Below are 72,089 nucleotides of genomic sequence, written 5' to 3'. Positions count from 1 at the left end.
GGAGATCTATTCGATGTAACTCTTTTTGCGGTGTGTTTGTCAAGATCCGATGAATTGTGGGTTTATGATCAAGTCTATCTATGAACAATATTTGATTCTTCTCTGAAATCTTTTATGCATGATTGGTTATCTTTGCAAGTGTCTTCGAATTATCAGTTTATTTTGGCCTACTAGATTGATCTTTCTTGCAATGGGAGAAGTGCTTAGCTTTGGGTTCAATCTTGCGGTGCTCGATCCCAGTGACAGAAAGGGAAACGACACGTATTGTATTGTTTCCATCGAGGATAAAAAGATGGGTTTTATATCATATTGCTTGAGTTTATCCCTCTACATCATGTCATCTTACCTAAGGCATTACTCTGTTCTTATGAACTTAATACTCTAGATGCATGCTGGATAGCGGTCGTTGTGTGCAGTAATAGTAGTAGATGCAGGCAGGAGTCGATCTACTTGTCACGGATGTGATGCCTATATACATGATCATGCCTAGATATTCTCATAATTATTTGCTTTTCTATCAATTGCTCGACAGTAATTTGTTCACCCACCGTAATACTTATGCTATCTTGAGAGAAGCCACTAGTGAAACCTATGGCCCCCGGGTCTATTTTCCATCATATAAGTTCCAATCTATTTTTACTTTGCAATCTTTACTTTCAATCTATATCATAAAAATACCAAAAATATTTATCTTATCATTATTATCTCTATCAGATCTCACTCTCGTAAGTGACCGTGAAGGGATTGACAACCCCTTTATCGCGTTGGTTGCGGGGTTCTTATTTGTTTGTGTAGGTACGAGGACTTGCGTGTGGCCTCCTACTGGATTGATACCTTGGTTCTCAAAAACTGAGGGAAATACTTATGCTACTTTGCTGCATCACCCTTTCCTCTTCAAGGGAAAACCAACGCAGTGCTCAAGAGGTAGCACCCTCTCTTCCACTAAGGCCCAATAAGGCCCATATACCTCCCGGGGGGTTCTGGTAACTTCCCGGTGCTCCGGTATACTCCCGATTTCACCCATAACCATTCCGATGTCCAAACATAGGCTACCAATATATCGATCTTTACATCTCGACCATTTCGAGACTCCTCGTCATGTCCGTGATCAAATCCGGGACTCCGAACTACCTTCGGTACATCAAAACACATAAACTCGTAATACCGATCATCACCGAACGTTAAGCATGCGGACCCTATGGGTTTGAGAACTATGTAGACATGACCAAGACATTTCTCCGGTCAATAACCAATAGCAGAACCTAGATGCTCATATTGGTTCCTACATATTCCACGAAGATCTTTATCGGTTAAACCGCATAACGATATATGTTGTTCCCTTTGTCATCGGTATGTTACTTGCCTGAGATTCGATCGTCGATATCTCAATACCTAATTAAATCTCGTTATTGGCAAGTCTCTTTACTCGTTCTGTAATGCTACATCCCATAACTAACTCATTAGCTACATTGCTTGCAAGGCTTATAGTGATGTACATTATCAAGAGGGCCCAGAGATACCTCTCCGACAATCAAAGTGACAAATCATAATCTTGATCCATGCCAACTCAACAAACACCATCGGAGACACCTGTAGAGCACCTTTATAATCACCCAGTTACGTCGTGACGTTTGGTAGCACACAAAGTGTTCCTTTGGTATTTGGGAGTTGCATGATCTCATAGTCATAGGAACATGTATAGTTATGGAGAAAGCAATAGCAACAAACTAAACGATCATCGTGCTAAGCTGATGGATCAGTCAAGTCAATCACATCATTCTCTAATGATGTGACCCCGTTAATCAAATGACAACTCATGTCTATGGTTAGGAAACATAACCATCATTGATTCAACGAGCTAGTCAAGTAGAGGAAAACTAGTGACACTCTGTTTGTCTATGTATTCACACATGTACTAAGTTTCCGGTTAATACAATTCTAGCATGAATAATAAACAATTATCACGATATAAGGAAATATAAATAACAACTTTATTATTGCCTCTAGGGAATATTTCCTTCAGTTTATTGGAATACGGTTATTCGTTTAAGTCAGAGAATAATTGTTATTTTGTTTACATGAATAAAACCTCATATGGTCATACACCCATTCTCAATGGTTTATTGAGTCTCGATCATAGTAATACACATATTCATAATATTGATGCCATAAGATGCAAAGTTGATAATGATAGTGCAACATATTCGTGGCACTGCCGTTTAGGTCATATTGGTGTAAAGCGCATGAAGAAACTCCATGTAGAAGAGCTTTTGGAATCACTTGATAATGAATCATTTGATACTTGCGAACCATGCCTCAAGGGCAAGATGACTAAAACTCCGTTCTCCGGAACAATGGAGTGAGCTAAAGACTTATTGGAAATAATACATGCCGATGTATGCGGTCTGATGAGTGTTGAGGCTCTCGGCGGTATCGTTATTTTCTGACCTTCACAGATGATTTGAGCAGATATGGATATATCTACTTGATGAAACACAAGTCTGAAACATTTGAAAAGTTCAAATAATCTCAGAGTGAAGTGGAGTATCATCGTAACAAGAAAATAAAGTTTCTACGATCTGATCACGGAGGCGAATATTTGAGTTATGAGTTTGGCCTTTATTTAAAACAATGTGGAATAGTTTCACAACTCATGCCACATGTAACACCACATCGCAAAGGTGTGTCTGAACTTCATAACTGTACTTTATTGGATATGGTGCGATCTATGATGTCTCTTACCTATTTACCACTATTGTTTTGGGGTTATGCATTAGAGACAATTGCATTCACGTTAAATAGGGCACCATCTAAATCCGTTGAGATGGTACCGTATGAACTGTGGTTTGGCAAGAAACCTATGCTGTTGTTTTTTAAGGTTTGGGGTTGCGATGCTTATGTGAAAAAGCTTCTGCCTAAAAAGCTCAAACTCAAATTGGAGAAGTGCGTCTTCATAGGATACCCAAAAGAAATTGTTGGGTACACCTTCTATCACAGATCCGAAGGCAAGATCTTTGTTGCTAAGAATGGACCCTTTCTAGAGAAGGAGTTTCTTTCGAAAGAAGTGAGTGGGAGGAAAGTAGAACTTTATGAGGTAATTGTACCTGCTCCCTTATTGGAAAGTAGTTCATCACAGAAACCGGTTCATGTGACACCTACAACAATTAGTGAGGAAGCTAATGATGATGATCATGAAACTTCAGATCAAGTTACTACCGAACCTCGTAGCTCAAGCAGAGCACATTCCGCACCTGGGTGGTACGGTAATCCTGTTCTGGAAGTCATGTTACTAGACCATGACGAACCTATGAACTATGAGGAAGCAATGATGAGCCTGGATTCCGCAAAATGGCTTGAGGCCATGAAATCTGAGATAGGATCCATGTATGAGAACAAAGTATGGACTTTGGTTGACTTGCCTGATGATCGGCAAGCCATAGAGAATAAAGGGATCTTCAATAAGAAGACTGACGCTGATGGTAATGTTACCGTTTACAAAGCTCGACTTGTTGCGAAAGGTTTTCAACAAGTTCAAGGAGTTGACTATGATGAGACTTTCTCACCTGTAGCGATGCATAAGTCTGTTCGAATCATGTTAGCAATTGCCGCATTTTATGATTATGAAATCTGGCAATGGGCGTCAAAACTGCATTCCTTAATGGATTTCTCAAAGAAGAGTTGTATATGATGCAACGAGAAGGTTATGTCGATCCTAAAGGTGCTAACAAAGTGTGCAAGCTCCAGCGATCCATTTATGGACTGGTGCAAGCATCTCAGAGTTGGAATATACGCTTTGATAGTGTGATCAAAGCATATGGTTTTATACAGACTTTCGGAGAAGCCTGTATTTACAAGGAAGTGAGTGGGAGCTCTGTAGCATTTCTAATATTATATGTGGATAACATATTATTGATTGGAAATGATATAGAATTTCTAGATAGCATAAAAGGATACTTGAATAAGAGTTTTTCAATCAAAGACCTCGGTGAAGCTGCTTACATATTGGGCATCAAGATCTATAGAGTGTTGGGGAACGCAATAATTCCAAAAAAAATCCTACGCACACGCAAGATCATGGTGATGCATAGCAACGAGAGGGGAGAGTATCGTCTATGTACCCTTGTAGACCGTAAGTGGAAGCATTATGACAACACGGTTGATGTAGTCGTATGTCTTCATGATCGAACGATCTAGTACCGAAGATACAACACCACTGCTATCTGCACACGTTCGGCTCGGTGACGTCCCGTGAACTCACAATCCAGTAGATCTTCGAGGGAGAGCTTCGTCAACACGACGGCGTGATGACGGTGATGATGTTGCTACCGAAACAGGGCTTCGCCTAAGCACCGCTACGATATTACCGAGGTGGATTATGGTGGAGGGGGGCACCGCACACGGCTAAAGATCAATGATCAACTTGTGTGTCTATGGGGTGCCCCCTCCCCCGTATATAAAGGAGTGGAGGAGGGGGGCACCTCTCTAGGCGCGCCCCAAGGAGTCCTACTCCCACAGGCAGTAGGATTCCACCTTCCCTTTGTTGGTTCTAGGAGATAAGGAAGGAGAGGGAAGAAGGAAGGAAGGGGGGCGGCCCCCCTCCCAATTCGGATTGGGCTTGGGGGGGTGCCCCCTCCTTTGCTTCTTTCCCCTCTCTTCCACTAAGGCCAAATAAGGCCCATATACCTCCCGGGGGGTTCCGGTAACCTCCCGGTACTCCGATATACTCCCGATTTCACCCGGAACCATTCCGATGTCCAAACTTAGGCTTCCAATATATTGATATTTATGTCTCGACCATTTCGAGACTCCTCGTCATGTCCGTGATCAAATCCGGGACTCAGAACTACCTTCGGCACATCAAAACACATAAACTCGTAATACCGATCGTCACCGAATGTTAAGCGTGCGGACCCTACGGGTTCGAGAACTATGTAGACATGACCGAGACATGTCTCCGGTCAATAACCAATAGCGGAACCTGGATGCTCATATTGGTTCCTACATATTCTACCAAGATCTTTATCGGTCAAACCGCATAAAGATATACGTTATTCCCTTTATCATCGGTATGTTACGTGCCCGAGATTCGATCGTCGCTATCTCAATACCTAGTTCAATCTCGTTACCGGCAAGTCTCTTTACTCGTTCCATGATGCTACATCCCGTAACTAACTCATTAGCTATATTGCTTGCAAGGCTTATAATGATGTACATTACCAAGAGGGCCCAAAGATACCTCTCCGACAATCGGAGTGACAAATCCTAATCTTGATCCATGCCAACTCAACAAACTCCATCGGAGACACCTATAGAGCACCTTTATAATCACCCAGTTACGTTGTGACGTTTGGTAGCACACAAAGTGTTCCTCCGGTATTCGGGAGTTGCATGATCTCATAGTCATATGAACATGTATAGTTATGGAGAAAGCAATAGCAACAAACTAAACGATCATCGTGCTAAGCTAACGGATGGGTCAAGTCAATCACATCATTCTCTAATGATGTAATCTCGTTAATCAAATGAAAACTCATGTCTATGGTTAGGAAACATAACCATCATTGATTCAATGAGCTAGTCAAGTAGAGGCAAACTAGTGACACTTTGTTTGTCTATGTATTCACACATGTACTAAGTTTCCGGTTAATACAATTATAGCATGAATAATAAAAATTTATCATGATATAAGGAAATATAAATAACAAATTTATTATTGCCTCTAGGGAAAATTTCCTTTAGTCTCCCACTTGCACTAGAGTCAATAATCTAGATTTCGTTGTAATGATTCTAACACCCATGGAGTCTTGGTGTTGAACATGTTTTGCTCATGAGAGAGGCTTAGTCAATGGGTCTGCAACATTGAGATTCGTATGTATCTTGCAAAGCTCTATGTGTCCCTCCTTGACTTGATCATGGATGGAATTGAAGCGTCTCTTGATGTGCTTGGTTCTTTTGTGAAATCTAAATTCCTTTGCCAAGGCAGTGGCTCCAGTATTGTCACAAAAGATTTTCATTGGTCCCGATGCACTAGGTATGACACCTAGATCGGATATGAACTCCTTCATCCAGACTCTTTCATTTGCTACTTTCGAAGAAACTATTATTCTGCTTCACATGAAGGTCCCGCCACGACGCTCTGCTTTGAACTGCACCAACTGACAGCTCCACCATTTAATAAAAAACACGTATCCGGGTTGTGAGTTAGATTCATCCGGATCAGTGTCAAAGCTTGCATCGACGTAACTGTTTACGACGAGCTCTTTGTCACCTCCATATATGAGAAACATATCCTTAGTCCTTTTGAGGTATTTTAGGATGTTCTTGACCGATGTCCAGTGATCCACTCCTAGATTACTTTGGTTCCTCCCTGCTGAACTTATAGCAAAGCACACATCAGGTCTGGTACCCAGCATTCCATACATGATAGAGCCTATGGCTGAAGCATAGGGACCACCTTTCATTTTCTCTCTATCTTCTGCAGTGGTCGGGCATTGTGTCCGACTCAACTTCACACCTTGTAATACAGACAAGAACCCTTTCTTTGCCTGATCCATTTTGAACTTCTTCAAAACTTTATCAAGGTATGTGCTTTGTGAAAGTCCAATCAAGTGTCTTGATCTATCTCTATAGATCTTCATGCCCAATATATAAGCAGCTTCACCGAGGTCTTTCATTGAAAAATTCTTATTCAAGTATCCTTTTATGCTATTCAGAAATTCAGTATCGTTTCCGATCAACAATATGTCATCTACATATAATATCAGAAATACTACGGAGCTGCCACTCACTTTCTTGTAAATACATGCTTCTCCAAAAGTCTGTATATGTCGGTGTACAAAACTAGGGGCACATTTTTGTACCCATTTACCTGTGCACGGGCAGTCAGAGCCGCGCCCGTGACCACACCGAGCAGAGCAAGGGAGGTAAACCAAGGTAAGATCGAAGCCCAAGACGAAGCAAAGCAACGACAAGGACCAAGGCCACAAAGATCAGATGGGCAAAGCAAGTTTCCCCGGCAAGGACCCTTGCCGGGGCGGCCTCAGCGGCCCCGGCAAGACCTTTGCCGGGGCAGCTCGCCCACGCCAACCAAGTGAGCCACCCTCGAGCCCACCAACACTCGACAAATGCATTGGACAGGGCTCGGGAGGCACCTCTGTGCTGGCACGCAGATCTTCGCGAAGACAAAGAATAGTCAAGATCAAATGAGGATAGGAAGGCAGCCATCCTCACAGAAGAAACCCACAAGACCCCCGGCAAGATCCTTGCCGGGGATGCCTGCACGCCACAGCAAGACCCTTGCCGGGCCACCCGGCAAGGACGCCGCCAAGCGCACCAGCAGGGCCACCGTCAGGCCCACACTAGGCAAGTCTCCGCCGACGTTCGCATGCAGCTGCCGACCCAACCAGCTGGGTAGGAACCTATGTGGCGACATGCAGCCCTTCGTGGAGACTCCACCACCGTGCCACCTCAGCTGCCTGCCTACCTACATGGCACCGAATGCATCGCTGGCCAGGGCGCGTGTCGAAGCTTGGAGGAGCGGCGACGGACGGGACGGGCCTCACCCCCGCCCCCGATAAAGTGGAGGGACACCTAAGCCTCGCATTTAATGCACTTTGTCCTGTAATACCAGGATAACCTCGCAACACTGTTGCCTTCCCACCTCCTGTGTGCCACTGTGGCAACCCCTTTTTCTATAAAAGGAGGCCCAAGGTGACGAGGAGAGGGATTCGGCTTTTTGGAGCTCGTTACACCCCATAGCTAGTTCAAGAACTCAGAATACATCCACCAAAGCAGGACTAGGGTTTTACACATCCTCGCGGCCCGAACCTAGATAAACGAACTGCGTGCTCTCTGTTAGACCCGCTCTTCTCTCAACCCCGCGCCCCGCAACCGCAGTAGGGATTCTTGTGATCCCATAGGTGTCGTTTCCCACCGATAGTATAAAACCATATGCTTTGATCACACTATCAAAGTGTATATTCCAACTCCGAGAGGCTTGCACCAGTCCATAAATGGATCACAGGAGCTTGCATACTTTGTTAGCACCTTTTGGATCGACAAAACCTTCTGGTTGCATCATATACAACTCTTCTTTAAGGTATCCATTAAGGAATGCAGTTTTGACATCCATTTGCCAAATTTCATAATCATAAAATGCGGCAATTGCTAACATGATTCGGACGGACTTAAGCATCGCTACGGGTGAGAAGGTCTCATCGTAGTCAACTCCTTGAACTTGTCAAAAACCTCTCGCAACAAGTCGAGCTTTGTAGACAGTAACATTACCATCAGCGTCAGTCTTCTTCTTGAAGATCCATTTATTCTCTATGGACTGCTGATCATCAGGCAAGTCAACCAAAGTCCACACTTTGTTCTCATACAAGGATCCCATCTCAGATTTCATGGCTTCAAGCCATTCTGCGGAATCTGTGCTCATCATCGTTTCCTCATAGTTCGTAGGTTCGTCATGGTCAAGTAACATGACTTCCAGAATAGGATTACCGTACCACTCTGGTGCGGATCTTACTCTGGTTGACCTACGAGGATCGGTAGTAACTTGATCAGAAGTTTCATGATCATCATCATTAGCTTCCTCACTTACTGGTGTAGGAATCACTGGAACTGATTTCAGTGATGAACTACTTTCCAATAAGGGAGAAGGTACAATTACCTCATCAAGTTCTACTTTCCTCGCACTCACTTCTTTCGAGAGAAACCCCTTCTCTAGAAAGGATCCATTCTTAGCAACAAATATCTTGCCTTCGGATCTGTGATAGAAGGTGTACCCAATAGTCTCCTCTGGGTATCCTATGAAGACACATTTCTTCGATTTGGATTCGAGCTTATCAGGTTGAAGCTTTTTCACATAAGCATTGCAGCCCCAAACTTTAAGAAACGACAACTTTGGTTTCTTGCCAAACCACAGTTCATAAGGTGTCATCTCGACGGATTTAGATGGTGCCCTATTTAATGTGAATGCAGCTGTCTCTAAACCGAACCCCAAAATGATAGTGGTAAATCAGTGAGAGAGATCATAGATCGCACCATATCTAGTAAAGTACGATTACAACGTTCAGACACACCATCACGCTGTGATGTTCCAGGTGGCGTGAGTTGCGAAACTATTCCGCATTGTTTCAAATGAAGTCCAAACTCATAACTCAAATATTCGCCTCCACGATTAGATCGTACAAACTTGATTTTCTTGTTACGATGATTTTCCACTTCACTCAGAAATTCTTTGAACTTTTCAAATGTTTCAGACTTATGCTTCATCAAGTAGATATACCCATATCTACTCAAATCATCTGTGAAGGTGAAAAAATAATGATATCCGCCGCGAGCTTCAATGTTCACTAGACCACATACATCAGTATGTATGATTTCCAATAACTCTGTTGCTCGCTCCATTGTTCCGGAGAACGGAGTTTTAGTCATCTTGGCCATGAGGCATGGTTCGCAAGTACCAAGTGATTCATAATCAAGTGATTCCAGAAGTCCATCAGAATGGAGTTTCTTCATGCGCTTTACACCAATATGACTTAAACGACAGTGCCACAAATAATTTGCACTATCATTATCAACTCTGCATCTTTTGGCTTCAATACTATGAACATGTGTATCACTACTATCAAGATTTAGTAAAAATAGACCACTCATCAGGGGTGCATGACCATAAAAGATATTACTCATATAAATAGAACAACCATTATTCTCTGATTTAAATAAATAACCGTCTCGCATCAAACAAGATCCAGATATAATGTTCATGCTCAACGCTGGCACCAAATAACAATTATTTAGGTCTCAAACTAATCCCGAAGGTAGATGTAGAGGTAGCGTGCCGACGGCGATCACATCAACTTTGGAACCATTTCCCACGCGCATCTTCACCTCGTCCTTAGCCAATCTTCGCTTAATGTGTAGCCCCTGTTTCGAGTTGCAAATGTTAGCAACTGAACCAGTATCAAATACCCAGGCACTACTGCGAGCATTAGTAAGGTACACATCAATAACATGTATATCAAATATACCTTTCACTTTGCCATCCTTCTTCTCCGCCAAATACTTGGGGCAGTTCCGCTTCGAGTGACTAGTTCCTTTGCAGTAGAAGCACTCAGTCTCAGGCTTAGGTCCAGACTTGGGTTTCTTCACTTGTGCAGCAACTGGCTTGCTGTTCTTCTTGAAGTTCCCCTTCTTCCCTTTGTCCTTTTTTCTTGAAACTGGTGGTCTTGTTGGCCATCAACACTTGATGCTCCTTCTTGATTTCTACCTCCGCAGCCTTTAGCATTGCGAAGATCTCAGGAATCGTCTTGTCCATCCCTTGCATATTATAGTTCATCACGAAGCTCTTGTAGCTTGGTGGTAGTGATTGAAGAACTCTGTCAATGACACTATCATGAGGAAGATTAACTCCCAGTTGATTCAAGTGGTTTTGGTACCCAGACAGTCTGAGTATATGTTCACTGACAAAACTATTCTCCTCCATCTTGCAGCTGTAGAACTTATTGGAGATTCATATCTCTCAATCCGGGCATTTGCTTGAAATATTAACTTCAACTCCTGGAACATCTCACATGCTCCATGAAGTTCAAAACGTCGTTGAAGTCCCGGTTCTATGTCGTAAAGCATGGCACACTAAACTATCGAGTAGTCATCAGCTTTGCTCTGCCAGGTGTTCATAACATCTGGCGTTGCTTCTGCAGTGGGTTTTCACCTAGCGGTGCTTCCAGGACGTAATTCTTCTGTGCAGCAATGAGAATAATCCTCAAGTTATGGACCCAGTCTGTGTAGTTGCTACCATCATCTTTCAACTTAGCTTTCTCTAGGAACGCATTAAAATTCAACGGAACAACAACACGGGGCATCTATCTACAACAACATAGACATGCAAAATACTATCAGGTACTAAGTTCATGATAAATTAAAGTTCAATTAATCAAATTACTTAAGAACTCCCACTTAGATAGACATATCTCTAATCATCTAAGTTATCACATGATCCATATCAACTAAACCATGTTCCATCATCACGTGAGATGGAGTAGTTTTCAATGGTGAACATCACTATGTTGATCATATCTACTATATGATTCACGCTCGACCTTTCGGTCTCCATTGTTCCGAGGTCATATCTGCATATGCTAGGCTCGTCAAGTTTAACCCGAGTATTCCGCGTGTGCAAAACTGGCTTGCACCCGTTGTATGTGAACGTAGAGCTTATCACACCCGATCATCACGTGGTGTCTCGGGACGATGAACTGTAGCAATGGTGCATACTCAGGGAGAACACTTATACCTTGAAATTCAGTGAGAGATCATCTTATAATGCTACCGCCGAACTAAGCAAAATAAGATGCATAAAGGATAAACTTCACATGCAATCAATATAAGTGATATGATATGGCCATCATCATCTTGTGCCTTTGATCTCCATCTCCAAAGCACCGTCATGATCACCATCATCACCGGCTTGACACCTTGATCTCCATCAAAGCATCGTTGTCGTCTCGCCAACTATTGCTTCTACGACTATCTCTATCGCTTAGTGATAAAGTAAAGCAAATACATGGCGATTGCATTTCATACAATAAAGTGACAACCATATGGCTCCTGCCAGTTACCGATAACTGTGTTACAAAACATGATCATCTCATACAATAAAATTTAGCATCATGTCTTGACCATATCACATCACAACATGCCCTGCAAAAACAAGTTAGGCATCATCTACTTGGTTGTTGCAAGTTTTACGTGGCTGCTACGGGCTGAGCAAAAACCGTTCTTACCTACGCATCAAAAACCACAACGCTGTATAGTGATTGCTTTTTGATCTTCAAAAAGAACCCTGTTCACTGAATCCAATTCAACTAAAGCTGGAGAAACAGACACCCACTAGCCACCTGTGTGCGAAGCACATCGGTAGAACCAGTCTCGCGTAAGCGTACGCGTACGCGTAATGTCGGTCTGGGCCGCTTCATCCAACAATGCCGTTGAATCAAGAATCAACTAGTGATGGCAAGCAATATGTATATACCCATGCCCACAACTCCTTTGTGTTCTACTCGTGCATGTAACATCTACGCATAGACTTGGCTCGGATGCCACTGTTGGGGAACGCAGTAATTTCAAAAAATTCCTACGCACACGCAAGATCATGCTAATGCATAACAACGAGAAGGGAGAGTATCATCTACATACCCTCGTAGACCGTAAGCGGAAGCGTTATGACAACGCGGTTGATGTAGTCGTATGTCTTAACGATCGACTGATCTAGTACCGAAGATACGGCACCTCCGTGATCTGCACACGTTCGGCCCGGTGATGTCCCACGAACTAACGATCCAGTAGAGCTTCGAGGGAGAGCTTTGTCAGCATGACGGCGTGATAACGGTGATGATGTTGCTACCGGAACAGGGCTTCACCTAAGCACCGCTATGACATTACCGAGGTGGATTATGGTAGAGGGGGGCACCGCACATGGCTAAAGATCAATGATCAACTTGTGTGTCTATGTGGTGCCCCCTCCCCCGTATATAAAGGAGTGGAGGTGGGGGACGGGGCCGGCCTCTCTAGGCGCGCCCCAAGGAGTCCTACTCCCACCGGGAGTAGGATTCCCCCTTCCCTTTGTTGGTTCTAGGAGAGAAGGAAGGAGAGGGAAGAAGGAAGGAAAGGGGGGGCAGCCCCCCTCCCAATTTGGATTGGGCTTGGGGGGGTGCATGCCCCCTCCTTTTCTTCTTTTCCCTCTCTTCTACTAAGGCCCAATAAGGCCCATATACATCCCGGGGGTTCCGATAACCTCCCCGTACTCCCGTATACTCCTGATTTCACCCGGAACCATTCCGATGTCCAAACATAGGCTTCCAATATATCGATCTTTATGTCTCGACCATTTCGAGACTCCTCGTCATGTCCGTGATCAAATCCGGGACTCCGAACTACCTTCGGTACATAAAAACACATAAACTCGTAATACCGATCGTCACCGAACGTTAAGCGTGCGGACCCTACGGGTTCGAGAACTATGTAGACATGACTGAGACATGTCTCTGCTCAATAACCAATAGTGCAACCTGGATGCTCATATTGGTTCCTACATATTCTACGAAGATCTTTATCGGTCAAACTGCATAATGATAACCCACAAGTATAGGGGATCAATTGTAGCCTCTTTCGACAATAAGAGTGTCGAACACAACAAGGAGCTAAAGGTAGAACAAATATTCCCTCAAGTTCTATCGACCACTGATACAACTCTACGCACGTTTGACGTTCACTTTACCTAGAACAAGTATGAAAATAGAAGTACTTTGTAGGTGTTGCTGGATAGGTTTGCAAGATAATAAAGAGCACGTAAATAAAAAGTATGGGCTGTTTAGATAAAGACACAACTAAGTTGGATTTAGTAGAGAGCTTTTTATCACAAGAAAGTTATTTGTCCCTAGGCAATCGATAACTAGACCGGAAATCACTGTTGCAATTTTGTTTGAGGGAGAGGCGTAAGCTAACATACTTTATCTTCTTGGATCATATGCACTTATGATTGGAACTCTAGCAAGCATCCGCAACTACTAAGGTAAAACCCAACCATAGCATTATAAGGCATCAAGTCCTCTTTATTCCCATACGCAAACAACCTACTTACTCGGGTCTGTGTTTCTATCAGTCACGCCACCCACCATAAGCAAATCATGAACATATTGCAAACCCTACAGCGGGGATCCCTCACGCTTGCGCAACACGGAGAGCACCATAGGACAACACCAATAATAAAATATACAACTCAAACCAATCGCCTTATGGGCTGAATTTTGGACACGATTTCTATCCGGATATTTGCTTTCTTGCGGTGAAAGAAGGGCACCAACCGCCTTACGGTGTGGCCACGAGGGCCCTGGGCGCTCCTGACCCCCTGGGGCGCGCCCCCTGCCTCGTGGCCCCCTCGGGCATCGTCTTGCGTTGATTCTTCTTCCCAAAAATCACATATATTCCAAAAAAATCTCCTTCAGTTTTTATCCCGTTTGGACTCCGTTTGATATGAATTTTCTACGAAACAAAAAACATGCAACAAACAGGAACTGGCACTGGGCACTGGATCAATATGTTAGTCCCAAAAATAGTATAAAAAGTTGCCAAAAGTATACGAAAGTTGTATAATATTGGCATGGAACAATAAAAAATTATAGATACGACGGAGACGTATCAGCATCCCCAAGCTTAATTCCTGCTCGTCCTCGAGTAGGTAAATGATAAAAAGATAATTTTTGATGTGGAATGCTACCTAGCATAGTCTTGATCATGTAATCTAATCATGGCATGAATATTAAGACATGAGTGATTCAAAGCAATAGTCTATCATTTTACATTAAGACAATAATACTTCAAGCATATAAGCAATCATGTCTTTTCAAAATAACATGGCCAAAGAAAGTTATCCCTACAAAATCATATAGTATGGCTATGCTCCATCTTCACCATACAAAGCATTCAAATCATGCACAACCCCGATGACAAGACAAGCAATTGTTTCATACTTTTGACGTTCTCAAACCTTTTCAACTTTCATGTAATACATGAGCGTAAGCCATGGACATAACACTATAGGTGGAATAGAATATGATGATGGAGGTTGTGTGGAGAATACAAAAAGGAGAAAGTCTCACATCGATGCGGCTAATCAACGGGCTATGAATATGCCCATCAATTGATGTAAATGTGAGGAGTAGGGATTGCCATGCAACGGATGCACTAAGAGCTATAAATGTATGAAAACTCAAACTGAAACTAAGTGGGTGTGCATCCAACTTGCTTGCTCATGAAGACCTAGGGCACTTGAGGAAGCCCATTGTTGGAATATACAAGCCAAGTTCTATAATGAAAATTCCCACTAGTATATGAAAGTGATAACTCAAGAGACTCTCTATATGAAGAACATGGTGCTACTCTGAAGCACAAGTGTGGTAAATGGATAGTAACATTGTCCCTTCTCTCTTTTCTCTCATTTTTTTATCTTTTCTCTTTTTTGTAGGCTTCTTTGGCCCCTCTCTCTCTTTTGGGGGGCTTCTTTGGCCACTTTTATTTTGATAACCTCACATGGGACAATGTTCTAATAATGATGATCATCACACTTTTATTTACTTACAACTCAATATTACAACTCGATACTAGAACAAAGATATGACTCTATATGAATGCCTCTGGCAGTGTACCAGGATGTGCGATGATCTAGCATAGCAAAGATATCAAAAAATGGACAAGCCATGAAAATATCATGCTAGCTATCTTACGATCATGCAAAGCAATATGACAATGAATGCTCAAGTCATGTATATGATGATGATGGAAGTTGCATGGCAATATATCTCATTATGGCTATGGAAATGCCATAATAAGTAGGTATGGCGGCTGTTTTGAGGAAGATATAAGGAGGCTTATGTGTGATAGAGCGTATCATATCATGGGGTTTGGATGCACCAACGAAGTTTGCACCGACTCTCAAGGTGAGAAAGGGCAATGAACGGTACCAAAGAGGCTAGCAATGATGGAAGGGTGAGAGTGCGTATAATCCATGGACTCAACATTAGTCATAAAGAACTCACATACTTATTATAAAAATCTATTAGTCATTGAAACAAAGTACTACACGCATGCTCCTAGGGGGATAGATTGGTAGGAAAAGACCATCGCTCGCCCCCGACCGCCACTCATAAGGAAGACAATCAATAAATACCTCATGCTCCAACTTCGTTACATAACGGTTCACCATACGTGCCTGCTACCTGAATCACAAACTTCAACACAAGTATTTCTACAATCCACAACTACCCACTAGCATGACTCTAATATCACCATCTTTATATCGTAAAACTATTGCAAGGAATCAAACATATCATATTCAGTGATCTACAAGTTTTATGTAGGATTTTATGACTAACCATGTGAATGACCAATTCCTGTCATCTCTCTAAATAGATATAAGTGAAGCAAGAGAGTTTAATTCTTTCTACAAAAGATATGCCCATGCTCTAACAAATATAAGTGAAGCAAAAGAGCATTCTACAAATGGCGGTTTTCAATGTGAAGAGAAACAGGCAATCCAAACTTCAAATGATATAAGTGAAGCACATGAAGCATTCTAGAAAGCCATACTCAAAAGATATAAGTGAAGTGCAATGAGCATTCTATAAATCAACCATGGACTATATCATACCAGCATGGTGCATCAAAGAAAAGTGAAACCTAAATGCAAAAGACGCTCCAAGATTTACGCATATCATGTGACGAATAAAAATATAGCTCCAAGTGAAATTACCGATGATTGTTAGAAGAAAGAGGGGATGCCTTCCGGGGCATCCCCATGCTTGGTTGCTTGGGAGTCCTTGAATATTTCCTTGGGGTTCCTTGGGCGTCCCCAAGATTAGGCTTTTGCCACTCCTTTTTCCTTCATCCCTCGTGATCTCTCCCAAAACTTGAAAACTACAATCACACAAAACTCAACAGAAAGCTCGGTAAGATCAGTTAGTATAATAAAGCAAATCACTACTCTAAGTACTATTGCAAACCAATTCATATTTTGTTTTTGCATTGTAGCTACTGTAATATAACTTTTCCATGGCTTAATCCACTGATAGAAATTGATAGTTTCATCAAAACAAGCAAACTATGCATCAAAAACAGAAACTGTCTTAAACAGGACAGTCTATAGTAATCTGAAAATTCACCATACTTATGTACTCCACAAATTCTGCCAAAATTAGAAAAATAAAAATTTGTATATAAAGACAGTGCAAAAAGTTTCAGAACCATTTGACATTCCAGTAAAAAATGTAAAATCGCGCACTACAGCCAAAGTTTCTGTCTTGCACCGCACAAACCAACAAGCAATGTAAACATCCTAAAGGCAAACCTTGGCACATTATTTTTATAATACAATGGAATCGTACAAGGGGATAATTATTTTTGTTGGAAAGTTTCTGTAATCAAGATTCACAAAGTTTCCGTGAGCATGAACAAAGTTCAAGGAGCTCCCCCACTTCAACAATGCTTTTCTCTCTCACTTTCACTTTCGTTTTTGAAAATTTTTGGGTTCCCCTCCTTATTTTTTTGTTTCTAAACTATATAAAACCCAACCATAGCATTATAAAGCATCAAGTCCTCTTTATTCCCATACGCAAACAACCTACTTACTCGGGTATGTGTTTCTATCACTCACGCCACCCACCATAAGCAAATCATGAACATATTGCAAACCCTACAGCGGGGATCCCTCATGCTTGAGCGACAAGGAGAGCACCATAGGATAGCACCAATAATAAAATATGCAACTCAAACCAATCACGATCATCAATTAACCCATAGGACAAAACTGATCTAATCAAACATCATAGGATAGCCATACATCATTGGGAAATAATATATAGCATTGAGCACCATGTTTAAGTAGAGATTACAACGGGTAAAAGAGGAGTTACATCGCTACATAGAGGGGGGAAGAGTTGGTGAGGATGGCGGTGAAGTTGTCGGTGTAGATTGCGGTGATGATGATGGCCCCGCGGCGTCCCGGCGCCACCGGAAGAGAGGGGGAGAGAGCCCCCCTTCTTCTTCTTCCTTGACCTTCTCCCTAGATGGGAGAAGGGTTTCCCCTCTGGTCCATGGACTCCATGGCATGGGAGGGGCGAGAGCCCCTCCGAGATTGGATCTGTCTCTCTCTGTTTCTGTGTTCCCTGATTCTGCCCTTTCACCGTTTCCTAAATTCCCGGAGATCCGTAACTCCGATTGGGCTGAATTTTGGACACGATTTTTATCCGGATATTGGCTTTCTTGCGGCGAAATAAGGGCAACAACCGCCTTACGGGGTGGCCACGAGGGCCCAGGGCGCGCCCCTGCTTCGTGCCCCGCGAGCATCGTCTCGCGTTGATTCTTCTTCCCAAAAATCATATATATTCCAAAAAATCTTCGTTAGTTTTTATCCCGTTTGGACTCCGTTTGATATTGATTTTCTGCGAAACAAAAAACATGCAACAAACAGGAACTGGCACTGGGCACTGGATCAATATGTTAGTCCCAAAAATAGTATAAAAAGTTGCCAAAAGTATATGAAAGTTGTATAATATTGGCATGGAACAATCAAAAATTATAGATACAACGGAGACGTATCACATAACGATATACGTTGTTCCCTTTGTCATTGGTATGTTACTTGCCCGAGATTCGTTCGTCGGTATCTCAATACCTAGTTCAATCTCGTTACTGGCAAGTCTCTTTACTCGTTCCGTAATGCTACATCCCGTAACTAACTCATTAGCTATATTGCTTGCAAGGCTTATAATGATGTACATTACCGAGAGGGCCCAGAGATACCTCTCCGACAATCGGAGTGACAAATCCTAATCTTGATACATGCCAACTCAACAAACACCATCGGAGACACCTGTAGAGCACCTTTATAATCACCCAGTTACGTTGTGACGTTTGGTAGCACACAAAGTGTTCCTCCGGTATTCGGGAGTTGCATGATCTCATAGTCATAGGAACATGTATAGTTATGGAGAAAGCAATAGCAACAAACTAAACGATCATCGTGCTAAGCTAACAGATGGGTCAAGTCAATCACATCATTCTCTAATGATGTGATCCCGTTAATCAAATGACAACTCATGTCTATGGTTAGGAAACATAACCATCATTGATTCAACGAGCTAGTCAAGTAGAGGCACACTAGTGACACTCTGTTTGTCTATGTATTCACACATGTACTAAGTTTCCGGTTAATACAATTCTAGCATGAATAATAAACATTTATCATGATATAAGGAAATATAAAATAACAACTTTATTATTGCCTCTAGGGCATATTTCCTTCATAGAGATAGATCAAGACGCTTAATTGGACTTTCACAAAGGACATACCTTGATAAAGTTTTGAAGAAGTTCAAAATGGATCAGTCAAAGAAAGGGTTCTTGCCTATGTTACAAGGTGTGAAGTTGAGTCAGAGTCAACGCCCGACCACTGCAGAAGATTGAGAGAAAATGAAAGGCATTCCCTATGCCTCAGCCATAGGATCTATCATGTATGCTATGCTGTGTACCAAACCTGATGTGTGCCTTGCTATAAGTCTTGCAGGGAGGTACCAAAGTAATCCAGGAGTGGATCACTGGACAGTGGTCAAGAACATCTTGAAGTATCTGAAAAGAACTAAGGATATGTTTCTCGTTTATGGAGGTGACAAAGAGCTCGTCGTAAATGGTTACGTCGATGCTAGCTTTGACACTGATCCGGATGACTATAAGTCACTAACCGGATACGTATTTATATTGAATGGTGGAGCTGTCAGTTGGTGTAGTTCCAAGCAAAGTGTCATGGCGGTATCTACGTGTGAAACGGAGTACATAGCTTCTTCGGAAGCAGCGAATGAAGGAGTTCATATCCGATCTAGGTGTAATACCTAGTGCATCGGGTCCAATGATTTTTTTGTGACAATACTGGAGCAATTGCCTAGGCGAAGGAATCCAAATTTCACAAAATAACCAAGAACATAAAGATACGCTTCAACTCCATCCGTGATCAAGTCAAGGCGGGAGACATAGAGATTTGCAAAATACATACGGATCTGATGTGGTAGACCCGTTAACTAAGCCTCTTCCATGAGCAAAACATGATCAGCACCAAGACTCCATGGGTGTTAGAATAAAGTTGTTATTTATATTTCCTTATATCATGATAAATGTTTATTATTCATGCTAGAATTGTATTAACCGGAAACTTGATACATGTGTGGATACATAGACAAGACACAGTGTCCCTAGTAAGCATCTACTGACTATCTCATTGATCAAAGATGGTTAAGTTTCTTAACCATAGACATGTGTTGTCATTTGATGAACGGGATCACATCATTAGGAGAGTGATGTGATGGACAAGACCCATCCATTAGCTTAGCTTAATGATCATTAAGTATTATTGCTATTGCTTTCTTCATGTCAAATACATATTCCTTCGACTATGAGATTATGCAACTCCCGAATACTGGAGGAATACCTTGTGTGCTATCAAACGTCACAACGTAACTGGGTGATTATAAAGATGCTCTACAGGTATCTCCGAAGGTGTTTGTTGGGTTGGCATAGATCGAGATTAGGATTTGTCACTCTGAGTATCGGAGAGGTATATCTGGGCCCTCTCGGTAATGCACATCATGAAAAGCCTTGCTAGCAATGTGACTAATGAGTTAGTTGCGGGATGATGCATTATGGAACGAGTAAGGAGACTTTCCGGTAACGATATTGATCTAGGTATGAATATACCGACGATCAAATCTCAGGCAAGTAACATACCGATGACAAAGGGAATAATGTATGTTATCATTACAGTACGACCGACAAATATCTTCGTAGAATATGTGGGAACCAATATGAGCATCTAGGTTCCGCTGTTGGTTATTGACCGGAGTGGTGTCTCGGTCTTGTCTACATACACTACAAAAAAAATACACTTACGTGATGATACGTGTTTGTCACAGTAGGTCACATTTTTTGTCATGCATGTACATCCATGACAAATTTATGACAGAATCAAGATAGCCATACCTGTGCTATCGTAGAAGTGTTCCATGACATTACCAAAATTATCATCACGGAAGTGTCCACTTCCATGACGATAAATCGCACGTCATGGAAGTGCTTTCGTCAAGGGTGACAGACATGTGGAATCCACCGTAATGGGGTGCCGTTAAGCTATCTGGTCCGATTTTGGATCCGATAACCCTTTAAAGCCCGGACCAATGGGAATTTTCCACGTGTAAAATTCTCATTGGCCAGAGGAAACATGTGTTGGCTCAACGTTCGGACAGATGTCATCCACTCATTGGACAGGAGGAGCCTATGATACGTCAACATGTGGCACGACCCAACAGAGGCCCATTCCGGTGAAAAGGCCGGCCCGTTTGACTTGGTCAAAAGGTAACGGGCCGGCCCATGGAAAGCTTGTTAACGACCTGTTCGTATATAGCCCATTTACGGCCCGCTTACTACCGGCCCGTTATGACCTATTGGAACTAAGCCTAGTAGCTTCATCTAGGCCGTCAAATATGATTCCGGCCCGTTGTAACTTCCGGCCCATACGAGGCCCTTTATAACTCTCGGACCATTAAAGGCCCGAGATGAAACTGGCCCATAATGAACAGTGTATCGTTTTATACCCATTAACGGCCCATTATTCCGTCGGCCGTTTCCAGCTCGTGTTAACTTTCGGCCTTCTAAGGGCCCATTTATTCTTGGGCTCATTTCTAGAATTCGGTTAGATACGGTCCGTTACTGGCGTGTTTTGTTTGTGGGCCAAACACTGCCCGTGGTTATATTCGGCCCGTTTATGGCCCGTTAAACCGTTGGGCTGTTATCATAGTATTATCAAATACGGCCTATTAATGGCCCGTTATGGTCCACGAATAGTATGGCCCATGTCTGGAGAAATGATTACACGCCCCGTAGAAGGCCCATGGATCCTACGGCCCGTAGAAGACCAATGGATCCTACGGCCCGTAGAAGGCCCACGGATCCTACGGCCCGCAGGAGGCCCATGGTTACAACAGTCCATGTGTTGCCATGATTATTGTGGCCTAGTTACCAAAACTAGGTTATTGTGGCCACTAAAAAAATGCGGAAAAAGAACTGCAGTGACTACAAGCAAACAACTAAACAAGACAACAAGGAAATAAATAAGAAAGCAACTAACACTATCCTATTACAGCTATTACACATATTACATCCATTGGGCATCAAAGTTCGCCACCAGTGCAAATATAGGGAACAAAGCTGCATATTACATACACTGGCCGACAAAATTGGCCACCAGTGCAAATAAACGCAGCAGAAAAAACAAGTCCATAACTGAAACAACTTTAGAAGAGCTCAAGAAACGTTATCCTGGGTATCCACCATGCTGGCAATAAGCTTAGCAAGCTTATTAGCTTTGTCATGTTTGGCGCTAAAATCGTCCAACGCTTGTTGTTGCACCAGAAAGTATGGATCTGCATGCCCCAGGGACTTCCACAGTCCTTCTGCTTCTTGTCACTGAAGGAAATATGCCCTAGAGGCAATAATAAATTTATTATTTATTTCCTTATAATCATGATAAATGTTTATTATTCATGCTAGAATTGTATTAATCGGAAACATAATACATGTGTGAATACATAGACAAACAAAGTGTCACTAGTATGCCTCTACTTGACTAGCTCGTTAATCAAAGATGGTTATGTTTCCTAACCATGAACAATGAGTTGTTATTTGATTAACGGGATCACATCATTAAGAGAATGATCTGATTGACATGACCCATTCCATTAGCTTAGCACCCGATCGTTTAGTATGTTGCTATTGCTTTCTTCATGACTTATACATGTTCCTATAACTATGAGATTATGCAACTCCCGTTTATCGGAGGAACACTTTGGGTACTACCAAACGTCACAACGTAACTGGGTGATTATAAAGCAGTACTACAGGTGTCTCCAAAGGTACATGTTGGGTTGGCGTATTTCGAGATTAGGTTTTGTCACTCTGATTGTCGGAGAGGTATCTCTGGGCCCTCTCGGTAATGCACATCACATAAGCCTTGCAAGCAATGCAACTAATGAGTTAGTTGCGGGATGATGTATTACAAAACGAGTAAAGAGACTTGCCGGTAACGAGATTGAACTAGGTATTGGATACCGACGATCGAATCTCGGGCAAGTAACATACCAATGACAAAGGGAACAACGTATGTTGTTATGCGGTCTGACCGATAAAGATCTTCGTAGAATATGTGGGAGCCAATATGGGCATCCAGGTCCCGCTATTGGTTATTAACCGGAGACGTGTCTCGGTCATGTCTACATTGTTCTCGAACCCGTAGGGTCCGCACGCTTAAGGTTACGATGACAGTTATATTATGAGTTTATGCATTTTGATGTACCGAAGGTTGTTCGGAGTCCCGGATGTGATCACGGACATGACGAGGAGTCTCGAAATGGTCGAGACATAAATATTGATATATTGGAAGCCTATATTTGGACATCGGAAGTGTTCCGGGTGAAATCGGGATTTTACCGGAGTACCGGGAGGTTACCGGAACCCCCCGGGAGCTATATGGGCCTTAGTGGGCCTTAGTGGAAAAGAGAAGGGGCTGCCCTAGATGGGCTACGCACCACCCTCCCTCCCCTAGTCCTATTAGGACAAGGAGAGGTGGCCGGCCCCCCCTCTCTCTTTTCCCCCTCCGCGAATCCTATTCCAACTAGGATTGGGGGGGGGGGAATCCTACTCCCAGAGGGAGTAGGACTCTCCTGGTGCGCCAAGCTTGGCCGGCCAGCCTCCCCCCTCTAGTCCTTTATATACTGAGGCAGAGGCACCCCAGAAAGACACAAGTTGATCCACGCGATCTATTCCTTAGCCGTGTGCGGTGCCCCCAGCCACCATATTCCTCGATAATACTATAGCGGAGTTTAGGCGAAGCCCTGCTGCTGTAGTGCATCAAGATCGTCACCACGCCATCGTGCTGACAGAACTCTTCCCCGACACTTTGCTGGATCGGAGTCCAGGGATCGTCATCGAGCTGAACGTGTGCTCGAACTCGGAGGTGCCGTAGTTTCGGTGCTTGATCGGTTGGATCGTGAAGACGTACGACTACTTCCTCTACGTTGTGTCAACGCTTCCGCAGTCGGTCTGTGCGGGTACGTAGACAACACTCTCCCCTCTCATTGCTATGCATCACATGATCTTGCGTGTGCGTAGGAATTTTTTTGAAATTACTACGAAACCCAACAGTCACAGCACAGCTGATCGATGTCTTTTAGCTTGTAGTTGAGACTCAAGAAACCGAACTGATTCAGACAGTGAGTTTGAATAGCTTGCGCAAGCTATAGTGGCCAGTAACTCGAACAGTAAACCAAGACAGGACTTTGGGGTTGCCTCACTGTCTTGAAGATAGTTTTCCTTAGCTGTTTTATCATCTTTGTTGGAGACCAACAAGGATGTCTCAGATCATGAACCTTATCTGCATTACTTCCTTTATCATTGCTTAATAAGGCACTCTTCCCCAATATTCTGTCAGCATTCTAAAAGAAGAAACAAGCAGACACATAACAGGTTTAGCATGTACTAGTATATGAAACTCATTTCGGTGAACCAGTTCATTAGTAAGGTGGACAAGATTAAACTACCAAGTCTTCTATTGCCAAGTAGTACATTATAAAAGCATCAAACAAACATATATCTATATCCTATGGTCACTGCATTGTCTTGCCAAATCAAAATAGAGACATGGTTCAAATCATATCAGTTCAAGAGAAAGCAGCACTGAAATAATACAAAGCGTGGGAAACTAAATGGCACAACAAGATTTCAGATGGGTACCACGGGTCTACATGTACAACAACACTATTGGCCCTGTTATGATGCTAGTAATGTGCATGATATGAGAAGTCAACTGTCTACACAATTGAAATTGAAATCAACCTAGCTATTTATAAGAGCAAACCTGTTAAAGAAACATGCGTAAACATACCTGTTGTGCCATTGGAGTTTCCATTGGATAGTTCAATTTAAAAATAAGTTTGTATGAGTAAATACAGTGATACAAGAGCAAAGCAGTATCCACGATTGCAATGGAATCTCAAATGAGAACAGTTGTTCTTCAGGTTTAAGCACTTGTTCTACATGAACAGAGTATAGTAAGACGCAAGCATATAGTAAGACGCAAGCACTTGTTCATAGACCTTACCACATTCTTGGTTCGGGACCAGTAAAGAACAAGGCATTCCCAGTCATCGTCCAGTAAATGTGTCTCAGGAGAATGTAAGGGAATTTGATGAGTTTCTTTGCCAGTGAAGTATGTTTTCTATAGGTAATTCCGATACTGCCACCAAGCATTCTTGAAGATAGCAGAGGCATTAGCACAGGTTACCTCATCCTGAGTTTCCAAATCGGTCCTTCTCTATAGTGAAAAATGGGAAAATTTGCTGTATTATAACCATCATGGAGATAGAATGTATGGGACAAAGCAAAGTAATTGCCATGAATAACATTACTTACACATAACTCCTGGACAAACACCTGCAACTGGCATTTTCCTTCATCTTCAGTATAATATTTCCATGGTGGGAAGATACGCACATAGGATTTAACATCAAATGCGATAGATGCTAAACTATGAATGGTTGGTTGTGCTTCCTCCACAGGAATAGGTGTACTAACTGGTGGAGTTGGGGTTCACCGTGGTAGTAATGGCGCTTTGGGCTATGGAGCTTCCTTACTAACTACTCTTGTTTGGGAGCTCTGTGGTGGAGATGGTGTTGTGTCAACAGGAACTGGGTTACTATCTGCTGGGGTCGGGGTTAGATTGCGTGAAGCTGGTTCTCTGTCCATCGCAGTAGGGGTAAAATCTGCGAGAGTCTGGGTTATGTGTGGTAGGGCTGGTTCTCGTGCATGTACAAACGGGGTGCTATCTCCACCAAGAGGTAGCACTGTTTTATTTGAAGACCGTGTTTTTACTCCTCTAGATACTGCCATCACCCGCTCCAATTCAAATGGCTGATAAACAGGAAACATAATTGAATGTACAGGCATTGTATGAGAGACAGATGCAATAGATAGTGTGGAAAAAAGAGGGAATTAAATAATTGACATGTATATTGTTTAACTAAAATGGATAGCATGACATAATTTCACATATATGATGTCTATCTAAACTGGATAGCATAGCATAACATAATTCAAAGATATGATGACTAACTAAACATGATCGCATGATATAATTCACATACATGATATCTAAGTAACCAGGATCGCATGATTTAATTCACATATGTGACTTATATGCTAAGAGGAGGGCATTCACATATATGATGTCTGAACTAAGAACATGGTGTTGAATATTGTGTATATGATGTCTCAACTATGCAATGCAAGACACCATATGCATGATATGAGCGGTAGAACCGTGCCAAGTTAGAGCATACACCTCGGTGGGGGAATAGGACTGGTCATCTGTCTCTAAATCCATCTCTGGGGAGCTATCGGGACCCAGCAAGAGATCTGCTTCGACAGGTAGCACTGTCTACTCTGAAGGCCTTGTTTTCACTCCAGGTTTTTCCATCACCCACTCAAATGGCTGATTCAAAGGATGAGTAGTTTAATGTACAAACATTGTCAAAAAATGGAAATTTAATGAAGAAAAGGATGGGCTAGATATCATTCAAATATATGATGCCTGGTTAAATAGGATGGCATTGCACATTTCACATATATTATGGCTGGCTAAAAGACATGAGACTACATAATTCCCATATATGATATTGAAACTAAACAGGTGGCATTACAGAACATGTCTAAACTAAGTAGATGACATATATGATGTCGAAAGTAGGTACTACAAGGCAACATATGCATGATATGACTAACAGCATCATGCTAAGTTAGAGAAAACACCTTGGGGGTAAATAGGAGTCGTCAACTGCGCCTGAATCCGCCTCAGAACAGATATCTTCCTCTAGATTACAATCTAGAGAGGGGGGGGGTTTGCCATTGAACCCACCATGGAGCAATGTCTGCATGACATTGTATTGCCGCGTAAAACTCTCCTCTTTTTCTCTACATGTTCAGCATGACTGTGTACAATATCTGACATGCATACAAAAAATATAGTGTGATTATGTAAGGAGAGCATGCAGAAATCTAGAGTAATGGTAACAACCAGTGGATGGATCCAAAAATAATGATAGCAGGCTGATGATTGCTTTAATTTAATAAAAAACAGATGATGATTGCTTTACTATTTATTTCCCACCCAAGATGAACAACATAGGCATACCCTAGGTGAACCAGATATTAGACAGAGATACTATTCATTGATGCCTCGTTATGTGCCCCACAACTAATTTAGAACTCAAGTTTGAACATCAATGTGGACCTGACTTGGAGTCTAAGAGGTGAACAGGATAGTAAAGTAGCAGGTAATATTAAGCAAAGCATAACATAAGCAGAAACAAAAGAGTGCGACCTCTCTTGTGGACCCATGTACTCCTCAGGTTCATCTGCTGAGTCGATGATGGTGATGTCGTTGCGGTGGGTGCCGGCGGCAGGGAAGGAGATCTGAGGCGGCGAAAGACGGTTAGGAGTCGTGATGTCTGGTTTGGTGGGTGCTTCTGTCAATGGAGCACCTCAGGTGAGATGGACGACGTCGCGGTAGGAGCAGGACAAACCACACAAAGTTTTTTTCGACACCTACCTCTAACTGAAGTAATTCTATAAGGGCTCATTTGGCTTGCATGATTCTAAAAACGCAGGGATAGGAGGGAAAACACCGGAATAGGATAGAAATGCACATGGGAAACGGAGCATTTGTGAACACAGGATTTCTGTCAACTTGGGTGTTTGATTCATAGGAAAAGGAGGAGCAGAGGAATGCAAAGAAACATGGCCAAAATAAAGTGAAACCATATGAAAGCATGTACAGTTAGAATGTTATTCTGCCACTAATGCACTTGGTCTTATTTTCATGCATAGGTTTTTGAAATGTAGGTCTAGGTGGATGTTTTGCTCCATTCCTTTCAACAAAATGCATGAATAATTGAATAGTAGAGTGCCATAGGAAAATTTCCTATTGCTCTGTTTTTCCGTTGAACCACAATAGCCCTAATGGATCGACATGAATGCAGAGTAATAAGTGATGCGACAAGCGTACAACCTCTTTGTCGTAGCCGTGTCGACCTCAGCATCATTGGGTTAGTCGCTGAAGAAGTTGAGGCAGAGGTGGTTGTCGGAGGTGTGGAGGAATATCTGAGGAATCTATAGATGGCGTCCAGGGCACTGCTCTGTTGTGATGGATCGTTCCGTCCTTGGAGCAGCTCCGGTGAGCCGTAAGACGTCAAGGCTGAAGCAGTACAAGACATACATTATTAATCTCAAGTGGGATTCTAATAGCATCTCCAATAGATGATGTAAAATGCATTACCAAAAAGTGATAGATGTAAAATTTACATCACCAAAAACCACCTGACTACAACAGATGAGGTAAAAGCTGTTGACTCTAAACTTAACTGTCGAAACTGAAATTTACTGTGGAATCTGAATGTTACTGTCGAAACTGAACGCAATGGTAGCAGAGAGGCACTTCACACGCGATAGTGTAGGGAGGGCCTGTAGTTCATCTTCAACCTGCACCCTCCCTGAGCCGCCAGCCACCACTGGCCGAAGCCCGCGCCGCCTCGCCGCCCCGAAACAACTACCCACCACCGGTCTGCCGCCGCCTCACCACCCCGAAACAACTCCCCGACGCCGGTCTACCGCCGCCTCGCCACCTTGAAACAACTCCCCACCGTCGGTTCGTCGCCGCCCCGGCTAGCCCTCTAGCCCCCCTCCCTATGCCAAACTTTTTCTCCGGCAACCCCCACGCCACCGCCCCACCACACCGCCCCCCACCGCTGGCGAGCAACACCCCACCCAGAACCCTAAGATAGATAGTGGGGTACCTCTCCACTGAGCCCCCCTCCCCGCCGTGGGTGGTTCTTCCTTAACTAAGGCGAGACCCACTACCCCCTGAAAATCGACTGACCCAAAAGTTGATTCAGTCGACTGAAGTGTAGCTAAATTGGAGCAGAGCAGCAGCACGAGCGAGGGGGAGAGCAACAACGCGAACGAGTGAGCGAGCGAGAGCCGGAGCAGCAGTTGCAGTGCGAGCGAGTGAGAGCCCGGGTAGCAGCAGCAGCGCGAGCGAGCGGGCGATAGCCGGAGCAGCAACAGCAGCGCGAGCGACAGCCGGAGTAGCAGCAGCAGATCCGGCTGGTATGGCCGCCGCCGCCGAAGGGGCCTCGCACTAGGGAGAGCCGCCGTGGAGATGTCACCCGCGGCGCCGACTTCGAGGTAGCCGCTCCATGGGGTGCGGGATGGAGCACCGTCGGCGCCAGGAGGTCTAGTTAAGGAGAAGGTGCGATGCGATGAGTGTACAACCTCTTTGGTGGCGCCGAGTAGGCCTCGGCTTCATCCAAGGAGTCGGTGAGGATGTTGCGGTTCCGGTGGAGCAAGTTAAGGCGGTGCTGTGGGGATGGAGCAGCCGCGATAGACGAGGCGATTGTTGGAGTAGCTCCTTGGAGGTGGAGGACGGGGCGGCTGAACCGGCGGGACGACGGGATGGATGACGGATCCTCATCCCGGGAGGAAGATGAGGGACGTCGAGTTGTTGCGGTGGACGACATCGTCGGGGAAGAGGCTCCGGCTAGGCAGCGGTGAGGTGGCGGACGGAGGAGGGTGGGGTTTCGTGGCTGGAGCGGAGAGGTTATGGCGGCGAGATTTCGAATGGCGAAAAGGAGGCGATGGGAGGGGGAACCATGACTTAGGGACGCGCTTGTCCAAAATGTAGGGTGTGTTACAAAAGTACCCCCGCCGATTTGAACTAGTGGCCCTTTCAGCTCAGAGTTAGAAAGGGGATTTCGCATGTCGGGATTTGGCAGCTGGAGGGAGTTTCCGCGCGCGTTGTAATTTCGGGATAGCAAGGCACGGGTTGTGAAGGCGCCAGTTTTGGGAGCATGATATCTGAATTTTCGGGATATAACAAGGCGCGGGTTGAATTTTAGGGACAAGCCTAACGTGTAATATTGTACTTGTACGTACCAAATCAATTCACACTTCCCTCAATGAAAAAAATGAAAAAAAAACTATTCACACCACACAAAGAGAGAGTCTTGTCCCATTTTACTATACAAATGCTATTCAAAGCTACTCCCTCCTTTCATCTATATAGGGCCTAATGCGTTTTTCAAGGCTAAATTTGACCAACCAAATATTAGAGCAATAATATATGACATGCAGCTTACACAAAGGACACTGTTAAATTCGTGTGTGAAAGGAGCTTTCAATGATATAATTTTCACGTTGTGCATGTCATGTACTATTAATCTTATCAATAGTCAAAGGCGGTCTTAAAAACGCATTAGGCCCTCTATAGATGGAAGGAGGGAGTATGGATCCATGTTATGTCCAATTAATTTTTTTCGTTGGCTATATAATGCATGTAACCTACTCATGCCAACATTTTAGTGCATTCCAAATGTCTATACTACCGCTGCAATTCGAACTGAATTTGAATTCGTTTCTCTATTTCAATAAGAATCTACAATCATGATTGTTGCCAACTTCAACCATCATTCGTGTATTACCTTAACAACACACTACATGATTACTATAGAGATAGATATGAACTATGTGTACTATATGAACTTGAATTCAATCTTTTGAATACACTTGATGTTGATTCCAAATAATAGTACATTTGATGTACTAACTATATATTCATAATCTAAACCATGTTCCATACGTACACCGTGTTTATCACACAAAGTATAGTGCCCCGCCCCCTACATTATGACAAGTATTTAGCCCTGAGCTGCAACAGCCACACATTAGCACAAATTATAATCAATGTTCTACATTATGATATCTTCTTCAAGTATCTGTATCCACTTTTTTATAATGAATTATGATCTATGTTCGTCTTTAACACCTTCACGATCCTCTTCTCTTTGTAGCTAGCTAGCGCTAATTTTCTATCGTGCATGCACACGCCCGCCCCCCTCTCACCCTCCCTTAGCGTCCCCTCCATAGCGCACGTTCGTTATTTCTCTTTAGGTCGTTCACCCGCGGTGTGTGTAGGCCCCCCGACTCCTTCTTTCTGGCACACACCGATCGATATACCTCTCTAGCCAAGTGTGCCTACCACAAACACATACTTCCTCTCTTCTCTTCTCACCATCCATGCCCCCAATGTCCAATACGGTTCCATGCAGGTGCACACTCCCGCCCCTATTTTCATCGATCTCATAGTCGCACACTCCTCCCCCCTCGACATAGTAGGCCTCTCACACCACCTCCTAGCCGCACCCCTTTCCCCCGTCTGTCTATCCGAACCTTATTTGCTTCTAACACATGCATGCATGTATACGTACTGATCTCCCTACATATATCTAGGTTGACTATAATTCTTTTCCCACGCACCGATAGACTTACCTTACTAGTTATGTCTCTCCCTTTCTCGGAGATACGACAGTTGATCTTCCTATGTAGTTACGTATGATTACCACAACCATATCGTCTCCCCTCATAATCCTTGCATACCTCCCGACCCGTCTCTCACACGCACGTGCATAGGCACACAGACATCCCCACCCTCTCTTATCGATATTGCACTCGTACCCTCCGTTTGTCTAGCAGGCCTCTCCCACCATTTGTGAGACGCCACTCCACCACCAACCCTATGACACTCTACCTTTGTCTTTCTCCCAACCTTATTCCTCCGCTACACATATCCATGGATGTCGATCAATCTCCCTCTATACATAGCTAGGTCTCTCTCCTTCTCCACACATATACTAGTCGATCTACCTCTCTATAGTTAGGTCTCTGCCCCCTCCCCCCTACCGATAGTTAAACGTTGTAGGTAGGTATCCATGCCACAGAGAAAAGCCGCACCTCTGCCCTCTCAAATTCCAGTAGGCCAGCCGCCCTGTATCTTTGACGTGGGCAAACACAAATTCGATGGCACTCTTTATCGATGGCGTAGCCACACACTTCATCCCTGTTTTTGATTCTATCGATATCTCACGCCGATGATCCCTCCACTCTCTTCTTGTGGATCGCTCCCTCTATATATGATATATCCATGACTCTGTTTCACACACATTGCATATGTTACATTTTTTGTTTGAGATATCATCGACACATTGCCTCGGTTTCGCACAAACCATCTCTCTCACACCCACCCACGAACGAACCTGCACCTAAAGAAGAGGTGCACGCAGGATGGACATACTCACCTATCGCTCCCAGCCACACCCGTGTGGGTACACGGTGGAGTTCGTTTCTATACGAAAAGGCAGCCCACATGATAATTTGAAGCGTGTAGCGGTTGTTTACTTGAAGGAGGGTCGGGTACCACGCCTAGACGGAACAAAGTTCGACTTGACGCGTTTGTATTAAATAAAGTTATATATTCCTCCTCAATTGCGTGTAGTACAGAATATAAAATGATTGCCATGGGGAAAATGGAAAAATCCGTGTGCATTTCATTTGCATACATGTTCGTCTCATGCATCCGAGCATTTACCCCGTTGTCCGTTTTGCAATCCGGCGCTCCTATGTCACCCGGTGTCCCTTTCTACCTCTTTTCGTGTGCAGGTGTTAAACGTTTTCGGATTGGACCGAGACTTGTCATGCGGCCTTGGTTTACTACCGGTAGACCGCCTGTCAAGTTTCGTGCCATTTGGACTTCGTTTGATACTCCAATGATTAACCGAGGGACCGAAAAGGCCTCGTGTGTGTTGCAGCCCAACACCTCTCCAAAGTGGCCCAAAACCCACCAAAACCTCCTCCATCCTCTCGGTCGTTCGATCACGATCGCGTGGCCGAAAACCGCACCTCATTTGGAGCTTCCTAGCTCCCTCTACGCCTATATAAAGACCCCTCCATTTCATTCCCGGGTCTTCTTCCCCCTAACCCTAAAATTTTCCCTCGCGCCGCGCCGGACATGTCCGAACCTGGCCGGACGAACCTGCCACCGCCGTCTGCACCAATGGCCTCCCGCCACGTGTCCCGCGCCGGCCTCCCTACGCCGCGGCCCGTCCCGGCCCAGGGCGGGCCCTCCCCGCCGCCAACCGGGCCACCGCCTCCCTCACCGCGCGCGCCGCCCGCGCCCTCGCTCTGCCACCTTCGTCCGCCTGCCGCCGCCCTGTACCTCCTCGACGCCGGCACGCTGCCGCCCTCCGCCGGTGCCGACCGCCGCCGACGCCCGAGGCGCCCGCGCCCTCAACTCCGGCGCCGCCCGCTGCCTGACGCCCGGCGAGCTCCTCCCTCTCCCTCGACGCTCCGGCCGGCCCAAGTCCCCGACATCTCCAGCCACCTCGTTCTCCGGCGAACAGTGTACTCCGGCGACCTCGACTTCCGTGCCCGATCCGATCTGGATCTGGAAACCCTAATACTCGGGTTGACTTTTTGCCCCGTCTCAGTTAATTTTTGCAATCTTTGTTGCATTATAACTTTGTCATCGTAGCTCCGATTTGTGCGTGTAGTATATCAAAATGTTCGCCTCGACGAGTACATCATTTCATCTCATTGTATCATTTTCATTTGAGCCCATCTTGATGCCTGAAATGCTGTTGGAAGAGGGCTATGTGATGATTATGGCAGATCTGTTTCAGCAAATGGCCTTTTGTCATTTTTGCCATGATTAATGTGTGCATGCTATGATCCTGAGCTCTACATGTGTTTTGTTAAATGCCATGCCATCTTTACAGTGGTGTATGCCATGTATTTTTGTGATATTTTTGGTGACTAGCACAAGCATGCAAAGTAACGTAATCGTTGATGCTGATTTCAGGGACTTAGAATTTCACTAAGTCCTTGTCCTGATTTTGTTGTTATGCCATATGTTCATGTTGTTTCCTAGTGATCCGTGCATCTTTTGAGGATGATCAGTAAGGATGTTTTGTTAATATTGTGGTGCTCTATCCATCCATGTCTTTTTTTGCATTTATGGAGCAACCTAGCTTGAGTCAATCGAGCTCTACTTTTGCTATAAAATGATCCTCGCAGGTTGTTGACATGTTTAGCGATTTTTCCAAGGATATTGCTATTGAGCCGTGCATGCTATGTTATTGTTCTTGCCATGTCTAGCTTCTATGCCATGTCTTCTTCATGGGTGTATGCTTAGTTTGTCATGCAATTCCTCCTGGTTAGTGCATCGAGCTCGTAAACATGCCTACTCGTTAACTGTTTTGCATGCTCCAGTTTTTTCACCAAGTCTGAATCTGTTTATGTTCTTGCTATGTTCACATGCTTGCAATTGTATTTTCTTATCCCTTTTGGCTCATGGTCACTAAGGGACTTTTGTTACATGCTTTGAGTAGCTTCATTCCATGCCTTGCTTTGCCATGATATATTCCTGTAGCATGTAGTTTTCATGCTCTAAAGTGTGCTTCCTGATGATAAATTCCAGACTTGTGTTAATTTCACTAAGTCTGAAACCTGTTATCTTTTGCACTTTTGCCATGCTTGTTTGAACCTGCTAATGGGTGAATTAGCCGTAGCTCAGTGTTCATCTTTGGTCAAGCATCTTGAGTGGATCCCTGCCATGTATTTTTTTGCCATGTTTGAGTGTTGTAGCATATTTAACTTGATGCATTTAGATGGCTACTTGCTAATTATCGCAGACCGGTGTCATATTTTTTTTTGCTTGCCATTTCCAAACCGTGCATCCGTTTCCGGTGACCTTTATATCGATTTTGACCGAAATCAACTCACCTCTCCAGTGGCACTCTTGGATTTCCAAGTTGAGGCCAGGTTCAATCATTCCTTTCCAAATCATGCATATGCACCGCATAGCGCATCCCGCATATCATACCATGTTCGTGTGTTGGTTGTTTACTATGTTGTGTGCTTCTTTCTGGTGTTGCTTCTTCGGGTTGGTTCCGTTAACGTTGCGTTTTTGAGGCCCCGTTTGTCTACGTCCGTTTGTCTTCTTCATGGACTCGTTCTTCTTCCTTGCGGGATCTCAGGCAAGATGACCATACCCTCGAAATTACTTCTATCTTTGCTTGCTAGATGCTCGCTCTTTTGCTATGCCTATGTTGCGATACCTACCACTTGCTTATCATGCCTCCCATATTGTTGAACCAAGCCTCTAACCCACCTTGTCCTATCAAAACGTTGTTTGTCTATGTTACCGCTTTGCTCAGCCCCTCTTATAGCGTTGTTAGTTGCAGGTGAAGATGAAGTTTGTTCCTTGTTGGAACATGGATATGTTGTTCCTTGTTGGAACATGCTTATATGTTGGGATATCACAATATCTCTTATTTAATTAATGCATCTATATACTTGGTAAAGGGTGGAAGGCTCGGCCTTATGCCTGGTGTTTTGTTCCACTCTTGCCGCCCTAGTTTCCGTCATATCGGTGTTATGTTCCCAGATTTTGCGTTCCTTACGCGGTTGGGTTATAATGGGAACCCCTTGACAGTTCGCCTTGAATAAAACTCCTCCAGCAATGCCCAACCTTGCTTTTACCATTTGGCACCTAGCCTTTTCTTTCCCTTGGGTTCTTCAGACTCAAGGGTCATCATTATTTTAACCCCCCCCCCGGGCCAGTGCTCCTCTGAGTGTTGGTCCAACCTATCATCCGCCGATGGCCACCAGGGGCAACTCTGGGCTGGCCTACCGGAAGTTTGGACAATCTGAGTGTGCCCTGAGAACGAGATATGTGTAGCTCCTATCGGGATTTGTCGGCACATTCGGGCGGTGTTGCTGGACTTGTTTTACCATTGTCGAGGATGTCTTGTAACCTGGATGCCGAGCCTGATCGGATTGTCTTGGGAGAAGGAATATCCTTCGTTGACCATGAGAGCTTGTGATGGGCTAAGTTGGGACACCCCAGTAGGGATTTGAACTTTCGAAAGCTGTGCCCGCGGTTATGGGCAGATGGGAATTTGTTAATGTCTAGTTGTAGAAAACCTGAAGTTGACCTTAATTGAAATGCACCAACCGCGTGTGTAACCGTGATAGTCTCTTCTCGGCGGAGTTCGGGAAGTGAACACGGTGTTGGAGTTATGCTTGACGTAGGTTGTTCTAGGATCACTTCTTGATCATAGTTTCTCGAACGTGCTTTGCCTTCTCTTCTCGCTCTCATTTGCGTATGTTAGCCACCATATATGCTAGCGCTTGCTACAGCTCCACCTCATACCTTTTCCATACCTATAAGCTTAAATAGTCTTGATCGCGAGGGTGTGAGATTGCTGAGTCCCTGTGACTCACAGATACTTCCAAAACCAGTTTGCAGGTGCCGATGATACCGTGCAGATGACGCAACCAAGCTCAAGGAGGAGCTCGATGAAGATCTTGTCCTTTGTGTTGTTTCATTCTAGTTGATCAGTAGTGGTGCCCAGTTGGGGTCGATCGGGGATCTGTGTAGCATTTGGGGTAGTCATCTTTTATTTTGGGTTCCGTAGTCGGACCTTGATTGTATCTGGATGATGTAATGCTTTATTCATGTATTGTGTGAAGTGGCGATTGTAAGCCAACCATGTATCCCTTTCCCTTATGTTTTACATGGGTTGTGTGAAGATTACCTCACTTGCGACATTGCTTTCAATGCGGTTATGCCTCTAAGTCGTGCTTCGACACGTGGGAGATATAGCCGCATCGAGGGTGTTACAATCTGCTCCACTATATACAACGGAGCCTGCCTGCCGGGGTTTGTCTCTCGTCACACCATCTCACACAAGGCGGTGTTGGCCTCTCTCTCTCACCGTTGGTCAGTGATCCGGCCGCATCCCGTTCGCCGGCGGAAAGGGTGGATGTGCATCATTTCTTTGTTCGACGGTGTTGAGGCAGCACGTCCCGATCTGCGGTACCCGTCGTTCTCTCTGACCAATCTCCGGTGCTGTAGGGCCTTCGCCACTTGCTTGCTGCCGCAGTATGGGCAGATCCTGGCAGTCGGCGCCCTCCAAGTAACATACTGACGGCCCTCAGGTACAGCTTCCTCCGGCCTTGCTCCACTGCCCATCTTCCCACGTTGCTGCATGTGGATCTTATTTAGTTGTTTGCTTAAAACGTATCTCGGTCGGCGTATTCTTCATCTTGCAATCTCATCCTCAAACCATTTTTGATAAACCACCATGCTGCTATCTTTCCCTTATTACATGGAATATGCTTATTTTTTGTCGGCGTATGTGTCTTCAACTCATGTTATTCGCTAGTAATTGTTTCCTTTCTACCTCCTTTTTGCAAACAGGGCTAGCCATTTCACCTTGTTGCTATTGCGACCTTTTGGTGAACTGCACAAATCACTTTTTTTCTTCAGAGTGTTTTGTGCAGTTCTACCAAAATGTCACACGGGCAACGTTTTTACATTTTTGTGGGACTGCGGAAAGGGAGATTGGTTTTGCTATCCTCCTCATCCAACTCCTGCCTAATCTTCTCCAACAAGTAGTTATTCCTAAAGAGAGATCGCAGAGGTGATCGGCTTCTATTTGTGTTTGTTATGTTTCATCATCTAGTTCCACTATTATTGTAATCACACTGACTGGATATCTTTGCAAACAGGGATGGTCAGCTCGATTTTAGTGGAGCTGCACAAAATGATCGGATTGTGGTGTCCTCCGTACACCCCCTTTTTGGCTACATCGCTGGGTGAAAATAGCTGCCAAGCAATGAACACCGTGCCCAGGAAATGGACCCATGCCTACGAACAGCATCGATCAATTATATATTTTTCTTTATTTGTACACCTTCTCATAACTTTGTCTTCAGTTGTGATGTGAATATTGGTGCTGGTCTGTGAACCATTGAGATGCATTAGCAGCCATGGTAGTAGTTTCATTTGTATTTGATGGAATGTTGTAACGAGATAATCTTGAGGCAAGAGGACACATGAATCCTAAGTTGAAACCTTTTTTTTCTTGCGGGAACCAAAGTTGAAACCTTCATATCATCATAGTACAACTTCATTAAAATTATGCGTACATATAAACAAATCCTGAAGGATTGATAGCAATGCCAGAAAGAATTCAACTTCGTTCCACCGACATGTGGGACATCCTTCATCCGACTCCACCTGCCGTGCAGCAATATTGAGTGCATAACTGCAGGGAAAGATTTACCCTGGTCGTTGCGCCGCATTAGTAATGACTGGTGAGCAGTCAAATCACAGAGCCCCACCTTCGCCACAGTAAGTTGCTCGGACGAAGCAACCATCATTTCTCTGTTCCTTGAATCCGTTGGTACTCCCATATTCCCAGAGTAATAAGTTGCTCGGGCGAAACAACCATCACTTCACCTTTCCCACAGTAAGTACCTCCTTGGGCCCACTGAAAAATCACTTTTCTTTCTCCATCAAGTGCACTTATTGTCAATCTAACCCTGTCACTGAAACACCTCTTTGGCTAGAGTTAGTTCAGGGTTAGTCATGAGTTAGTCTAACCTCTAGCTAAGTTAGAGTATCCAAACAGGAACAGTATAGGACATGCAAGTTGCTCAAAGCATACAGTCAAATTCATACGTGAAAGGATCTTTTTTTTTTGAAAACAGAACGTGAAAGGATCTTCGAATGATATAATTTTCAGATTATATAAAATCTTATCAATAGTCAAAGGCATCCTCGAAGAATACATTAGGCCCTACTCCCTCCGTCTAGGTGTATAAGTCACCTTACAAAAACCAAATAATCCCAAAATACTTAGGCGCAGTGCATTAACTCCCACCATGTTTCTTGTTTCTTAACATATCCACCAATAAGAGATGTGGGGCGTGCATGTTTTCAATGACTTAGACTAGTCACAATGGGGAGTAACTTAGATTAGTAACATCACATTTTACTAGGCTATGTTACTACCTCCATAGTGGGTAGTAACATATGTGTGTTGTCATGTTATGGTTCATTTATTAGCCTATAGACTCATATTGTCTTGGTATGTGTGATGTTACAGTAACTAGCTAAGTTACCACCATCACCTCTCTCATCATTAAATATGTGCCACATAAGCAAAATTAACGTGAAAAGTGTGATGTTACTAGTGATGTTACTCCCACTGTGGCCAGCCTTAGACTACCAAACACGACATGCAATGGTTAGATCATTGCATGTAATGCTATTAATTAGCAAATAAATATTGATTTCTCTCGTTTTCCCCTCTTCCTTGGTCACGGTGCACAATCTAAGATGACTTATGTAACGCCTCGAGACCGATGTGCCAGGTGTCCTCCAGTTATTCGCTGTTGTAGCCTTGTCATTGCTTGCGTGTCATGCTTTGCATATCATGTCATCATGTGCATTTCATTTGCATACATGTTCGTCTCATGCACCCGAGCATTTTCCCCGTTGTCCATTTTGCAATCCGGCGCTCCTATGTCACCCGGTGTCCCTTTCTACCTCTTTTCGTGTGCGGATGTTAAACGTTTTCGGATTGGACCGAGACTTGTCATGCGGCCCTGGTTTACTACCGGTAGACCGCCTGTCATGTTTCGTGCCATTTGGACTTCGTTTGATACTCCTTCGTTTAACCGAGGGACCGAAAAGGCCTCGTGTGTGTGCAGCCCAAAACCCTTCCAAAGTGGCCCAAAACCCACCTAAACCTCCTCCATCATCTCAGTCATTCGATCACAATCGCGTGGCCGAAAACCGCACCTCATTTGGAATCTCCTAGCACCCTCTACCTATATATTTGTGCTCTCCTCCGAAATTTTCACGCAATCCAAACCCTAGCCCCACTCCTCGCGCCGCCAGACAAAACTTCCCTCCGCCTGGACATGTCTGCGCCGCCGGCCACCTCACCTCCACCAATGGGAGATCGACACGTCGGCAGCGAAGCCTCCCGCACCCACTCAGCCGCGGCCACGTGGCACCGCGCGCCCACATCGCTGCCTCGCCCGCGCCGGCCCGCCCGGGCCCAGTCCCCCCCCCCCCCCGGCCCGAGCCGCCGCCGCCCGAGGCCCTCGCCTCTAGCGCCGGCCGCCAACCGTGCCCGCGCCTCCCTGCAGCGTCGGTTCTGGCCGCCTCGGCCACCTCCTCGCCGGATCTGCCGGAATCCGTCACCGGCGGCCAGGCCCCGTTCTCCATCGCCATTCGCCGCCCTCTCCTCGCCGGTGCTCGCGACGCTGCCCGCTCGCATTGCACGCGCATGCGTGGGCTGCAGCAACCGCCCGACCCAGCTCCGACCGGCCCAGCTCCATCCCTCTCCGGCACAAGGCCACGCGGGTGAGAGGCCCTGTTACCTGCCGCCCTGTGCGCTGTCTAGCTACATCTCGCCTGCTCGTTTTTTTCTGGATATGACCAAGTCCCCAGATCTGCATATTATATGTCCCAGTTCATCGCATCATAAATTTGCACCCGTGGCTTCGATTCGTGTGAGTAGCATATCAAAATGTTCGTCTCGACAAGTACATCATTTCATCGCATTGCCTCATTTTCATTTGAGCTTATCTTGATGCCCGAAATGCTGTTGGAAGAGGGCTATTTGAGGAATTTGTCAGATCTGTTTCAGGAATTGGCATTTTGTCATTTTTTCCATGATTAATGTGTGCATTCTATGACCCTGAGCTCTACATGTGTTTTGTTAGATGCCATGCCATCTTTACAGAGGTTCTTGCCATGTATTTTTGTGATGTTTGTGGTGACTAGCACAAGCTTGTAAAGTAGCATAATCGGTAATGCTGATTTCAGGGACTTAGAATTTCACTAAGTCCTTGTCCTGATTTTGTTGTTGTGCCATATGTTCATGTTGTTTCCTAGTGATCCGTGCCTCTTTTGAGGATTCTCAGCAAGGATGTTTTGTTAACATTGTGGTGATCTATCCATCCATGTCTTTGTTTGCATTTATGGAGCACCCTAGCTTGAGTCAATCGAGCTCTACTTTTGTTATAAAATAATCCTGGCAGATTGTTGACATGTTTAGCGATTTTGCCGAGGATGTTGCGATTGATCCGTGGATGCTATGTTGTTGTTCTTGCCATGTCTAGCTTCTATGCCATGTATTCTTGATGGGTGTAGGCTTATTTTGTCATGCCATGCTCTGTAGTGAGTGCATCGAGCTCGTAAACATGCCAACTCGTTAACTGTTTTGCCATGCTCCAGTTTTTCATTAAGTCTGAATCTGTTTATGTTTTTGCCATGTTCACATGCTTGCCATTGTATTTTATGATCCCTTTTGGCTCAAGGTCACTAAGGGACTTTTGTTAAGTGCTTTGAGTAGCTTCATGTCATGCCTTTCTTTTCCATGATATGTTCCTGTAGCATGTAGTTTTCATGCTCTGAAGTGTGCTTCCTGATGATAAATTCTAGACTTGTGTTAATTTCACTAAGTCTGAAACCTGTTATCGTTTGCCCTTTTGCCATGCTTGTTTGAGCTTGCTTTTAGATGAATTAGCCGTAGCTTAGTGTTCATATTTTGGCAAGCTTCATGAGTGGATCCATGCCATGTATTTTGTTTTCATGTTGGAGTGCTATAGCATATTTATCTTGATGCATTTAGTTGGTCACTTGCTGATTATCGTAGACCGGTGCCATATTTGTTTTGCTTGCCATTTCCAAACCGTGCATCCGATTCCGATGATCTTTATATCGATTTCAACCGAAATCACCTCACCTTTCCAGTGGCACTCTTGGGTTTCCAAGTTGAGGCCAGGTTCAATCATTCCTTTCCAAATCATGCATATGCATCACATACCACATCCCGCATATCATACCATGTTCGTGTGTGCTTTGTTTACTATGTTGTGTGCTCCTTTCCGGTGTTGCTTCTTCGGGTTGGTTCCGTTAACGTCGTGTTTGTGAGGATCCATTCATCTACGTCCGTTTGTCTTCTTCATGGACTCGTTCTTCTTCCTTGCGGGATTTCAGGCAAGATGACCATACCCTCGAAATCACTTCTATCTTTGCTTGCTAGTTGCTCGCTCTTTTGCTATGCCTATGCTGCGATACCTACCACTTGCTTATCATGCCTCCTATATTGTTGAACCAAGCCTCTAACCCACCTTGTCCTAGCAAACCGTTGTTTGGCTATGTTACCGCTTTGCTCAGCCCCTGTTATAGCGTTGTTAGTTGCAGGTGAAGATTGGAGCTTGTTCCATGTTTGGAACATGGATATTTTGTTGGGATATCACAATATCTATTATTTAATTAATGCATCTATATACTTGGTAAAGGGTGGAAGGCTCGGCCTTATGCCTGGTGTTTTGTTCCACTCTTGCCGCCCTAGTTTCTGTCATATCAGTGTTATGTTCCCGGATTTTGCGTTCCTTACGCGGTTGGGTTATAATGGGAACCCCTTGACAGTTCACCTTGAATAAAAATCCTCCAGCAAGGCCCAACCTTGGTTTTACCATTCGCCACCTAGCCTTTTCTTTCCCTTGGGTCGGCCAGCCCAAGGGTCATCTTTATTTTAACCCCCCCCCCCCCCCCGGGCCAGTGCTTCTCTAAGTGTTGGTCCAACCCAGAGCACCGTGCGGGGCCGTCCCTTGGCAACTTGGGTTACGTTGGCTCCCGTACGCTTAGCTTATCCGGTGTGCCTTGAGAATGAGATATGTGCAGCTCCTATCGGGATTTGTCGGCACAGCGGGTGGTCTTGCTGGACTTGTTTTACCATTGTCGAGGATGTCTTGTAACCAGGATTCCGAGTCTGATCGGGTCTTCCCGCAAGAAGGAATATCCTTCGTTGACCGTGAGAGCTTGTGATGGGCTAAGTTGGGACACCCCTGCAGGGTTATGAACTTTCGAAAGTCATGCCCACGGTTATGGGCAGATGGGAATTTGTTAATGTCCGGTTGTAGAAAACCTGAAGTTGATCTTAATTAAAATGCATCAACCGCGTGTGTAACAGTGATGGTCTCTTCTGGGCGGAGTCCGGGAAGTGAACACGGTGTTGGAGTTATGCTTGACGTATGTTGTTCTAGGATCACTTCTTGATCATAGTTGTTCGATCGTGCTTTTGCCTTCTCTTCTCGCTCTCATTTGCGTATGTTAGCCACCAAATATGCTAGTCGCTTGCTGCAACACCACTTCATACCTTTACCTTACCCATAAGCTTAAATAGTCTTGATCGCGTGGGTGTGAGATTGCTGAGTCCCCGTGACTCACAGATACTTCCAAAAACTAGCTTGCAGGTGTTGTTGAACCATGCAGATGACGCAACCAAGCTCAAGGAGGAGCTCGATGAAGATCTTGTCCTTTGTGGTGTTTCGTTCTAGTTGATCAGTAGTGGAGCCCAGTTAGGACAATCGGGGATCTGTGTAGCTTTTGCGGTAGTCTTCTTTTATTTTGGTTCCGTAGTCGGACCTTGATTGTATCTAGATGACATAATGCTTTATTCTTGTATTGTGTGAAGTGGCGATTGTAAGCCAACTATGTATCTCTTTCCCTTATGTATTACATGGGTTGTGTGAAGATTACCTCACTTTCGACATTGCTTTCAATGCGGTTATGCCTCTAAGTCGTGCTTCGACACGTGGGAGATATAGCCGCATCGAGGGCGTTACAAGTTGGTAATCAGAGCCTTCCCCGACCTTAGGAGCCCCCTGATTGATTGAATCGCTGGCATTATTGAGTCTAGAAATGTTTTGAGTCATTTAGGAATTATATATATCGGAGAGTTAGGAATTCTTTTTACTCCTCAGTCCCTTCGTCGCTCTGGTGAGGCATCCAGACGTAGATTTTTGAATCTTCTCTTCTCAAATTTCACTAAAAAAAATTTACGATCACGCGGGTATCTTGGAATCTTTCCGATGGTTTTGTGACGAGAACATTGTTCTTGGTGCCTCTTGACATTTAGGGTTTGTGGCAGTGTCCCGGGGAGTTGAGCTCCGAGGTGTTGTCGTCACAATTTTATCGTTGCAGTTCTGGAATACCTAAGTTTAGTTTCGCCGACATCAAAAATCTCTTTTATGCAGTTGTTGGTGAGATAACCTCGATGCCACCCAGTACTGGGGCGGGAGTTCGGGAGTATTGCCATAACTCGTATAACGGATGCTTTTCGAAGGTTGAGGTAGACGATTTCCGAAGGTTTCTTGGTTATGTGTTGAAGGATGGATACAGCTGGATGTAGGATTTGCTAGTTTTGGGTGAGATATTATGCTTCCCCTGTATCCCCAACACCTGATTGCATAACCGTAAAGTTTCGTGAGTTTATAAGTGGGAATTCAAGTATCTCTTAGGATATCTTTCCAACAGATGTATGATTTGAAATTGGGGTTCGACGTCTAGTGGTCCGCCTATCCACGGTTGGTTTTACAGTGGTCTCGTTGTGTGTTAAAGAGTCCTTGGCTATGCCGACTCAGGGACACTTCGTATGTCATGTGCACTGCCTTGTACATGATGGTGCTGTACGATCGAGCCCGTGTAGGCCCCACCACGAAAACTTCGGACGGAATCTCTATCATATGTTTGTTCCGGCTTATTCTGCAAGCCAACCCTTTGTTTTGCTTTGAGTTGTGGTATTCGAGTTGCTTCAAAGTCAAGTGTTGATTCCATACCTTTCCTAAACGGTGTTTCTCATACTCCGATGTGAATACTAATCCTTCTCGATCATCGAGTCTGTCACGTCAATCATTTTCAACCGGCGTGTTTTCTCTTCAAGTGGTTCCGATCATTTCAACATCAGCAAGATCAATTATCATTTCTTCTCAACGGTGTTTGTTTCATCCGTCTCCAAGTTGCCTTTGTTTTTCCCTCCCACCTTTTTCTTCAAGGACTCAGATTTCTTAATCAAGTATCCTTTGATTCATGTGAAGCCTCATTCTTTTCCTTCATGTTCTTACTCGGTGATTCTCATGAAGATTCTAACGGAGCTTCAAGTTTGTCACTCTTCACTCGTTTTCTTCTCCGGTGGATCCAATTCAAGCTTTGTTGATCATATCCTTTCCTCGTTTCTATGCTTTCTCTTGCTGGTGCACCTCATAATCATTCACTTCTCGCTACTTATTTGTTCCGGAGTGCTCAAGATATCTCGAAGATTCATGTTTTCCACTCTGTTTTCGTTCAAACTCTTTCGAGGATGTTATCTCATTCAAGCCTTTTAAATCAACCGGTGCAATCTCTCTTCAAAATCGTTCAACGGTGTTTCTTTTGAGTGGGCCCTAACCCACAAGTCTTTTCCCAGGATCTTACCTGACTCTTCTTTTCACGGAGTTATCCTAAATTCTTTTCAAAGTTTGACGTAAGAATGAATTATCATCAGTCTTATGTTTTTCTCCAAGATCTGTCGAATTCTTTTCATTGTTGGCTCAACCTATTCGTTTTGATTCTTCCAGAGTGCCTAAATAAGTCATGATGGTATTTCTCGTCGTCATTCTCAGTTTGGAAGACCGAAGAAGATTCTTCTTTCAACCTTGCTCCATTCTCTTTAAGATTCGTGATTCTAGCTTGTTGCCATCCTCTCATAATTATTTTCGATTGTGGGAATTCTTTTCACCCATCCGGTGCAAATTCAGGAGTCTTTTCAGTTTGATTCTCCGGAGGCCATCATCTCATTATTATTCATTTCAGCTGGCATCTCACATTCTCCAAATCTTACCGGTGCATCGTTCGAATATCGTCTAATCAGCTCATGATTTATTCGTTCTCTTGTATCTAAATTCCTTCAAGTATCTTCTTTCGTTTTCCAATTCTTCCCGGTGAATTTGTGCTCTTGCTATTTTCATGTTCAATTCTTACGGTGGTTCTTCCAAGTTTCTTCTTCCTTCGTTTATCATATAAATGCATTCGTGTTTTCCAAATTCTACCAGTGGATCATTGAAGACCTTCTCAAGCTCAAGTTATACCTCTCTTTAATCCTTTCCACGAGAATAAGTAATATGTCAAATCCGTTGATTGTCATCAATCTAAATTGGTGAAGGATAAGCATAATGTAATTCTTATTCTTCTTTCATCCAAATGATTCAATTCCTTATTCGGGAGGTTCATCAAAAATTCTTAGTTTCTATTGCTTTATCTTTTCTCCCGGTATTCCAAGTTTCCACTTTATCTCGTCGCAAAGCTTCTTCTAATCATCGCAAGGCTTCACCTTGTGTTTTTCTACTCATCTTTCCTTCCGTTCGATCATCCTTTTGTTTAACAAAGTTCTTCATGGAGGTTCTACATGATGATTCATGAAGGATTTAATTCCTTCCCAAAGTGTTCATCAAGATTCATTTCTAAGGAGCTCAAGTTTTCTTCATCTTGCAATCCGGAGTGCAATTCTTTCACGCATATCTTTTGAGGTGGTGTTATGTCATTCTTGATATTTCCCCTTCGTGCTTCGTGTTTCACAAGTTATCAAGATGAGGTATTTTAAATCCATCAACCTCTTCGTTGGAGTTATCTTGGGTTATATTCCACCTAAAGCCTTCCCTAAGGATTGTTGCTAATTATGGTGCTTATAAGTGACCCAAGTTCTTCATCTACCCTCTCGGTGAAATAACTTTCTCGTCTCCTTGTTCATATCAATCCAATTCTTCTTCCCGTGAGTGGCGGGTTGTCACCTCATAATTCGAGATGTATTTCATAAGACCATATCAAGATTATTCTTTTCGTTGTTGGTTTTCCAACAACTCCGTTCTAGCATTTGTGGTAAGCGTGCTCCCTCAAGATCTTGTTTTCCCTTTGTTCATTCCAGTCCATTCTCACTTTTGTTCCGGAGGCATTGTATTGTTGCTCTCTTCAACCCATCTTCTTGTTTTGTTAGGATCGTGTTCTTTTCTTGGTTTATCCATTTAACCGGAGTATTGTGCCCCTTTTGCTCAAGTTCTTTCATTTTATCAAGTCTGTCATCTCTTTTCAACCGGAATGTTACCTGAATCGGTTCTTCCTTTTCCACTTCCTTAACGGAGTACTTTCAACTTCGTTCATCTCTGTTGTATTCTTTTCTCGAAATGTCTTAACCTTTGCAAGGTTCTTTGGTTTCACTCATTTGTCAAAGAAGCAACTTAGTTTTACCTCTTCTGTTTCTCTTCCATTTTTCTCTCCGGTGGCATTCTAGATCTCGGCACGAGATCCTCTCGTAGTGGTGGAGTGTTGTAACGCCCCGAGACCGATGTGCCAGGTGTCCTCCAGTTATTCGATGTTGTTGCCTTGTCATTGCTTGCATGTCATGCTTTGCATATCATGTCATCATGTGCATTTCATTTGCATACATGTTCGTCTCATGCATCCGAGCATTTTCCCCGTTGTCCGTTTTGCAATCTGGCGCTCCTATGTCACCCGGTGTCCCTTTCTACCTCTTTTCGTGTGCGGGTGTTAAACGTTTTTGGATTGGACCGAGACTTGTCATGCGGCCTTGGTTTACTACCGGTAGACTGCATGTCAAGTTTCGTGCCATTTGGACTTCCTTTGATACTCCTACGGTTAACCGAGGGACCGAAAAGGCCTCATGTGTGTGCAGCCGAACACCCTTCCAAAGTGGCCCAAAACCCACCTAAACCTCCTCCATCATCTCGGTCGTTCGATCACGATTGCGTGGCCGAAAACCGCACCTCATTTGGACTCTCCTAGCTCCCTCTACCTATATATTTGTGCTCTCCTCCGAAATTTTCACGCAGTCCAAACCCTAGCCCCGCTCCACGCGCCGCCGGACAAAACTTCCCTCCGCCCGGACATTTCCACGCCGCCGGCCACCTCACCTCCACCAATGGGAGATCGACACGTCGGCAGCGAAGCCTCCCACACCCACTCAGCTGCGGCCACGTAGCACCGCGCGCCCACTTCGCCGCCTCGCCCCCGCCGGCCCGCCCGGGCCCAGGCGGGCCCCCCCCGGCCCGAGCCACCGCCGCCCGAGGCCCTCGCCTCCTCCTGCCGAGCGCTGCCATCGCCTCCAGCGTCGGCCGCCAACTGCGCCCGCGCCTCCCTGCAGCGTCGGATCTGGCCGCCCCGGCCACCTCCTCCCCGGATCTGCCGGAATCCGTCACCGGCGGCCAGGCCTCGTTCTCCATCGCCGTTCGCCGCCCGCTCCTCGCCGGTGCTCGCGACGCTGCCCGCTCGTGTTGCACGCGCGTGCGTGGGCTGCGGCAACCGCCCGACCCAGCTCCGACCGACCCAGCTCCGTCCCTCTCCGGCCCAAGGCCACGCGAGTGAGAGGCCCTGTTACCCGCCACCCTGTGCGTTATTTAGCTATATCTTGCCCGCTCGTTTTTTTCTGGATATGACTAAGTCCCCAGATCTGCATATTATATGTCCCTGTTCATCGCATCATAAATTTGCACCCGTGGCTCCGATTCGTCCGTGTAGCATATCAAAATGTTCGTCTCGACGAGTACATCATTTCATCTCATTGCATAATTTTAATTTGAGCTCATCTTGATGCCTGAAATGCTGTTGGAAGAGGGCTATTTGAGGAGTTTGTCAGATCTGTTTCAGCAATTGGCATTGTGTCATTTTTGCCATGATTAATGTGTGCATTCTATGACCCTGAGCTTTACATGTGTTTTGTTAGATGCCATGCCATCTTTATAGAGGTGCTTGACATGTATTTATGTGATGTTTGTGGTGACTAGCACAAGCTTGCAAAGTAGCGTAATCGGTAATGCTGATTTCAAGGACTTAGAATTTCACTAAGTCCTTGTCCTGATTTTGTTGTTGTGCCATATGTTCATGTTGTTTTCTAGTGATCTGTGCCTCTTTTGAGGATGATCAGTAAGGATGTTTTCTTAACATTGTGGTGCTCTATCAATCCCTGTCTTTTTTTACATTTATGGAGCACCCTAGCTTGAGTCAATCGAGCTCTACTTTTGTTATAAAATAATCCTGGCCGATTGTTGACATGTTTAGCGATTTTGCCGAGGATGTTGCGATTGATCCGTGGATGCTATGTTGTTGTTCTTGCCATGTCTAGCTTCTATGCCATGTCTTCTTGATGGGTGTATGCTTAGTTTGTGATGTCATGCTCTGTAGTGAGTGCATCGAGCTCGTAAACATGCCTACTCGTTAACTGTTTTGCCATGCTCCTGTTTTTCACCAAGTCTGAATCTGTTTATGTTTTTGCCATGTTCACATGCTTGCCATTGTATTTTCTGATCCCTTTTGGCTCAAGGTCACTAAGGGACTTTTGTTAAGTGCTTTGAGTAGCTTCATGCCAAGCCTTGCTTTGCCATGATATGTTCCTGTAGCATGTAGTTTTCATGCTCTAAAGTGTGCTTCCTGATGATAAATTCCAGACTTGTGTTAATTTCACTAAGTCTGAAACCTGTTATCGTTTGCCCTTTGCCATGCTTGTTTGAGCTTGCTTTTGGATGAATTAGCCATAGCTCAGTGTTCATATTTTGTCAAGCTTCATGAGTGGATCCATGCCATGTATTTTTTTGTCATGTTGGAGTGATGTAGCATATTTATCTTGATGCATTTAGTTGGTCACTTGCTGATTATCGCAGACCGGTGCCATATTTGTTTTGCTTGCCATTTCCAAACCGTGCATCCGATTCCGGTGATCTTTATATCGATTTCAACCGAAATCACCTCACCTTTCCAGTGGCACTCTTGGATTTCCATGTTGAGGCCAGGTTCAATCATTCCTTTCCAACTCAAGCATATGCATCACATACCGCATCCCGCATATCATACCATGTTCGTGTGTGGTTTGTTTACTATGTTGTGTGCTCCTTTCCGGTGTTGCTTCTTCGGGTTGGTTCCGTTAACGTCGCGTTTGTGAGGACCCATTCGTCTACGTCCGTTTGTCTTCTTCATGGACTCGTTCTTCTTCCTTGCGGGATTTCAGGCAAGATGACCATACCCTCGAAATCACTTCTATCTTTGCTTGCTAGTTGCTCGCTCTTTTGCTATGCCAATGCTGTGATACCTACCACTTGCTTATCATGCCTCCTATATTGTTGAACCAAGCCTCTAACTCACCTTGTCCTAGCAAACCGTTGTTTGGCTATGTTACCGCTTTGCTCAGCCCCTGTTATAGCGTTGTTAGTTGCAAGTGAAGATTGGAGCTTGTTCCATGTTTGGAACATGGATATTTTGTTGGGATATCACAATATCTCTTATTTAATTAATGCATATATATACTTGGTAAAGGGTGTAATGCTCGGCCTTATGCCTGGTGTTTTGTTCCACTCTTGCCGCCCTAGTTTCCGTCATATCGGTGTTATGTTCCCGGATTTTGCGTTCCTTACGCGGTTGGGTTATAATGGGAACCCCTTGACAGTTCACCTTGAATAAAACTCCTCCAGCAAGGCCCAACCTTGGTTTTACCATTCGCCACCTAGCCTTTTCTTTCCCTTGGGTCGGCCAGCCCAAGGGTCATCTTTATTTTAACCCCCCCGGGCCAGTGCTTCTCTAAGTGTTGGTCCAACCCAGAGCACCATGCGGGGCCGTCCCTTGGCAACTTGGGTTACGTTGGCTCCCATACGCTTAGCTTATCCGGTGTGCCCTGAGAACGAGATATGTGCAGCTCCTATCGGGATTTGTCGGCACAGCGGGTGGTCTTGCTGGACTTGTCTTACCATTGTCGAGGATGTCTTGTAACCAGGATTCCGAGTCTGATCGGGTCTTCCCGCAAGAAGGAATATCCTTCGTTGACCGTGAGAGCTTGTGATGGGCTAAGTTGGGACACCCCTGCAGGGTTATGAACTTTCGAAAGTCATGCCCACGGTTATGGGCAGATGGGAATTTGTTAATGTCCGGTTGTAGAAAACCTGAAGTTGATCTTAATTAAAATGCATCAACCGCGTGTGTAACAGTGATGGTCTCTTCTGGGCGGAGTCCGGGAAGTGAACACGGTGTTGGAGTTATGCTTGACGTATGTTGTTCTAGGATCACTTCTTGATCATAGTTGTTCGATCGTGCTTTTGCCTTCTCTTCTCGCTCTCATTTGCGTATGTTAGCCACCAAATATGCTAGTCGCTTGCTGCAACACCACTTCATACCTTTACCTTACCCATAAGCTTAAATAGTCTTGATCGCGTGGGTGTGAGATTGCTGAGTCCCCGTGACTCACAGATACTTCCAAAAACTAGCTTGCAGGTGTTGTTGAACCATGCAGATGACGCAACCAAGCTCAAGGAGGAGCTCGATGAAGATCTTGTCCTTTGTGGTGTTTCGTTCTAGTTGATCAGTAGTGGAGCCCAGTTAGGACAATCGGGGATCTGTGTAGCTTTTGCGGTAGTCTTCTTTTATTTTGGTTCCGTAGTCGGACCTTGATTGTATCTAGATGACATAATGCTTTATTCTTGTATTGTGTGAAGTGGCGATTGTAAGCCAACTATGTATCTCTTTCCCTTATGTATTACATGGGTTGTGTGAAGATTACCTCACTTTCGACATTGCTTTCAATGCGGTTATGCCTCTAAGTCGTGCTTCGACACGTGGGAGATATAGCCGCATCGAGGGCGTTACAAGTTGGTAATCAGAGCCTTCCCCGACCTTAGGAGCCCCCTGATTGATTGAATCGCTGGCATTATTGAGTCTAGAAATGTTTTGAGTCATTTAGGAATTATATATATCGGAGAGTTAGGAATTCTTTTTACTCCTCAGTCCCTTCGTCGCTCTGGTGAGGCATCCAGACGTAGATTTTTGAATCTTCTCTTCTCAAATTTCACTAAAAAAAATTTACGATCACGCGGGTATCTTGGAATCTTTCCGATGGTTTTGTGACGAGAACATTGTTCTTGGTGCCTCTTGACATTTAGGGTTTGTGGCAGTGTCCCGGGGAGTTGAGCTCCGAGGTGTTGTCGTCACAATTTTATCGTTGCAGTTCTGGAATACCTAAGTTTAGTTTCGCCGACATCAAAAATCTCTTTTATGCAGTTGTTGGTGAGATAACCTCGATGCCACCCAGTACTGGGGCGGGAGTTCGGGAGTATTGCCATAACTCGTATAACGGATGCTTTTCGAAGGTTGAGGTAGACGATTTCCGAAGGTTTCTTGGTTATGTGTTGAAGGATGGATACAGCTGGATGTAGGATTTGCTAGTTTTGGGTGAGATATTATGCTTCCCCTGTATCCCCAACGCCTGATTGCATAACCGTAAAGTTTCGTGAGTTTATAAGTGGGAATTCAAGTATCTCTTAGGATATCTTTCCAACAGATGTATGATTTGAAATTGGGGTTCGACGTCTAGTGGTCCGCCTATCCACGGTTGGTTTTACAGTGGTCTCGTTGTGTGTTAAAGAGTCCTTGGCTATGCCGACTCAGGGACACTTCGTATGTCATGTGCACTGCCTTGTACATGATGGTGCTGTACGATCGAGCCCGTGTAGGCCCCACCACGAAAACTTCGGACGGAATCTCTATCATATGTTTGTTCCGGCTTATTCTGCAAGCCAACCCTTTGTTTTGCTTTGAGTTGTGGTATTCGAGTTGCTTCAAAGTCAAGTGTTGATTCCATACCTTTCCTAAACGGTGTTTCTCATACTCCGATGTGAATACTAATCCTTCTCGATCATCGAGTCTGTCACGTCAATCATTTTCAACCGGCGTGTTTTCTCTTCAAGTGGTTCCGATCATTTCAACATCAGCAAGATCAATTATCATTTCTTCTCAACGGTGTTTGTTTCATCCGTCTCCAAGTTGCCTTTGTTTTTCCCTCCCACCTTTTTCTTCAAGGACTCAGATTTCTTAATCAAGTATCCTTTGATTCATGTGAAGCCTCATTCTTTTCCTTCATGTTCTTACTCGGTGATTCTCATGAAGATTCTAACGGAGCTTCAAGTTTGTCACTCTTCACTCGTTTTCTTCTCCGGTGGATCCAATTCAAGCTTTGTTGATCATATCCTTTCCTCGTTTCTATGCTTTCTCTTGCTGGTGCACCTCATAATCATTCACTTCTCGCTACTTATTTGTTCCGGAGTGCTCAAGATATCTCGAAGATTCATGTTTTCCACTCTGTTTTCGTTCAAACTCTTTCGAGGATGTTATCTCATTCAAGCCTTTTAAATCAACCGGTGCAATCTCTCTTCAAAATCGTTCAACGGTGTTTCTTTTGAGTGGGCCCTAACCCACAAGTCTTTTCCCAGGATCTTACCTGACTCTTCTTTTCACGGAGTTATCCTAAATTCTTTTCAAAGTTTGACGTAAGAATGAATTATCATCAGTCTTATGTTTTTCTCCAAGATCTGTCGAATTCTTTTCATTGTTGGCTCAACCTATTCGTTTTGATTCTTCCAGAGTGCCTAAATAAGTCATGATGGTATTTCTCGTCGTCATTCTCAGTTTGGAAGACCGAAGAAGATTCTTCTTTCAACCTTGCTCCATTCTCTTTAAGATTCGTGATTCTAGCTTGTTGCCATCCTCTCATAATTATTTTCGATTGTGGGAATTCTTTTCACCCATCCGGTGCAAATTCAGGAGTCTTTTCAGTTTGATTCTCCGGAGGCCATCATCTCATTATTATTCATTTCAGCTGGCATCTCACATTCTCCAAATCTTACCGGTGCATCGTTCGAATATCGTCTAATCAGCTCATGATTTATTCGTTCTCTTGTATCTAAATTCCTTCAAGTATCTTCTTTCGTTTTCCAATTCTTCCCGGTGAATTTGTGCTCTTGCTATTTTCATGTTCAATTCTTACGGTGGTTCTTCCAAGTTTCTTCTTCCTTCGTTTATCATATAAATGCATTCGTGTTTTCCAAATTCTACCAGTGGATCATTGAAGACCTTCTCAAGCTCAAGTTATACCTCTCTTTAATCCTTTCCACGAGAATAAGTAATATGTCAAATCCGTTGATTGTCATCAATCTAAATTGGTGAAGGATAAGCATAATGTAATTCTTATTCTTCTTTCATCCAAATGATTCAATTCCTTATTCGGGAGGTTCATCAAAAATTCTTAGTTTCTATTGCTTTATCTTTTCTCCCGGTATTCCAAGTTTCCACTTTATCTCGTCGCAAAGCTTCTTCTAATCATCGCAAGGCTTCACCTTGTGTTTTTCTACTCATCTTTCCTTCCGTTCGATCATCCTTTTGTTTAACAAAGTTCTTCATGGAGGTTCTACATGATGATTCATGAAGGATTTAATTCCTTCCCAAAGTGTTCATCAAGATTCATTTCTAAGGAGCTCAAGTTTTCTTCATCTTGCAATCCGGAGTGCAATTCTTTCACGCATATCTTTTGAGGTGGTGTTATGTCATTCTTGATATTTCCCCTTCGTGCTTCGTGTTTCACAAGTTATCAAGATGAGGTATTTTAAATCCATCAACCTCTTCGTTGGAGTTATCTTGGGTTATATTCCACCTAAAGCCTTCCCTAAGGATTGTTGCTAATTATGGTGCTTATAAGTGACCCAAGTTCTTCATCTACCCTCTCGGTGAAATAACTTTCTCGTCTCCTTGTTCATATCAATCCAATTCTTCTTCCCGTGAGTGGCGGGTTGTCACCTCATAATTCGAGATGTATTTCATAAGACCATATCAAGATTATTCTTTTCGTTGTTGGTTTTCCAACAACTCCGTTCTAGCATTTGTGGTAAGCGTGCTCCCTCAAGATCTTGTTTTCCCTTTGTTCATTCCAGTCCATTCTCACTTTTGTTCCGGAGGCATTGTATTGTTGCTCTCTTCAACCCATCTTCTTGTTTTGTTAGGATCGTGTTCTTTTCTTGGTTTATCCATTTAACCGGAGTATTGTGCCCCTTTTGCTCAAGTTCTTTCATTTTATCAAGTCTGTCATCTCTTTTCAACCGGAATGTTACCTGAATCGGTTCTTCCTTTTCCACTTCCTTAACGGAGTACTTTCAACTTCGTTCATCTCTGTTGTATTCTTTTCTCGAAATGTCTTAACCTTTGCAAGGTTCTTTGGTTTCACTCATTTGTCAAAGAAGCAACTTAGTTTTACCTCTTCTGTTTCTCTTCCATTTTTCTCTCCGGTGGCATTCTAGATCTCGGCACGAGATCCTCTCGTAGTGGTGGAGTGTTGTAACGCCCCGAGACCGATGTGCCAGGTGTCCTCCAGTTATTCGATGTTGTTGCCTTGTCATTGCTTGCATGTCATGCTTTGCATATCATGTCATCATGTGCATTTCATTTGCATACATGTTCGTCTCATGCATCCGAGCATTTTCCCCGTTGTCCGTTTTGCAATCTGGCGCTCCTATGTCACCCGGTGTCCCTTTCTACCTCTTTTCGTGTGCGGGTGTTAAACGTTTTTGGATTGGACCGAGACTTGTCATGCGGCCTTGGTTTACTACCGGTAGACTGCATGTCAAGTTTCGTGCCATTTGGACTTCCTTTGATACTCCTACGGTTAACCGAGGGACCGAAAAGGCCTCATGTGTGTGCAGCCGAACACCCTTCCAAAGTGGCCCAAAACCCACCTAAACCTCCTCCATCATCTCGGTCGTTCGATCACGATTGCGTGGCCGAAAACCGCACCTCATTTGGACTCTCCTAGCTCCCTCTACCTATATATTTGTGCTCTCCTCCGAAATTTTCACGCAGTCCAAACCCTAGCCCCGCTCCACGCGCCGCCGGACAAAACTTCCCTCCGCCCGGACATTTCCACGCCGCCGGCCACCTCACCTCCACCAATGGGAGATCGACACGTCGGCAGCGAAGCCTCCCACACCCACTCAGCTGCGGCCACGTAGCACCGCGCGCCCACTTCGCCGCCTCGCCCCCGCCGGCCCGCCCGGGCCCAGGCGGGCCCCCCCCGGCCCGAGCCACCGCCGCCCGAGGCCCTCGCCTCCTCCTGCCGAGCGCTGCCATCGCCTCCAGCGTCGGCCGCCAACTGCGCCCGCGCCTCCCTGCAGCGTCGGATCTGGCCGCCCCGGCCACCTCCTCCCCGGATCTGCCGGAATCCGTCACCGGCGGCCAGGCCTCGTTCTCCATCGCCGTTCGCCGCCCGCTCCTCGCCGGTGCTCGCGACGCTGCCCGCTCGTGTTGCACGCGCGTGCGTGGGCTGCGGCAACCGCCCGACCCAGCTCCGACCGACCCAGCTCCGTCCCTCTCCGGCCCAAGGCCACGCGAGTGAGAGGCCCTGTTACCCGCCACCCTGTGCGTTATTTAGCTATATCTTGCCCGCTCGTTTTTTTCTGGATATGACTAAGTCCCCAGATCTGCATATTATATGTCCCTGTTCATCGCATCATAAATTTGCACCCGTGGCTCCGATTCGTCCGTGTAGCATATCAAAATGTTCGTCTCGACGAGTACATCATTTCATCTCATTGCATAATTTTAATTTGAGCTCATCTTGATGCCTGAAATGCTGTTGGAAGAGGGCTATTTGAGGAGTTTGTCAGATCTGTTTCAGCAATTGGCATTGTGTCATTTTTGCCATGATTAATGTGTGCATTCTATGACCCTGAGCTTTACATGTGTTTTGTTAGATGCCATGCCATCTTTATAGAGGTGCTTGACATGTATTTATGTGATGTTTGTGGTGACTAGCACAAGCTTGCAAAGTAGCGTAATCGGTAATGCTGATTTCAAGGACTTAGAATTTCACTAAGTCCTTGTCCTGATTTTGTTGTTGTGCCATATGTTCATGTTGTTTTCTAGTGATCTGTGCCTCTTTTGAGGATGATCAGTAAGGATGTTTTCTTAACATTGTGGTGCTCTATCAATCCCTGTCTTTTTTTACATTTATGGAGCACCCTAGCTTGAGTCAATCGAGCTCTACTTTTGTTATAAAATAATCCTGGCCGATTGTTGACATGTTTAGCGATTTTGCCGAGGATGTTGCGATTGATCCGTGGATGCTATGTTGTTGTTCTTGCCATGTCTAGCTTCTATGCCATGTCTTCTTGATGGGTGTATGCTTAGTTTGTGATGTCATGCTCTGTAGTGAGTGCATCGAGCTCGTAAACATGCCTACTCGTTAACTGTTTTGCCATGCTCCTGTTTTTCACCAAGTCTGAATCTGTTTATGTTTTTGCCATGTTCACATGCTTGCCATTGTATTTTCTGATCCCTTTTGGCTCAAGGTCACTAAGGGACTTTTGTTAAGTGCTTTGAGTAGCTTCATGCCAAGCCTTGCTTTGCCATGATATGTTCCTGTAGCATGTAGTTTTCATGCTCTAAAGTGTGCTTCCTGATGATAAATTCCAGACTTGTGTTAATTTCACTAAGTCTGAAACCTGTTATCGTTTGCCCTTTGCCATGCTTGTTTGAGCTTGCTTTTGGATGAATTAGCCATAGCTCAGTGTTCATATTTTGTCAAGCTTCATGAGTGGATCCATGCCATGTATTTTTTTGTCATGTTGGAGTGATGTAGCATATTTATCTTGATGCATTTAGTTGGTCACTTGCTGATTATCGCAGACCGGTGCCATATTTGTTTTGCTTGCCATTTCCAAACCGTGCATCCGATTCCGGTGATCTTTATATCGATTTCAACCGAAATCACCTCACCTTTCCAGTGGCACTCTTGGATTTCCATGTTGAGGCCAGGTTCAATCATTCCTTTCCAACTCAAGCATATGCATCACATACCGCATCCCGCATATCATACCATGTTCGTGTGTGGTTTGTTTACTATGTTGTGTGCTCCTTTCCGGTGTTGCTTCTTCGGGTTGGTTCCGTTAACGTCGCGTTTGTGAGGACCCATTCGTCTACGTCCGTTTGTCTTCTTCATGGACTCGTTCTTCTTCCTTGCGGGATTTCAGGCAAGATGACCATACCCTCGAAATCACTTCTATCTTTGCTTGCTAGTTGCTCGCTCTTTTGCTATGCCAATGCTGTGATACCTACCACTTGCTTATCATGCCTCCTATATTGTTGAACCAAGCCTCTAACTCACCTTGTCCTAGCAAACCGTTGTTTGGCTATGTTACCGCTTTGCTCAGCCCCTGTTATAGCGTTGTTAGTTGCAAGTGAAGATTGGAGCTTGTTCCATGTTTGGAACATGGATATTTTGTTGGGATATCACAATATCTCTTATTTAATTAATGCATATATATACTTGGTAAAGGGTGTAATGCTCGGCCTTATGCCTGGTGTTTTGTTCCACTCTTGCCGCCCTAGTTTCCGTCATATCGGTGTTATGTTCCCGGATTTTGCGTTCCTTACGCGGTTGGGTTATAATGGGAACCCCTTGACAGTTCACCTTGAATAAAACTCCTCCAGCAAGGCCCAACCTTGGTTTTACCATTCGCCACCTAGCCTTTTCTTTCCCTTGGGTCGGCCAGCCCAAGGGTCATCTTTATTTTAACCCCCCCGGGCCAGTGCTTCTCTAAGTGTTGGTCCAACCCAGAGCACCATGCGGGGCCGTCCCTTGGCAACTTGGGTTACGTTGGCTCCCATACGCTTAGCTTATCCGGTGTGCCCTGAGAACGAGATATGTGCAGCTCCTATCGGGATTTGTCGGCACAGCGGGTGGTCTTGCTGGACTTGTCTTACCATTGTCGAGGATGTCTTGTAACCGGGATTCCGAGTCTGATCGGGTCTTCCCGCTAGAAGGAATATCCTTCGTTGACCGTGAGAGCTTGTGATGGGCTAAGTTGGGACACCCCTTCAGGGTTATGAACTTTCGAAAGCCGTGCCCGCGGTTATGGGCAGATGGGAATTTGTTAATGTCCGGTTGTAGAAAACCTGAAGTTGATCTTAATTAAAATGCATCAACCGCGTGTGTAACTGTGATGGTCTCTTCTCGGCGGAGTCCGGGAAGTGAACACGGTGTTGGAGTTATGCTTGACGTAGGTTGTTCTAGGATCACTTCTTGATCATAGTTGTTCGACCGTGCTTTTGCCTTCTCTTCTCGCTCTCATTTGCGTATGTTAGCCACCAAATATGCTAGTCGCTTGCTGCAACTCCACTTCATACCTTTACCTTACCCATAAGCTTAAATAGTCTTGATCGCGTGGGTGTGAGATTGCTGAGTCCCCGTGACTCACAGATACTTCCAAAAATCAGCTTGCAGGTGTCGTTGAACCATGCAGATGACGCAACCAAGCTCAAGGAGGAGCTCGATGAAGATCTTGTCCTTTGTGTTGTTTCGTTCTAGTTGATCAGTAGTGGAGCCCAGTCAGGACGATCGGGGATCTGTGTAGCATTTGGGGTAGTCTTCTTTTATTTTGGTTCCGTAGTCGGACCTTGATTGTATCTGGATGACGTAATGCTTTATTCTTGTATTGTGTGAAGTGGCGATTGTAAGCTAACTATGTATCTCTTTCCCTTATGTATTACATGGGTTGTGTGAAGATTACCTCACTTGCGACATTGCTTTCAATGCGGTTATGCCTCTAAGTCGTGCTTCGACACGTGGGAGATATAGCCGTATCGAGGGCGTTACAACTTATTCACTAGACGGAGGGAGTATATAAAATCTTACCAATAGTCAAAACCAAGTGTTACTACTACACCATACAAGTTCAAAACGAGAAACTGGACCCACTCAAGGCACGGCACGCCTCTCTCGTTTGGTCCGTCGGTCAAAGCAGTTCCTCTTCTTGGCATAACAATAGAGTACAGTAATTTTTTTAGAATAGCTCTTGGCATGTCGCTAACATGTGATGAGTTAACCGACCTCAATAGACGGCAAAAATGCCAGCCCGACACACTTTGAGAGAGATGAGGAGCGAGAAGCGATACGGGCTAGTGGATTACTAGAGCTAGGTGTCGCACGGAGGCCAAGAAATATGGTGATAGTGTGGGTTGGCCACGTACAGTATGATGTAACTACACTGGGCTGCTGTGTTTCGTACTCTTCCAGTCTATTGTGGACATGATTGGTTGATTTTATATCGCTAAATAATATAAAATACTATGAGTGCAGATGCTCCACCACGAGGTTCCGTGCTCCTTCTCGGTCGTCAGGAATCTATGTTCTTCCACTCTTTTTTTACATGAGCTTTGTTCATCCTTTTGCCAACGTGCGGGACATCTAGCATCAAGGTGCACGTGTCATGCAAGAAAATGGAGATAAGCAGTGCGTAAGTGAGTTGTGCACTACCATGGCACCTAGTACTATGTAGTAATATTTTTCCTCCTCGATGGCACGTGAATACTGCATGTACTCAATGACGGAGCACGGGATGGTAGCTATCGACTGATGGACATGGTCAGCCCTTTTTGGAGAGAGTATTTGTAACATCCCAATTTCCTAAGTTAGGATGTTATTAGATCATTCATATGCATCTCATATTTTCCATGCATTATTTGTCTTTCTGCAATATTTGAATCATTATGCAACTAAAGGCAGTTTATTGGAGCGGAGATAACATGACTTCTCCCCTGTTTTAAAAATGTTCATAATGTGCAAAATATTATTTCCAGTTCGTTTGATTTGTTCTGGTATTTTTCTTATTCTTCAAAATAATTTTATTTGACTATTTTATTGCTGTTTGAGTGACCTATTGCATCAAAAGGATTTTACAAAATTGCATTAGTTGTGGAACTAGTGTTCCTATAGTTTATATTGATAGGGCTATTTTTACTGTATGTGCTAGCGAGTTCGATCCTGGGACTAGCACGGTAAGCGTAGAGACTCAAATCCTTCGAGGTTTGGTAGTTACAGTATTGAATACGTATTAAATTTGATGTGTCCCGTTAACTCGCAGAACGACGAGAAGCACACACTGAATGACGGAGCACGGGATGGTAGCCATGGACATGGTCAACCCTTTTTGGAGACAATGCATTACTTTTGATGTGTCCCGTCTACTCACAAACGAGGAGAAGCTTTGCTTACTAGTAGTACACTATCGACTGTAGTACCATCATCATTGTTCTACTTCTAGAAGAGACGAGAGAACTTAATGTTTATTTGCTAATTAATAGCATTGCATGCAATGAACTAACCACTGCATGTCGTGTTTGCTAGTCTCAAGTCATTAAAAGCATGCACACCCACATCTCTTTGGTTGATATGTCAAGAAGCAAGAAACGAGGTAGAAGTTAATGCACCGCACCTAAGTATTTTGGGATTATTTGGTTTTCGTAAGATGACACCTAGACGGAGGGAGTATTATACTTGAAGGCTACAAGGTTGGCTATAGATGACGTGGCAGTGTCATGTAGCCATCAACTGGTTATACTATTAACCATGCTCTTATAATACTCCTATATTTAGGAACGGAGGGACTAGTTGGCATGCATGATACTACCTATAATACTCCCATTACAACCAACCTGGTAGAATTAAAATACCTAATCTAAATGGTCGTCACCCGATCTCTTTGTCCTCCTCCAGCATCTGGCAGAAGAAGAATCGAGCAAGACACCGGCTGTATTCACCGGCGTCGCCTCGGCGGTGGCCTTCATGGGATACAATCGGCGGCGGCCTCCCGTGTTCTACTTTTCCTCGATGATGGCGGCGGGCGAGGACGTGTGGCCCGTCACCTCGTCCACATCTGCGTAGCCGCATCACCTCGTCGACATCCCAGGCGGCTTCTTTCTCTGCCTGCATGTCACGGCTACGCGCGCGTCGACGGCCGATGGCGCAGTCATAGACACTGGAGGTGTTGTACGACGCGGCGGCGGCGAGGGCAGCGACGATGCCCATGACACCGTGCTCCCCGACAAGCCGGCGTGGAGCAAGTCAGCACTCTTCCTCGAGCTGTATTGGAGAGGCCAGCTGCGGAACCACGCGCTGGCTTAGTGCGGCAACTACCTCCGACGGGTTAGGCTAGGTAGGTGGAGAAGCGAGCTGCCGGGCTCGGCGGGCCACCCAGACGGCTTTTATGCAGGAGAACTGCTCTTCCTGCTCGTCGGATGCCGTCGAAAGAGTGGACAAAATGGTGGAACGAGGAGCTTGGTCGGCGTCCTGCTCCTGAACGGGCATGTGTGGCCGGAGTTGGTTTCTCGCATTCCACGCGGGTTTCTATATCTATATCTATATCTATACTACTATATATATTTATATTACTATATATACTATTATATATACTATTCTATATAATATATAGTGTACCAATAATATGACATAAGAACCGTTGAATCTTTTCAATCGGACGGCTGTAGTTAAATGCTTCTAACTGGATGAGACGTGGTTGCACAACTGACGTTAGATCTGACAATCCTACGGCCAGTAGCCCACGGATTCGCTGTGGGACACCATTCTCCTCTCATCATCCATGTGATGTGACGTTTTGTTCAGAACACGTGAGGACCTTTACGCTTTGAGCTGGCCATGTAGCATATGCGAGTACATTCTAGAATTGCCTATAGAAGTGTCGATGCAGAAGCTACCTAGCAGCCAATAGTACCACAGTACTGCAGAGGAGATGTAAGAAATGGTTCATCATAAGTCTTTCACCAGTACTGTAGTAAAAATTTCATACATGGAAGATTCTAGACTAAACCACAAATGGATACACTTTTATTCATGCACGATACTCCAATAGAGCAAGATCATGCATGGAAGTCTCCACATGCTTAGACAGCGGATTACATTGAGTGAAAACTAATGATCAACATTTAACTTGGTAATGCGTATGTCCAGGTGAACCTCCTTGGAGTCCCCGTGCACCTCGTTGGGGGCCAATTCATACCATGCGTCTTCCATGTCCACATCGGCGGGGAGGTCCCAGCTCTGCACAGTCCTAGTCAGCTTGATGTAGCCAGCCCAGCTAGTGTCGCCGCCCATGTACCTCTGAGTCTAGTAACAGTGAGCACGCACTCATAAATCAGCCTCGTGTCAGTGTCAGCGTTAGTGGCGTCGCCCCTAACGCACACTATAGAGACGGGGCGGCGGCCTGCGCGGGCCTCGCCGGTGCCCACGATCAAGAGGAAGACGCTGTCGTACTCCTCCGAGACTAGTAGGCGGTGATGATCCTCCAGTGACTCCGGCACGGTGAATGGGTAGCACGTCTCGTACTTGATGTTCTCCGCCAAGGGCCAGTAGTGATCGCCGCACACCTGCGTGTGGTGATGCACGATGTCCGCCGGCAAGCCCCAAAACGGCATCGGGCACTGATATGTCTCGAACGTATCTATAATTTATGAAGTATTCATGCTATTATATTATCAACCTTGGATGTTTTATATGCATTTATATGGTATTTTATATGGTTTTTGGGACTAACCTATTAACCTAGATCCCAGTGTCAGTTTCTGTTTTTTCTTGTTTTAGAGTATCGCAGAAAAGGAAAACCAAACGGAGGCCAATTGACCTGAAACTTGACGGAGCTTATTTTTGGACCAGAAGAAGGCCATGGAGTAAAAGAGTTGGGCCAGAAGATTCCCGGGCTATACTTGTTCTCGACGCCAAAACCTCTTATATATACAGAAACCTCCAGAGATTAACCTAGACCGGAAGTTCTGCCGCCGTAAGCCTCTGTAGCCACGAGAAATCAATCTAGGCCCTCTCTGGCACCCTGCCGGAGGGGGCCATCATCACCAGAGGCTATGGAGGAGGATCCCGGAGGGGCCATCGTCATCATGAAGGCCAAGGACTAGAGGGAGAACCTCTCCCCATCCACGGGGAAGGCCATGGAGGAGGAAGCACAAGGGGGAGAACCTCTCCTCCTCTCTCTCGGTAGCACCGGAGTGCCATCGGGAGGGGAATCATCATCGCGGTGATCGTCTTCATCAACATCACCATCCTCATCTCTTTTACCGGTCCAATCTCCCGCACCCCACTGTAATCCCTACTTGAACATGGTGCTTTATGCCACATAATATGATCCAATGATGTGTTGCCATCCTATGATGTTTTGAGTAGATATCCTTTGTCTTTGGGTTGATTGATGATCTAGATTGGTATGAGTTGTATGTTTTACTTTGGTGCTGTCCTGTGGTGCCCTCCGTGTCGCGCAAGCGTGAGGGATTCCCGCTGTAGGGTGTTACAATATGTCCATGGTTTGCTTATTGTCTGTGTTGCGTGAGTTACTGAAAGACAAACACGGATAAGAGGGACATAGTGTATGGGAATAAAGAGGACTTGATACTTTAATGCTATGGTTGGGTTTTACCTTAATGATCTTTAGTAGTTGTGGATGCTTGCTAGAGTTCCAATCATAAGTGCATATGATCCAAGAAGTGAAAGTATGTTAGCTTATGCCTCTCCCTCATATGAAACTGCAATAGTGATTACCGGTCTTGTTAACAATTTCCTAGGACAATTATGCACACCGATCCACCATTATTCCACACTCGTTATTTATAATATTTAGTAATATATTCTAACTTTATATAACATCACCTACTTTCATATTTTAGCTCTCCGATATCATACAAAGTTATCCTCTTCACACCCACAACATAGTTTTATTTCTCGTTGCTAGTTGGAAGCAAACGTTCGGTGTACGTAGAGTCGTATCAGTGGTAGATGGAACTTGAGAGAATATTGATCTTACCTTTAGCTCCTTGTGGGTTCGACACTCCATACTTATCACTTCCACCATTGGGAATTGCTATGATGATTCCCTGCACTTGGGGATTATCAAGCTCTTTTCTGGTGCCGTTGCCGGGGAGCAATAGCGTGGGGTTGATATTCTTGTGTGTGCTTGTTTGCTTTCTTCACTAAGTAGATTTTGTTTTCCTTTTTGTTTTTGTTTAGTTGTGGGTGAAACATACAATTTTTTTGGAGTTACAGAAGTATTCGAAATATCCAGATTACTACAGACTGTCCTGTTTTAGACAGATTCAGTTTTTCGTGTGTTGTTTACTTATTTTGATGCATCTATGGCTAGTATCGGAGGGTATGAACCATAGATAAGTTGGAATATAGTATATATAGTTCTAATATGAAATTGGAATGAGTTTGAAACAGTACCTAAAGGTAGTGATTTGCTTTATTATACTAACGGATATCACAAAGTTTTTGTTAAAGTTTTGTGTGGATGAAGTGTTCGAAGAACGAGGAGTTACCGATGTGAGAAGAATAATGAGAGGCAAGAGCTCAAGCTTGGGGATGCCCAAGGCACCCCAAGTAAATATTCTAAGGATACTCAAGCATATAAGCTTGGGGGTGCCCCGGTTGGCATCCCATCTTTCTTCTTCAACAATTATCGGTATACCTCGGTTTTTGTTTTGTTCACATGATTTGTGTCCTTTGTGTTTTTCTTTTTCTTTAAGAACCATGCTAGTATGAGATGTCATTTCATCAATTTATAGAATACTTCATGTGCTTCACTTATATCTTCTAAGTATGATCTTATAGAATTGCTCTTTGAGCTTCACTTAAATCTTTTGAGTATGGCTTTATAGAATGCTTCGTGTGCTTCACTTATACATTTTGAGCTTGGATATTTGTTAGTCTATATTAATTGTAGAACGCTCCATGAACTTCACTTATATCTTTTGGAGTATGAATAATACTATCATCTAAAGCGGGTTTGGAAGAGTCTCAACTTTAGGAACTAGTGATCCCGCTATTCCAAATGAGGAGAATTTTGCTTATGTGGAGAGTAGTAAAATTTCTATGCTCGTAGATCATGAAAAGAATGCTTTATGTGATGGTAATATTGTTGAACTCATTCATGATGCTACTAAAAATTATTATGAGGGAGGAATACATGCTTGTAGGAGTTGCAATAACATCAAGTTTCCTCTCTATGTGCTTAAAGTTTTGAAGTTATACTTGTTTTGCCTTCCTATGCTAGTTGATTCTTGTTCCCATATATTTTGTGCTCACAAAATCCCTAGGCATAGGAAGCGGGTTAGGTTTAAATGTGATAGTCATATTCTTCATGACGCTCTCTTTATGTTTTAATTCTTATCTTTTATGTGAGCATCATTGAAATCATCCTGCCTAGCTAAAAGGCATTAAAGAAAAGCGCTTGTTGGGAGACAACCCAATATTTACCCTTACTATTTTTGTGTGTTCTCATGATTAAGCTACTGTATTAATCATGTATTATAGATTTTGTTTCAATAAAGAGCCAAGTAATACCTTTGGGAAGACTTGGGTGAAAGTTAATGTGATCTTGCTGTAAAAAATAGAAACTTTGCACTCACGAGATTAGCTGCCACTTTTTACAGAAGAGTGCGATTGAGTTGATTCTTTATTCAAAAGATTAATAGACAAATTCCTCAAGTCCACCAATTTATTTAAGAATTTTTGGAGTAGAATAAGTATGGTTGGTGTTCAGATCATTACAGATTGTTCTATTTCTGACAGATTCTGTTTTCATTGCATAGTTTGCTTGTTTTCTAGTTTCTATGGCTTATATTTCTCAATATAGATTGAATAAATGATATGGTACAGTAGGCGTTGTGTGAGAACAATTATGAACCTTGTCTTTGACAGTACCAAAGTGAATGGTTTACTCTTTATCATACTAACCTATCTCACGAAGTTCCATTAAGTTTTGTGTGATTGAAGTTTTCAAGCTTCGGGTGAGATATCGATATGAGGAGAATAAGGAGTGGAAAGACCCTAAGCTTGGGGATTCCCAAGGAACCCCAAGGTAATATTCAAGGAAGACTCAAGCGCCTAAGCTTGGGGATGCCCCGGAAGGCATCCCCTCTTTTGTCTTCAAAATTATCGGTATACCTTATTCGGAGCTATATTTTTATTCATCACATGATATGTGTTTTGCTTGGAGCATATTTTCAATTTTACTTGCTTTTTGAATAAAATCATTGGATCTGAAATCTTGAATGAAAAAGAATCCTCCCATGGCTAGTTAATTATTTGACTACTCGGTGTCCTTCACTTATATCTTTTTGGAGTAGTTTGTCATTTACTCACGTGCTTCACATATATCCTATGAGTAAATAGTTGAATAAATTGAATATCATAAATTTAAATTTATATATGTTTCATATGCTTACAACATGGGGAATAATGACTTCACACATAATAAGTATAGGTAGTAAACTTATTGGAAGTTAGCAAACGCAGAATTAGTCAGTTGAACAATTCATGAAAGAATATTGAAGGAAGAGAGATTTCACATATAAATATACTATCTTGGATATCTTTTGCAATTGTAAGCACTCATTAAAATATGACATGCTAAAAGGTTGATGTCGGACAAGGAAGACAGCATAATGGGTTATGTTTTCTTATATCCGAAATAAAGTATATTGTCTTGGATCATCCAACATGTTGAGCTTGCTTTTCCCCCTCATGCTAGCCAAATTCTTTGCACCAAGTAGAGATACTACTTGTGCTTCCAAACATTCCTTAAACCAGTTTTGCCATGAGCACTACAAAAAATACACTTCCGTGATGATACGTGTTTGTCACAGTAGGTCGCATTTTTTGTCATGCATGTACATCCATGACAAATTTATGACAGAATCAAGATAGTCATACCTGTGCTGTCGTAGAAGTGTTCCATGACATTAATAGAATTATCATCACGGAAGTGTCCACTTCCATGACGATAAATCGCGCGTCACAGAAGTGCTTTCGTCAAGGGTGACCGACATGTGGCATCCACCATAACAGAACGTCGTTAAGCTATCGGGTCGGGTTTTGGATCCGATAACCCGTTAATAGCCCCGACTAATGGGGATTTTCCACATGTAAAATCATCATTGGCTGGAGGAAACACGTGTCGTCTCACCATTGGGATAGATGTCATCCGCTCATTGGACCGAAGGCGCCTATGATATGGTGACGCGTGGCAGGGCCCAACAGAGGCCCATTCCTGTGAAAAGGTCGGCCCGTTTGACTTGGTCAAAAGGTGGCGGGCTGGCCCACGGAAAGCCTGTTAACGGCCTGTTCGCATATAGCCCATTTACAGCCTGCTAACCCAGGGCCTGTTACGCCATTTCCGAATTAGGCCCAGTAGCGTCATCTGGGCCGTCCAATATGATTCAGCCCGTTTTAACTTCCGGCCCATGTGTGGCCCATGACTTCTTTTGGCCCATATGAGGACCTTTGTAACTCTTGGCACATTAACGGCCCATGGTGAAACTAGCCCGTAATGAACAGTGTATCACTTTATACCCATTAACGGCCCGTTATTCCATTGGGCCATTTCTAGCCCAAGTTATCTTTTGGCCTTCTCAGGGACCATAGATTCTTGGGCTCATTTGCAGCATTCGGTTACATACGGCCCATTACTGTCATTTTCTGCTTGTGGGCCAAATTCAGCCCGTCGTTACAGTCGGCCCGTTTGCGGACCGTTAATACGTTGGGCCGTTTTCATGTAAAAAAACCGTTGGGCTGTTTTCATAGAGTTATCAAATACGACCTATTAACGACCCGTTATGGTCCACGAATAGTACTACCCATGATTGGCGAAATGATGATACGCCCCGTAGAAGGCCCATGGATCCTACGGCCCATATGAGGCCCATGGATAGTATGGCCCGTAGAAGGTCCATGGATCGTACGGCCCGTAGAAGGCCCATGGACCCTACAGCCCGTAGAAGGCCCATGGACCCTAAGGCCCGTATAGAAGGCCGATGGATCCTACGGCCGGACGAAGGCCCATGGATCATACGGCCCGTAGAAGGCCCATGATTATTTTGGCCTAGTTACCAAAAATAGGCTATTATGGCCACTAGAAAAAAACAAAAAAAGAACTGCAGTGACTACAAGCAAACAACTAAACAAGACAATAAGGAAATAAATAATCAAGCAATTAATGCTAGCCTATTACCGCTATTACACATATTTCATCCACTGGGCATCAAAGTTCGCCACCAGTGCAAATATAGGGAACAAAGCAGCACATTACATACACTGGCCGTCAAAATTGGCCACCATTGCAAATAAACGCGACAGCAAAACAAGAGCATAACGGAAACAACTTCAGAAGAGCTCAAGAAACGTTATCCTGGGTATCCACCATGCTGGCAATAAGCTTAGCAAGCTAATTAGCTTTATCCTGTTTGGCGCTAAAATCCTCCAACGCTTGCTGTTGCACCAGAAAGTATCCATCTGAATGCTCCATGGACTTCCGCAGTCCTTCCGCTTCTTGTCGCAGCACAGCTGATCGGTGTCTTTCAGCTTGTAGTTGATACTCAAGAAACCAAACTGATTTAGACAGTGAGTTTGAATAGCTTGTGCAAGCGGTAGTGGCCAGTAACTCGAACACTAAACCAAGACAGGACTTTGGGGTTGTCTCGCTATCTTCAAGATAGTCTTCCTTAGCTGTTTTTATCAGCTTTGTTGGATACCAACAAGGATGTGTCACTATCCTGAACCTTATCTGCATTACTTCCTTTACCATTGCTTAATAAGGCACTCTTCCCCAATATTCTATCAGCATTCTAAAAGAAGAAACAAGCAGACACATAACACGTTTAGCATGTACTAGTATATGAAACCCATTTCGGCGAACCAGTTCATTAGTAAGGTGGACATGATTAAACTACCAAGTCTTCTATTGCCAAGTACTAGTACATAATAAAAGCATCAAACAAACATATATCTATGTCCTATGGTCACTTCATTGTCTTGCCAAATCAAAATAGAGACACGGTTCAAATCATATCAGTTCAACACAAAGCAGCAGTGAAAGAATACAAAGCGTGGGAAACTACACGGCACAACAAGATTTCAGATGGGTACCATGGGTCTACATGTACAACAATACAATTGGCTCTGTTGTGATGCTAGTAATGTGCATGATATAAAAGTCAAATGTATACACAATTGAAATTGAAATCAACAGAGCTATTGATAAGAGCAAACCTGTTAAAGAAACATGTGTGAACATACCTGCTGTGCCATTGGAGTTTCGATTGGATTCTTCAATTTAAAAATAAGTTTGTATGAGTAAATACAGTGATACAAGAGCAAAGAAATCATAGTTAAAAAAGGCGCGCCTAAGCGAGCGCTTAAGCGTGCCTAGGCTCTAAGCGTTGGCAAAACGCACAATTAACGCCTAGCGCTCTTTTGAACTATGATAGCAATGGAATCTTAAATTAGAACAGTTGTTCTTCAGGTTTAGGCACTTGTTCTACATGAACAGAGTACAGTAAGACGCAAGAATATAATACTTAAAAATAGAAAATGAGCTCATAGACCTTACCACATTCTTGGTTCGGGACCAGTACAGAACTGTAGGGTTTCCTAGTGATTTCAAAAAATTTCCTACGCACACGCAAGATCATGTGATGCATAGCAACGAGAAGGGAGAGTGCTGTCTACGTACCCATGCAGACCGACTGCGGAAGCGTTGACACAACGTAGAGGAAGTAGTCGTACGTCTTCACGATCCAACCGATCAAGCACCGAAACTACGGCACCTCCGAGTTTGAGCACACGTTCAGCTCGATGACGATCCCCGGACTCCGATCCAGCAAAGTGTCGGGGAAGAGTTCCGTCAGCACGACGGCGTGGTGACGATCTTGATGCACTATGGCAGCAGGGCTTCGCCTAAACTCCGCTACAGTATTATCGAGGAATATGGTGGCTGGGGGCACCGCACACGGCTAAGGAATAGATCACGTGGATCAACTTGTGTGTTCTAGGGTGCCTCTACCTCAGTATATAAAGGACCAAAGGGGGGAGGCTGGCCGGCCACAAGGGGTACGCCAGGAGAGTCCTACTCCCTCCGGGAGTAGGATTCCCCCCCCCCCCAATCCTAGTTGGAATAGGATTCGCAGAGGGGGAAAAGAGAGAGAGGGGGCCGGCCACCTCTCCTAGTCCTAATAAGACTAGGGGAAGGGGGAGGCGCACAGCCCATGTAGGGCTGCCTCTTCTCTTTTCCACTAAGGCCCATCATGGCCCATTTAGCTCCCGGGGGGTTCCGGTAACCTTCCCGGTACTCCGGTAAAACCCCGATTTCACCCGGAACACTTCCGATGTCCAAACATAGGCTTCCAATATATCAATCTTTACGTCTCGACCATTTCGAGACTCCTCGTCATGTCCGTGATCACATCCGGGACTCAGAACAACCTTCGGTACATCAAAATGCATAAACTCATAATATAACTGTCATCGTATCCTTAAGCGTGCGGACCCTACGGGTTCGAGAACAATGTAGACATGACCGAGACACGTCTCCGGTCAATAACCAATAGCGGGACCTGGATGCCCATATTGGCTCCTACATATTCTATGAAGATCTTTATCGGTCAGACCGCATAACAACGTACATTGTTCCCTTTGTCATCGGTATGTTACTTGCCCGAGATTCGATCGTCGGTATTCCAATACCTAGTTCAATCTCGTTACTGGCAAGTCTCTTTACTCGTTCTGTAATACATCATCCCGCAACTAACTCATTTAGTTGCAATGCTTGCAAGGCTTTAAGTGATGTGCATTACCGAGAGGGCCCAGAGATACCTCTCCGACAATCAGAGTGACAAATCCTAATCTCGAAATACGCCAACCCAACATCTACCTTTGGAGACACCTGTAATGCTCCTTTATAATCAACCAGTTACGTTGTGACGTTTGGTAGCACCCAAAGTATTCCTCCGGAAAACGGGAGTTGCATAATCTCATAGTTATAGGAACATGTATAAGTCATGAAGAAAGCAATAGCAACATACTAAACGATCGGGTGCTAAGCTAATGGAATGGGTCATGTCAATCAGATCATTCAACTAATGATGTGACCTCGTTAATCAAATAACAACTCATTGTTCATGGTTAGGAAACATAACCATCTTTGATTAACGAGCTAGTCAAGTAGAGGCATACTAGTGACACTTAGTTTGTCTATGTATTCACACATGTATTATGTTTTCGTTTAATACAATTCTAGCATGAATAATAAACATTTATCATGATTATAAGGAAATAAATAATAACTTTATTATTGCCTCTAGGGCATATTTCCTTCAGTCTCCCACTTGCACTAGAGTCAATAATCTAGATTACACGGTAATGATTCTAACACCCATGGAGTCTTGGTGCTGATCATGTTTTGCTCGTGGAAGAGGCTTAGTCAATGGGTCTGCAACATTCAGATCCGTATGTATCTTGCAAATCTCTATGTCTCCCACCTGGACTAGATCACGGATGGAGTTGAAGCGTCTCTTGATGTGCTTGGTTCTCTTGTGAAATCTGGATTCCTTTGCCAAGGCAATTGCACCAGTATTGTCACAAAAGATTTTCATTAGACCCGATGCACTAGGTATGACACCTAGATCGGATATGAACTCCTTCATCCAGACTCCTTCATTTGCTGCTTCCGAAGCAGCTATGTACTCCGCTTCACATGTAGATCCCGCTACGACACTTTGTTTAGAACTGCACCAACTGACAGCTCCACCGTTTAATGTAAACACGTATCCGGTTTGCGATTTAGAATCGTCCGGATCAGTGTCAAAGCTTGCATCAACGTAACCTTTTACGACGAGCTCTTTGTCACCTCCATATACGAGAAGCATATCCTTAGTCCTTTTCAGGTATTTCAGGATGTTCTTGACCGCTGTCCAGTGATCCACTCCTGGATTACTTTGGTACCTCCCTGCTAGACTTATAGCAAGGCACACATCAGGTCTGGTACATAGCATTGCATACATGATAGATCCTATTGCTGATGCATAGGGAACATCTTTCATATTCTCTCTATCTTCTGCAGTGGTCGGGCATTGAGTCTTACTCAATTTCACACCTTGTAACACAGGCAAGAATCCTTTCTTTGCTTGATCCATTTTGAACTTTTTCAAAATTTTGTCAAGGTATGTTGTTTGTGAAAGTCCAATCAAGCGTTTTGATCTATCTCTATAGATCTTTATGCCTAATATGTAAGCAGCTTCACCGAGGTCTTTCATTGAAAAACTCTTATTCAAGTATCCCTTTATGCTATCCAGAAATTCTATATCATTTCCAATTAACAATATGTCATCCACATATAATATCAGAAATGCTACAGAG

This window comes from Triticum urartu, chromosome 5A (assembly GCF_056163025.1).
Source record: "Triticum urartu cultivar PI428250 chromosome 5A, HENAU_Tu73, whole genome shotgun sequence".
Lineage (NCBI taxonomy): Eukaryota > Viridiplantae > Streptophyta > Magnoliopsida > Poales > Poaceae > Triticum > Triticum urartu.
The sequence above is the reverse complement of the archived record's forward strand: the minus strand, read 5'-3'. Positions refer to the sequence as shown.